The sequence below is a fragment of the Felis catus genome, chromosome D1 (assembly GCF_018350175.1).
Source record: "Felis catus isolate Fca126 chromosome D1, F.catus_Fca126_mat1.0, whole genome shotgun sequence".
Lineage (NCBI taxonomy): Eukaryota > Metazoa > Chordata > Mammalia > Carnivora > Felidae > Felis > Felis catus.
The window spans coordinates 61,835,015-61,906,613 of record NC_058377.1 but is presented as its reverse complement, the minus strand read 5'-3'; the positions used below and the strand labels follow the sequence as shown (position 1 = coordinate 61,906,613).

At 42.3% G+C, this 71,599-nt stretch overlaps 6 protein-coding genes across 6 annotated transcripts; 2 read left to right on the top strand and 4 right to left on the bottom strand.

The window, feature by feature from the left end:
- Positions 1-7,178: 7,178 nt before the first annotated feature.
- Positions 7,179-8,268, bottom strand: LOC101100666 (olfactory receptor 51I2). The gene has a single exon (XM_011286649.2). It carries the CDS (start codon positions 8,115-8,117, stop codon positions 7,179-7,181), a length of 939 nt encoding a protein of 312 aa, XP_011284951.2. The 5' UTR covers positions 8,118-8,268.
- A 13,979-nt stretch (positions 8,269-22,247) lies between these two features.
- Positions 22,248-23,556, bottom strand: LOC101100413 (olfactory receptor 51I2). The gene has a single exon (XM_003992889.3). It carries the CDS (start codon positions 23,469-23,471, stop codon positions 22,533-22,535), a length of 939 nt encoding a protein of 312 aa, XP_003992938.3. The 5' UTR covers positions 23,472-23,556; the 3' UTR covers positions 22,248-22,532.
- Positions 23,557-43,308: 19,752 nt separating this feature from the next.
- On the top strand, positions 43,309-45,604 carry LOC101093295 (olfactory receptor 51I1). The gene has a single exon (XM_003992863.3). The coding sequence runs from the start codon at positions 44,147-44,149 to the stop codon at positions 45,089-45,091; it is 945 nt and encodes a 314-aa protein (XP_003992912.2). The 5' UTR covers positions 43,309-44,146; the 3' UTR covers positions 45,092-45,604.
- Positions 45,605-54,575: 8,971 nt separating this feature from the next.
- Positions 54,576-56,793, top strand: LOC101100152 (olfactory receptor 51I2-like). Its single transcript, XM_003992888.2, has one exon. The coding sequence runs from the start codon at positions 54,872-54,874 to the stop codon at positions 55,817-55,819; it is 948 nt and encodes a 315-aa protein (XP_003992937.2). The 5' UTR covers positions 54,576-54,871; the 3' UTR covers positions 55,820-56,793.
- A 4,167-nt stretch (positions 56,794-60,960) lies between these two features.
- On the bottom strand, positions 60,961-61,917 carry LOC101099902 (olfactory receptor 51Q1-like). Its single transcript, XM_003992887.5, has one exon. The coding sequence runs from the start codon at positions 61,912-61,914 to the stop codon at positions 60,961-60,963; it is 954 nt and encodes a 317-aa protein (XP_003992936.2). The 5' UTR covers positions 61,915-61,917.
- A 6,107-nt stretch (positions 61,918-68,024) lies between these two features.
- Positions 68,025-69,022, bottom strand: LOC101099654 (olfactory receptor 51Q1). Its single transcript, XM_006937035.5, has one exon. The coding sequence runs from the start codon at positions 68,970-68,972 to the stop codon at positions 68,025-68,027; it is 948 nt and encodes a 315-aa protein (XP_006937097.3). The 5' UTR covers positions 68,973-69,022.
- Positions 69,023-71,599: the final 2,577 nt, after the last annotated feature.

Sequence of the window (71,599 nt, the reverse complement as noted above, 5' to 3'; positions counted from 1 at the left end):
GCAATGGGAATCTTTCCTCTTCTTTTAAAACTATTTTTATATCCTAATGCTTTGGTATCTATAACTGAACATCAGAAACCATGTGGCTGACTTCAGTATTTCATAGGTTCTCCAACCACAGAATTGAAAAGTCACAGAATAAGGGGCAGAGTGAGTGCTAGGTGTAACACAAAGTATTTCTGTCATCATTTTGTTCAGTGATGCCTTATTTATTCCTTTAGCAAACATGCATGGAATGACTAACCTGTGCTGAGCACTGGGGAGGGGGCAGTGATAAGCACTGCTTCCTGATAACAAAGAGCATGTGACACTAGGAATGTTTTCTTGTGTGTGTCTCACCAGTTGAATATAAATGTGCTGGGCTAAGCATTGAATAAGTAAGGGATCACTGCACAAAAAAGTGAGAAATCCCTTTCATTGTTCTAGAACTGTTCACCTGCCAATCCTTAGTTGGACAAGGACCACTGGGGTGTACACACACGCACACGCACACGCACACGCACACACACGCACACACACCCACACACACACAGTAAATATGACCTATGCATACTGACTGTGAATTAAAGAAAAATATACTGAGGAGGCAGAAAATTAAAAGTTCTTAATTCACAAGATTTACAGGAGTACTGATGCATAGGGCCACTTGTACCCCAATGTTCATAGCAGCACTCTCAACAATAGCCAAATTATGGAAAGAGCCTAAATGTCCATCAACTGATGAGTGGATAAAGAAATTGTGATTTATATACACAATGGAATATTACGTGGCAATGAGAAAAAAAATGAAATATGGCCTTTTGTAGCAACGTGGATGGAACTGGAGAGTGTGATGCTACGTGAAATAAGCCATACAGAGAAAGACAGATACCATATGGTTTCACTCTTATGTGGATCCTGAGAAACTTAACAGGAACCCATGGGGGAGGGGAAGGAAAAAAAAAAAAGAGGTTAGAGTGGGAGAGAGCCAAAGCATAAGAGACTGTTAAAAACTGAGAACAAACTGAAGGTTGATGGGGGGTGGGAGGGAGGAGAGGGTGGGTGATGGGTATTGAGGAGGGCACCTTTTGGGATGAGCACTGGGTGTGGTATGGAAACCAATTTATCAATAAATTTCATATATAAAAAAAAATTAAAAATAAAAAAAATATATTCACTAAAAGACAAAAAAAAAGTTCTTAATTCATTAATATAGAAAAAATCCTTTACATTTATTCATGTATGTATGTATATGTTTTACTGCTGCCTAAAAAATATTGATCAAGTTACTAATTAACAGTATGTTAAAAGAAAACTTTTCTTTTGGACATAAATTGCATGTGTTCAAACTGGTAAGGTTAGTATTTAATCTGATATCTAAATAAATGATACATTTATAAACCTGTTTATAATATTTCGTGTGGTTTGAAGGCTAACACAGTTAAGAAAGTGTATTGAAAATAAACCAGGATTGATTTAAAACTCATGTACAATTAATTGTCCAATTTATACCTAAGATGTGTCTTTTAACTTTCTTTCTCCCTAATAACTGTAAACTTGTTTTTCTACATTATTTGTAAAAACGTTCTTGCACATATTTGGATGCTAAATGTTGGATGGTAATAGAATGTAATCATTAATCTCCATCCTTGCTGAATAAATGAAATGAGAGCTATTTCCATTCCAGTGTTTGTAACCCAGGCGTATGAAGTTTTGGATATATGTTTCGCAGGAATTTCTTTGAGTTTCAGATTTATTTTACTTGCTTCTACATTTCATGTAAGATTTGTTTATGAAATTGCTGACTCCAGAATTTTGTGTTAAAATCCACCGTAGATTTAGTTTATACAATGTCATGTCAAATGTCCAATACAGAAAAGCCACTTAACACTCTGTCTCTTCTAAGCTGTTTAATATTCACAGAGGATTTTGTCTCAGTCAGGGACAATATGCTTGACCACCAAGACTAGTATTTAAAGTTGACTCGGAGCCACTGTTGCTTACAGACTGTCTTCTGGGGTAAGAATACAGACAGCCATTCAGGAAGCTTCTTACTCCCAGGTTGTAATATGGGATATTTGCCCTAAAAAATAGCCTTGTGGTTCCCAGGCTTCATGCTGCTCTGCACAGTTCTCATAAACGTTAACTACAGTTTCACGTTCTCTGTCACACTGCAGTCATTCCCAATGTGGCCTAGCTATGCAAGGGGGTATTTAAAAGGAATAGTTAGTAAACACATCTTGCGAGACTTTTTCATAACCCTACCATCTCCCTTCAGGCAGTTTTCTCTCACAGACCCTAATGACTAAATTTCATAATCACGGAGCCCTTAAAACGAATATGGTGCCTCCCATGTTGTAAGTCACAATAAATACTTTTGGAGGGATAAAGGAATGAGCTGTGTTTCTTTTAAGCAAACCAGAAGTAAAGATTGTAAGGAAAATAGTGTGTCACCAGAATTATATCCACTCCACTAAAAAAAAAGTGCTTTTTTTAGACTCAGGATTGAATAAAGGATAGTGACTAATATCTGTGCTAGGAAAAATGGAGATTGAGAAAAAAATTTTTTTATTAACACCATTACTGGCCGTAAATGTTGTAAGATCAAGATTGTCCAATAACCAGCTTTGTCTGTTGCATTTCTATTAATTGAGATCTGTTTATAATCTAAATTTTTCATAAAGCTTGCCACACATCCATGCTTTGGATGAGTGATGCATGACTCCAGAAATGTATCATAAGTTTTGGCTGGGGGCTATACTTTCTTTGTGAAGAATGTTGGGGGCTTATGCAAAGTTCAACGAAATAGCCAACGTTTAGGTGGTGTCAGCTGACTCCTGAGGGACACATGTACAAAACAGACTAAATCAAATAATCATTTAACAGATAAAGTATCTCCTCTATTTATTTTCTTACATATATTTGATAAAGAAGTTTTCCACGGGTAATAGCAGAAAAGAAAAAGGAATAAAAACACTTCATATGAGAAATATGAATACAAACCACATACACCTACACCTAATCTGACAAATCCATTGAACAAGCTGTTGGCCTCTGACTTTGGCTTGAAAGATCCTCTAGAGGTTCCCAAGTATTATTTGAAACTGACCCCCATATTCTGAGGACAGGAAGAACCCGGAGAAAGATGCAGGCCGCCCCAGATCTGTAGGTGGCAGATTTAACAAGGAAACTTACATACTAGGTTTGTCCTGGATGACCCAAGGCCAGTACATCTTCACACCTGCTGCCAGAATCTTAAAAGTTTATATAGAGGGGGTCGCCTGGGTGGCTCAGTCAGTTAAGCATCTGACTTCAGCTCAGGTCATGATTTCGCAGTTCGTGGGTTCAAACCCTGTGTTGGGCTCTGTGCTGACAGCTCAGAGCCTGGAGCCTGCTTTGGATTTTGTGGATTCTGTGTCTCCCTCTCTCTCTGCCCCTCCTCCACTTGTGCTCTCTCTGTGTCTGTCTCTCTTTCTCTCAAAACTAAATAAACATTAAGAAAAAAAATTTAAGTTTCTATGGAGGTTTTACCTGGGCTCAGTCATGTATATTTTATAGAAGGTTTCAACAAGACATGACTATCTCAAGGTCATTTCCTTGGGGCTGCGTTAGGGAGAGGGAAGACAAACTCTATGCACATTCCAAGGACAGCATCAGGGGTGAGGAGCCCCCACTGCTGGGGTCCAGCTCTTGGGTCAACCAGCAGTCACGACTTCTCCATGACCTTCCCAACAGACATTCGTGTTCAGGTGCTGCTTGATAAGAGGTCCTCCTCTTCCCCTGCACGGGGTAATTGCTCAGCAGGGACCCAATTACTTGTTTGAAGTTGGGAAGATAGTAATTCACAAAGTGACTGCTGACTTCATGACCTGTTTGTTGTTTCTATGAAACTTGAGCCCTCTTCAGGGCACACACCCCACTGAGCTGTCTGGAGGGCATTCCTGTGCTCAGTGCACAGCCACCAACACATGGATCCCCTCTTTCCTGAACATGAAACAGAGTGGTGCAGGGTCCTGAGTCCACCCTGCATCAGCACGGTGGGAAAATATGTGCAGCTGACAAAAGAGGGTCGGATATTCTCCTGACGAGGCAATGCCCTTGCTGGGGAGAACCGTAACCCAGAAGAAAGATCGTCTGTACCCCTGATTCTGGGGAAGAGCGCTACTCATCCTGCTGAATCACAACAGCAGCAGCAAAGCTGTCCCATCCTAGCAGAACTGATCAAGTGTGGAGATGGCTTCCTGGAGGTTGGGTGAACCTCAGTGGGACTGAGAAAGTGGGGCTGATGGTCAGCCATGCCCAGGGGCCTGGTCATAGCCCTTTGCTACCCTGCTCTCATTTCTGAAGGTTCTCCCACTTCCTGGGCTCACACAGAAATTAATTGCATGGAAGGCCACACAACGTGGAGGTGTGTTTTCTCAATTCTGCATCACATTCTAGTTGTATCGATTTTACTGTGAGTCTTACTATGAGGCACGGGGGTCAGGAATCCTACCCTACTGTAAGTCTTGTTCTAGTTCCATCTCTTTATTGACCCGCCCAATGCAGGCCCTGGAGGATGAACTATGCACCCCTGACAGGCAATGCAAAAGCATGACCTTTATTACTCAGACATTTTCCCCTACAAACCTCAGTATTGTTCCCCTGCAAACTTAGCTGAGCCAAGTTCAGTATGTAGTTTTCTTAGGTAACCTAATTTTCTTTTTTCTTTTTCTTTTTTTTTTTAACTCACACTTGTTTTCTTTTTTCATGTTTATTCATTTTTGAGAAAGATAGAGACAGAGTGTGAATGGGGGAGGAGCAGAAAGAGAGGGAGACACAGAATCGAAGCAGGCTCCAGGCTTCAAGCTGCCAGCACAGAGCCCGAGGCGAGGCTCGAATCCATGGACTGCGAGGTCACGACACCTGAGCCGAAGTCAGACGCTTAACCTACTGAGCCATCCAGGCGCCCCGTGGCCTAATTTTCTAAGGCAGAACTAAGGGGTATATAATAAAAGAAGTGTAAAATATTCTTTTCTCTTTTTAGTTGGCCAAATCCAGGTATTTTCCCATGTCAATAGGGAAAAAGGTTGAGTTTAAAGAAAAGCTTGTTAAATAAAGAAAGACAAGAGAAAGTTTCCATTTTAGCAAAAAGCAGGGCTTAATCTCCACCTTCTGGGGACAGAAGACACAATAGTGGCCCTAAGTTCTTCCGAAGTACTTCATAAGAGGAGGAGAGACATAGGAATGTTTCTTCCTTATCCCCTGTAAACAAGCCACATTGGTAACTGAAAATGAAGAAAGAAGGGAGGAAATAAAGTGGAGAGGAGCCAGCGGCACGTATAGGAGGCTCCTATTCCAGTGCTCCTTGTCCTTTCTTCTTTCTACCCTTGGCTGTCAATGTTAGGCCTGTAGTGAAAAGGTCGTCTGCTTCTTCTCCCTGGGATTGGAATCAGAGAACGTTTTCCTCATTTTCATATATAGAAGGGTCCCCAACCCTTGCCTTTGCACCTATATAATAATTTAATCTGACTCTTAAGGCATAATAAATTACTACTCTTATTATTAACTGATGCAGTGCTTCTTGTATGAATCAAAAAGGTCATTATTGGGGTGCCTGGGTGGCTCAGCTAAGCATCTGACTTTTGTTCTCAGCTCAGGTCTTGATCTCAGGGTCATGAGTTCAAGCCCTCCATGGGGTGTGGAGCCTACTTAAGAAAAATGTATATATATATTACTTAAACTGACTGAAAACCATAGTCTCACTCATTATTTCCCATTTGAACTCATGCTGAGTGATGTTACAAGGGCACTGACATTATGATTCTCTTATTTCACTTATGGAACCAGAATCCCAAATGCTTATATCATTTCCATTCAGAAATAGTTCCTTCCCTCTGGCACCTGATACTTCACTTTCATATTCCCTTAGGGAGGGAGGGGAGGGTGGGTGATGGGTATTGAGAAGGGCGCCTGTTGGGATGAGCACTGGGTGTTGTATGGAAACCAATTTGACAATAAATTTCATATTAAAAAAAAGAAAACTCTAGATAACTTTATGCTCAGCTGTGCTGGGGTATCTGGCCCAGTTTCCCTTGTGTGTAGGTCGATCTCAATAGGGCATCTCCTTTAACTTAGTCTAGATGTAAGCCCAAACCTCATCTGAGAGTACTCTAATTCTGCCAAGGAATTTCTTATTGTGTCCTACCTCCCTGGTATCAAGGAAAGAGAATGCAGGAAAGCCGATCTAATGGAATGTGCAAAATAATTATTTTCTAGTGTCTAAGTCATAAATTCTCTATTGCCTCTCCCAGGGCTTTTTAGCTAGAAATCCTAGAAAGACATGATTTTTGACATCTGTTACCACATCATTATGTAGAAGAAAATTAAAATCCCAAGAAAGGAAGACAAAGAAAAATCATTTTATTAGTACAATGTCAAAAAGAAAAAAGGTCTATGGTTCAGATATTGAACCTCCCTGTGAGAGGATGGTTTAGTGAGCAGATGAAGGAAGCAGAGAAGAATCTGGAGTTTCTTCTAGATGTCAGCCTCTTTCAGTTTTCTGGGGTCATACATCGTATAGCAAGTTCTGACAATACATCAAATTTCACTTTGTGCTTTGAGTGTTTTGAAGCACTCATGAGTGTTCAAGGTGACAGTGATGGTGAAGGGAAGGATAACAGTGGTAATGTTAATAGTGAGGCCAACTCGACAGAGGGTGGTCCTTGTTGGGGTTAGACACTCAGAGTGGAGATATACAAGAACTGAGTCTCATCTGAATCACCTATCATCTATATTATTCTGAAAAACTGACTTAATTCTCTACACCTCATGAGATTGTGATGAAGGTTAAATGCATTAAATCACATCAATTTCTTATAGAACCAGACACTTTTAGTGATGACACTCAATTTATTAGTTATTATAATATTGGTAATAGCTCTGTTATAAAAAATGATTCCTAGCTTACATCAATCTTCCTCAGGAAAATGTTATCTAATCACCAACATTCACCTCTCTATGAATGCCACTGAGGTTTGCTGATTGTACTACCATTTCTTTTGTGTTATCTCCACTTTCTGATCTTTTACTTTTCCCACACCACACACATCTATTTTATTATTTGTGATTGAAGATGATGACGGTGATGATGACAATAACACTACAGATGAAGACTTATGGCTACAGTCAACATCAGATATTAAAGGCAAGCATGAAAGTCATGTTTTCATGCACCGAAACATACGGACAATGGCTCGGCGGATCTCCTTTGTCTTGGCGCTGTAAATGAGAGGGTTGAGCACAGGAGGTACAAAGAGATAAACATTGGACATGAGGACGTGTACATAGCGTGGGGCATGCTTCCCAAAGCGGTGCACTGTGGAGACCCCAATCATCGGTACGTAAAACACAAGTACAGCCAAGATATGTGACATGCATGTGTTGAGAACTTTCAGGCGTTCCTCTCGGGAAGCGATGGCCATGACCGAGTGCAGAATGAGCACATAGGAGAGGAAGATAAGAAACACGTCCATGCCAAAGGTGGATACAAGAACAAAGAGTCCATAGATGCTGTTGATAGTGATATCAGCACAGGCCAGCTTCATCATGTCTGGGTGAAGGCAGTAGGAGTGGGAAAGAACATTGGATCTGCAGATAGGCAGCCTCTTGAAGAGGAAGAGAAGGGGAAAGAGGGTGATGAAGCTCCGAGCAGCCACAGCTATGCCTATTCCGGCAATGACTTCATTGGTGAGCAAGGCGGCATAGTGCAAGGGATCACAAATGGCCACATAGCGATCAAAGCTCATGGCCAGCAGAATGCCCGACTCCATCATGGAGAAGGAATGAATGAGAAACATCTGAATCAGGCAGGCATCGAAGGCAATGTTGCGGGCATTGAGGCAGAAGGTTCTGAGCACGGTGGGCAGTGTGGCCATGGACATGGCCACGTCACTGAAGGACAGCATGGACAGGAAGTAGTACATGGGCTCATGGAGGCTGGGCTCCACTCGCACGGCCTGCAGGATCACAGTGTTGCCTCCGAGGGCCACAGCATACATGACACAGAGGGGCCCTGCTAGCCAGGCGTGAGAGCTCTCCAGACCAGGGATGCCGGTCAGGAGGAAGGAAGCAGGATGAGTGACATTGAACAGTCCCATGGTCGGGGGGAGGCCAGGGCACTTTTCAGGATTGGAACTTGGGGACTTCTGAGAGTTGCCCCTACTAGAGGGCAAGAAGCCAGGGAGTAAGACACACAGGGGGTGAAGTCTACACAGTTGGAAACTGATGCCTTCCTGAAATCACTGGTTAGAAGTAAATGTAGGCAAACTTTCTTTCTTCATTTTATGGTCAGCAGGCCCCAGGAAGGGCTAATTTTCCTCTATTTTATGAAGAAAATTAAGACATTGAGAATGCTTCAAAAATATTACTTAGGTACAAAGAAAATTTTCTATATTTCAATTAGTTTTAAGAGCATCATTGAATGCAAATATGTGAAGTATAATCCATAGGTTGTCATTGTAAAGACAACCAGGAATTAGAGTTACAATAGCTCTTGGAAGTATTAAACATTTTCCTGAAAATGGTTAACCAGAGGTGTCTTCGACTAATCACAGCATTTCTGAGAGCTAGTTTGAATGATGATGTGCTATGTGAGAGAGGGGAAGGGTCCATGGGCTATGGAGAAAATTGACCACCTCTGGACACCAGCCTTTTATTGGCAGAAGTGCTCCAAAAGAACAAAACAAAAAGAACAAGAAAACGTTGTGGAAATGCACAAAGGTGTTCCTCGTTTTGGAAACATTATTACTTCTCTCTTAAATATTCTATAGTTATGCTACCATTCAGCTTGTGGAAGGGCATTGCACCAAACACCAGGCTTTCACCCCCTTACATAGTCATATATACTTTCAAAATATCCTTTATCTCAGAGACATGTACCTTCACAACAGCCTCACCAGGATCCCATTCCTGCTCTTAGAAAGAGCACCTTGCACTTGCACTGCTGTCTCTCACACACTTTCTTTTTTAATTTTTTAAATGAGTACTTATTTTTTAGGGAAAGAGAGAGAGAGAGAGAGAGAGAGAGAGAGAGAGAGAGAGAGAGAACTATCTGGGGATGGGAAGAGAGAGAGAGGGAGACACAGAATCTGAAGGAGTCAGCACAGAGGCCAACGCGGGACTTGAACTCATGAACCAGGAGATCATGACCTGAGCCGAAGTCAGAAACTTAACTGACTGAGCCACCCAGGAGCCCCTCACACACTTACTTTTATTGCACAGATATATTCAACTCTTATTCTTGACATTCACACTCTTGAACATGCATGTGCCCTGTGGTGCTCATACACTCAGTCCACACGGACATATATGCAGATTTTGTATGCACACAACACACAATGTACATGCAGAGTTCGACCATCAACAGCATGTCACTTACATGTGTGTAGACTCCTGTGCCCACATTATTAACCCCTCACAACATAGACGCACCCTCATGTACTATTACTCAGCTATTCTACCATGACATGTGTTCCTGACTCCAATCCCAGAGGCTAACCCACCGCCATTTCTCTGTGAGAGTGATTACATTTTGTAACCTCCAGCATTCTGATGTTCTGGGAATTCTTTCACCTCCAGCCCCTCATGATGGATGAAGACAGAGAGGGCTGGAAGACTTTTCATCTGGCAAAACAGTATCAGGCTAAGGCACCCTCCTATAGGAGAAAACTCCGTAAATATTTTGTTTCCCCTTCCTCTCTCAAACCTAACAAAGCATGGTCACAGCACAATCTCAGAATCCTTGCTGATCAGGATGGAAGAAAAAGGACCTGAGAGCCCCAGGTATACAAAGGCCATAGAAATTCTTGGATGACCCTTAATTCAGCATTATTACAAGGCGAATATTACAGAGTTTATGGGAAAATTTATAATTTGGATCATCTTATGGTTCCCAGGAAGTATGCGGCCATTCTCTGTGTTACTGATTACATCCTTTCTGGTCCTAGAATCAGTCTGTGCATACCTGCCTCTCTCCAGACACGTGATGCTTGGGATCCAGGACTGAACAACCCCATTCATCTCTATTTTCCCCCACCTGACTGCAATTATCATAAAAAACTCATGGAAGGAAAAAAAAAAACAGAAGAGAAGTGAGCAAAGGTGAAAGGAACAGAAAGAGAAGGGAGAAGAAAAAGAAGAAAACAGGCTTCAGACAGCAGGATTCTGTGCAGGACAGGGCAAAAGCCATCGTGCGTGTAGGGATCTGAGTTGAAGCATTTGTGGGAAAAAGGCTGCCGGACACCCCAGGAGCACATCCTTTATCATTCCCAGTAGTGGCTCACCTTGTGTGGGGGGGGTCTGGGTGCATGTGAAGAAAAGAAATCAGTGAGAGAAAACCAATCCTTGCTGAGCACATTACGTGCCAGATACCCTGCCAGGAACTTATATCTATGTCACCAGTGAATCTATGACAGAGGTGGAGGCTACCCCAAGTGAGCCTGCCTCTTAGACCATGGAAACAGGTGATAACACCTCATCTGAGTAAAGATCTGTAAGACTCTATAATGTCCAGTTCAGTCTTTGAGACCCATTGAGGTGTTGGAGAAGATGCTGAGAAGGAAAACAGAGCTCACATTTCTGCATGGAGATTTCAGACACTATCGAACAAAGAGGAAGGCTAAAGGCAGATTCACGTGGCCAACAAGATGCAGAAGTTCTTGTCTCCAATGCGGGACTCCAGTTCCCTTGTCCTGGCTCTGAACTTTCCTTTCTCTGAAGCCACAGAGGGGCCAGAGTGGTTTAGGGGAACAGGCTCTGGAGGGGGTGAGGAGCCCTGGCATTTCCCCTGGATGGGGCTTGTCCTGGCCGTGTGGGCTTGGGAAGTTCAAGTTCTCTGTCTAGATCGAGTCTCCTCCCCTTTATCACTCTTCTCCCACATATTATCCTTTATGGCTCTGAAGTCCTTTTACTTTTTACTTTCTAGTCAAAGAGAGAATGCCTGTGAAGGTTTGCTACAGAGCTTCAAGAAGGCAAAGACAGGCTGAGAAGGAGTTGGGGGTGAACAGAGAGGCTCTGCTGATGACCAGCATTTGGAATCAAGGGCAGGAATAGAAAAAGATTAGACATGCTTGGCTATGCCAAACCGCTGTAAAATTTAGAACTAGCTGATTTGACTACACTTTTAATCTCCCAGGTGACTTTTACAGACTTTGTCTCAGAATTCATATGACAAGTACAAATGTTGAACATCTGCACGCTCAGCAGTGGGTTTGATCCGTGTTGTAATTTGTGATCACCTTGCTTCCTGGATTTCTGAAATTTGCCTGTGCCCTGATCCTATTCTTCACCCTGAACTGCTATAATGTTAATGAATCATAGGAACATGGATCCCAAGTTCACTGAATCTGCAACGTGAGCTCTCTGGAGAAACAGTGCATGACCCAGAGTTAACAAGTTAGTGGCAAAGCCGGAATAGGACCCCCAAGTCCAGGGACTTTGCATCTGATCTGCTCATTCTAAGTTTTTTTTTAATGTTTATTATTTATTCCTGAGAGAGAGAGAGAGAGAGAGAGAGAGAGAGAGCGCTCAAGAGGGGGCAGAGAGACAGGGAGACAGAATCCGAATGAGGCCCCAGGCTCTGAGATGTCAGTGCAGAGCCCGATTTGGGGCTTGGACTCGCAAACTGTGAGATCGTGACTTGAGCTGGAGTCAGGCACTTAACTGACTGAGCCACCCAGGGACCCCTGCTCTGCTCACTCTAATAAAAAGCTCCATTCTGGTAGCTTCCTGCACTCTATTCTTCTTTATCTCCCCACCCCTTACCCAGTTTCACCCTTTCTTAGAAGAAACCTCAGAAGAGTCAGCTAGCTACCCACTACTGGGTTGCAGAACTCACCAGAAGCCAAACAGAGGAACGTCACCAGGGGAACAACACACACACTCCTCTGTATCTGCTAGAGTGAATTCATGCCTGCTCTTTTTTATCTAATTCTAAGCCTCTGGAGAGAGCAAGTGAGGCTGGCTTTGTGTCTGAACATGCATCGGAAAGAATTTAGTCTCTGGAGAGCCTTAAAGACCAGTGAGAATAAAGCATGGGCTCCTGTATCTGAAAAAGAACTCAGCAATTATTCAGCCAGTCCAATTCTCTACCCAGGGCAAGACACTGTCTGTGAAGGATGGGCAGGTGTGGTAGAGGGGAGTTCATTGTCTTCTAAGGGATCCCAGGATTTTGTAATGTTGACCAAGCCCAACAAGTAATGTATGAGCAGAACATAACCAATTTTGCTTCTCAGACCCCTTTAGTTGCATTGAATCAGGCTAGTTCTTTCTTCCACTGTGCATGAAAACTGAGTTTCCTAAGATTTCTGGTCCCCTGCAGATGATAACACAGCCTCTGGTGAGCCCTGTGTGTATTGACAATGCCCAGGCTCACATAATAGTCGAACTTTCCAGGGTTCGGAGTCACCCCATTTCTGTTCTCCCATCCCTCACTCGCTGACCATGGTTTTTGACTTGTTCTTCTGAAAGGAGAGAGAAGGGAAAGTGGATGGTTCATTATTCATGCATGTTTCATTTAGCTGCTGTCATGTTTAGTAGGTGTGTGAAATGTTTAGACCTGACCCTTTCATTGTGTTTCATAGATTATCGTGGAACCTCTTTCCCTAGTTTACTTCTTCTTCACTTGGTTTAAATTAATGTCTCTTTACTCTGTATGACTGCTTGTGTCTTCCTCCAAATACTCATCACCCCTGTAGAGCCCTATGCTCTGGTGGACTGGAGCTAAGACAACGCCCTGACAGCTCTCTCTAGCACACAGCTCATCCAGGAAATGGTCAACCTGCCCCTACTGCAACAAATAGTCTCCTCAGAACATCATTAGTCTGTCATGCAAACTGTAAGGATGTAGAAGAGTAGATGTAGAGGCATGAGTCAGGAACCAGTCGGCCATGTTTTTCTTTCTCCAACTTTTGGGGGAACATATGTCTCCTGAGTAGAATCCTTGAGGTATCTCTGTATTGACCCAAGTTCAAATGGGATGTACTTCCCTATCCCTTTCCCTTGGGTGTGGCGTGGGGCTGAAGACTCATTAATTCCCACCAGATCTCTTCAGCAGTCATTATTCAAATGCTCTAATTCACAACTGTTTTTTAGCACTTTAATTAGGGCAGGATTTTTCATCTCACCCATATTACCATCTTGAGCTGGATGACCGTTTGTTTCAGTGTGATGTCCTCTGCATTGTGGCATATTTAGTGGCATCCCTGATCTTCACACAGCAGCTGCTTCACCCCTGAGGGTATGATACCTCACACTGAAGTAATAAGTTACCTCAGTGTAATAAATTACTGGGGGAATAAGTTACCCCAGTGGAGAACCACTGAATTCTGAGAAGGAGTTTGAAATGTGGCTAACTGGTTCCCTGATAATTAATTCAAAATTTCCCCATGCGCTTTCATTTAGGATATAGAACCCACTGTGCTCATGTATTAGCCATTTTGACATATGGGGAATTCATTTTACATTTCTGCTCCATGTAAGTGTACAGTTTCAAACTCCTGGCAGATTGGAGTTTGTTTCCTCAAAGGGCTATTTTCTGAGCTGTATTTGTGCAATTTGGGAGATGCCTATTTTCTTTATCACAACCCCCCCTCCGCAAGGATTGCAGCTGAGTGTGGCCAATGCCTAGTTGTTCCTCTTTCCCACCATCTCTGCCTAATCCTAGACTTATGACATTCTTGAAAAAGACGTCTTACTGAAGCTGTTGCAGATTCCGAGTTACTAACTACTCTCTTTCATGCTTTGTGCTTCCTCATTGTGTTCACATCATTTCCTCTGCATGGAATTCTATCACCTAAACCTTTCCTGCTGAATCCCACAGCTCCAAGATTCCTTATAAGCTTTAGCTGCTCTGTGATTCTTTTCCTAATATATTGACCTTTTTCATTAGAACCCTAGGTTCTTTTCATTTCTTCATTGGAGTGTTTTTCAGGTACTGCTGAAATGTGTCCAACATTAAATATAATTGGACTACCAGTCATATTCATTGCTTTATCCCCAGTACATAGCCCAGAGTCTGGGTCTTGGTTGTCCTTTAGAATGAATGAATTGAGTAACATTATTGTCAACTTCATAATCACAGAAACCATGTCTTACAGAGTCTGGCACGGCTCTGTGTGATACAGGAAATTGGCAGCTGCTTTTGGGTTGGCGTGTGCCCCTGGAGGAACTCTATTCATGACATAGCTAGAGATGTTTCTGTAAAATGGCAGCTATCACCTATAAGCTATGACCGTATCATTTACATATATTGCCATCCACTGATTTTCAAAGTTTCTTTAAAACTTAGAAGTTGACAAATATTTTATGAGATGAGAAATAATATGAGCAGTACAACCAGCCATTTTCAGAATATTACATGCTATTTAGAAAATGTCACCCAATGAATTTGAACATAATTTTGGCCTCAGTCAATTCTTCCCCAATACTTCCTCCTTTATTTTACCTGGAATGTTGCTGGTATTGTCAATCAGGGATATATTCACAATTTCCTAAGGCTATGGTTACAAAACCTACTTTGGGAACTGTGAAGATGGAAGAGGTCTGGCTTCCCTCACCTACGCCTAATATATCCTGGAGGCCTAATAATATCTGTTGAATAAAAGTGAATGAATAAGTGAATTAATCAAACACCATTGTTATGTGTATAGGCTGTGCCTAGACTTGATTAAAGCTTTCAGACACATCAAAAGATGCTCAATATCACTCATCATCTGGTAAATGCAAATAAAAAGCACAAGGAGGTATCACCTCCCACCAGTCAGAGTGGCTAGAACTACTTAGTAAAGAAATAGCAAGTGTTGAAAGGACTTGGAGAAAAAGGAACCTTTGTGCACTGTTTGTGGGAAAGCATATTGGTACAGCCACTGTGGAAAACAGCATGAAGATTCCTCCAATATTTAAAATAGAAATCCCATATGATCCTGTAATCCCACTACTGAGTATTTACCCACCCCAGAAAACCTGAAAACACTAATTCTTAAAGATATATGCAACCATATGTTTATTGCAGCAGTATTTTCAACAGCCAAGATATGGAAGCAATCCAAATATCCATTATAATCGAGTAGATGAAGAAGATGTGGTATACACATACAATGGAATGTTACTCAGCCGCAAAAAAAAAGGAGACCTTGCCATTTACAACAACATGGATGGACTCAAAGCATATTATGCTAAGTGAAATAAATCAGACAGAGAAAGACAAATCCCATATGATCCTTATATGTGCAATGAAAAAAAAAGAAACAAGAGCAGAAACAGACCCATAAACACAGAGAAAAATCTGAAAGTTGACAGAGGTGAGGCACTAAAGGAAAGGCAAAAATAGGTGAAAGGGAGTGAGAGATACAGGTTTCCACTTATTTATGTCATGCAAATAAAAGGCACAGCATAGGGAATATAGTCAATTATGTTGTAATAGCATTGTATGGTGAAATATGGGAGCTCTATTTATGGTGAGCATAGCATAACATATAGATTTGTTGAATCCCTATGTCGTACACCTGAAGCCAATGCAATATTGTGTGTTAGCTATATTCAAATAAAAAATGAACTCTGTCATATTCATCAAGCTCCAGGGATCTAGGGGTTGCCTGATTGAGTGGTCAGGCTGAAATTCTCTCATGAGAATGCATTTGGCCCTGCTGGGGCTGTGGTCTCTGAGGACTTGATTAGGTTTAGAAGATGCACTATCAAGCTCGCGTGGCTGTTGGCAGGAGGTTTCTTTGAGTTCCTGGCTGGACAGCCCTGTCCATAGGAATGTTCACCACATAGATTTCTCCAGAATGAATGATTTGAACATCAGTCAGTACAATGCCACACTGCTTTCTTTCTTTTATTTTCTACTGTTTTCAATTTAATCTTTGCCTTACACGTGGTCATTTACTCCTCATTCAATTATGTAGAAGCATCACTGACCCCTCGCTCCTGCAATGGGAGGATAGTGCCCAGGGGCATGGACACCTGTAGCAGGGGAACTTTGGGGCTGGTGGAGGAATAAAGGTTGAAGCATGGATTGATTGCTGATTATCAGAGTAATTTCCAGGAATTTAAAGAAAGTATGATCCCTGAAAGCTGAGAGGAAAAGAAAGGAGGAAAGTTCCATGGATTAAGTGGCTATACAGCACTTGGTGATCACACTGCTACTCACCTCCTCTTGAGTTTTCTCTTTTTGCCCCTCAATCTCCTTCTCCTCTTCCTGTTACTCTCCTTCCTCTTGCTTATACTCTTCTTTCTTCCAGACCTTTCCATGCTTCTCCTTGATGTCTCACCTTTTCATCTCCTCCCGACCTGTCTGCTGCTCCCCTTTTCCCTCCATATTGTCTCCTACTTCTCCATCTTGACTTTCTTCCTCAGCAACAGCTGTGACAGAAGCAGTTCCTTCTTCTTGACATGAGCAAACCCTATGCTAAAGCTTCCCCTTACCTCCTTGTAACCACATCAGTTGTTCCCATTGTAAAGGACAACAAAAAATAGTGAAACAAACTGCCAATCTGACAATGCCTGATTTTCCTGAAACTTCCTCTGTTTACTCAATCAATACCTGTGAAGCTTTTATGAAGTGCCCGCCACTGTGTGAAGCATTGTGGCAAGCCTGAGCATATCAATCGTACCTTCCTAGTTTGGACTTTGTTTTCTTCATCCCACTTTCATGCTTTGAAGTTTTCTTATTACTTGTTTGTTGCCTGTCATCTATAGTGAAACACAGGCATGATCAGAATGAACCTTGATTACTTTGTTCACAGTTGTGTCCACCTTATTTGAAATAATGTAGGATTCCTGGTAGATGCTTCATAAGCATTTGTTGAATGGATGAACTCATGATCCTTGCTCTATTTGATGAAAATATTGTGAATGTGTTTCTTGAATAAACATCTGTGAAATTTTAGTTTCTATTTTGTTCAAGTGTTTCTATTTGTGTAATATAACATCTGTTATTCCCACAGTATGCCTTACTTTCTTGATAATAATCTTTCCATGCAGACATCAATAATGGATTCACTTGTATTTCCAAATATACCACAAATCCTCCCAGAGAAGGATCCCAGTGCTCCTGATCATCACTGTGTCTCCACACCCTAGCCTGGGTCTCAGAATGCAGTATTCAGTACTGAATTTGTATGTATTAGTCATACTCTAACCCAGGAGACAAAAGCCAGGGTCCAGAGATAGTACAGTCAGAATATAACTACATCAGTTCCTTAGAATGAGAAAAAAATAATGTAAAACATTGTTGGCCAAGTATTAGAGGACCAAGGAGACCAAAAGGGAATGTGAAGGTGTCAATTCCAGAAGTCACTTCTAACTCTGGGTCTGGGTAACAGAAGGAGGGGATAGCAGTATTAAATCTGACGAGATTGGAGGAGGAGCCCCTCAGAGCTGAAACTCAGATTTTGAAGAGTGGGTGCTGTTTAGGTGGTTCTGGAGTGTCAAAAGTTCAAAGAAGGCCGTGTGCCTGAGGCTCACTCTTTTGAGATGGGGGTGAGGTTGGCCGGGGGTCTCTCAGGCTTGTTCCGAGGTCTTTTATAGGTCTTGGTAAGACTGGTTCTGGCAACGTGGAAAGTTGTAAAATAGAACCAATAATGCCACTGGCATTCCTTCCTACCGCAGCCCCTCTCACCCTCATTTACAGATTTGGGGAACGGGTTGGAGAAGGAGAAATGCCATTTACAGAGGCCCAGCCTCATAATCACAAAGAATAGCTTAAAGGGTGAGATCGAGACAGAGGGAAAGTAACATAATAACCAGTACAAAAAAAACACAAAAAACCCAAAACAAAACACAATGAGCTGAATCCTGAGAATTGTTTATACAGGTTTCAAGAGCTGAGAAACTGACCAGCAGAAGGGAATACAACCTAGAGATTTGCAACAGTAGGAAGCCATCGCCACCTCTGGGTGGGGGAGTCAAAGGTAGTGTTACCAGAGCTGCAGCAAAGTGATCCTGCCCAGCACAAGCTGGAGCCCGGGCGGAGATGCAGACCCAGGCCAGCAACTCTGCTTCAGGCGGGAGAGTACAGTGAGAGTGATGTGACTCCTGCCTGCCAGTGCTCCCTACACCTGAGCTGTTGCTTCTCAAGCTCCTGGGAAGTGTCCCAGGTGTCATCTGAAGCCAACTGCCTTAATTGGAGGGCAAGGAGAGATCAGGAAAGAGGCAGGCCACCCCAGATGGTAGGTAGCAGAACTCCTGAGCAAGGGAACAAAGATAGGAGGTTTGTCTTGGGTGGTGGCAAGCTAGTAGATGTCTGCACCGGGCACCAGAACTCGGTTTATATAGAGGACATAACTGGGCTCCGTTGTATACCCTCCTCCTGGTCTCAGCAAGACATGACTTATCTCAAGGTCATGTCCTTGGGGCTGTTTCAGCAAGAAGGAAGACAGATTATGCACATTCCAAGGACAGGGTCAGGGGTGAGGAGCCCCCACTGCTGGGGTCCAGCTCTTGGGTCAACCAGCAGTCACGACTTCTCCATGACCTTCCCAACAGACATTCGTGTTCAGGTGCTGCTTGATAAGAGGTCCTCCTCTTCCCCTGCATGGGGTAATTGCTCAGCAGGGACCCAATTACTTGTTTGAAGTTGGGAAGATAGTAATTCACAAAGTGACTGCTGACTTCATGACCTGTTTGTTGTTTCTATGAAACTTGAGCCCTCTTCAGGGCACACACCCCACTGAGCTGTCTGGAGGGCATTCCTGTGCTCAGTGCACAGCCACCAACACATGGATCCCCTCTTTCCTGAACATGAAACAGAGTGGTGCAGGGTCCTGAGTCCACCCTGCATCAGCACGGTGGGAAAATATGTGCAGCTGACAAAAGAGGGTCGGATATTCTCCTGACGAGGCAATGCCCTTGCTGGGGAGAACCGTAACCCAGAAGAAAGATCGTCTGTACCCCTGATTCTGGGGAAGAGCGCTTCTCATCCTGCTGAATCACAACGGCAGCAGCAAAGCTGTCCCATCCTAGCAGAACTGATCAAGTGTGGAGATGGCTTCCTGGAGGTTGGGTGAACCTCAGTGGGACTGAGAAAGTGGGGCTGATGGTCAGCCATGCCCAGGGGCCTGGTCATAGCCCTTTGCTACCCTGCTCTCATTTCTGAAGGTTCTCCCACTTCCTGGGCTCACACAGAAATTAATTGCATGGAAGGCCACACAACGTGGAGGTGTGTTTTCTCAATTCTGCATCACATTCTAGTTATATTGAGTTTACTGTGAGTCTTACTATGAGGCATGGGGGTCAGGAATCCTATCCTATCATAAATCTCGTTCTAATTTATTCTGTGTTTTCATTGACCTGATAGGATTTGAAGGTTTGTGCTTGAGAGTTAATGGCCAAGAAAGGATTCTTGAGACATTTTGGGTGCAAAAAGGTGATTTTTATTAAAGCATGGGGACAGGACCTGTGAGCAGAAACAGCTGCACTGGGAATGTGAGGAGTGACTGATTGTCTACTTCTAAGTTGGTGGAAGGAGGGTGGATAGAGATAAAGTAAGTTTCTACAGAATTTTAAAGCAAGACTTTGAGGACCTTGCAGGGCTAGATGCTGTTTAGATATGGTTACCTTTAGGGGCACCTGGGTGTCTCAGTCAGTTGAACATCTGACTTCGGCTCAGGTCATGATCTTGCGGTTCATGAGTTCAAGCTCCGCATCGGGCTCCCTGCTGTCAGCACAAAGCCTGCTTTGGATTCTCTGTCCCCCTCTCTCTCTGCCCCTCCCCTCCTTGTGTTCTTCCCCAAAATAAATAAATATTTACAAAAAGGATAATGTTACCTTCAGTCTTTAATAAAACATAAACATTAAGGCACTCAGGCAGCCATGAGTTCCTTGAGGAAGGTCATGGTCTGCATGTTTCAGGTACATATCAGTGGGCTGCAAGCTGTAAAGAGGTTTAATTTCAGCTACATTTCTCTTGCCTTTGTTCTCCTCATCTGACCTACCCCACACAGGCCCTGGAGGATGAGATATGAGCCGCTGACAGGCAATGCCAATTTATACCACAAGGTGGGAGACACTAGGGTCCTTGTCTCACTGAGTCCAGGAATGAATCTCCCGGACAGCCACGACTGAGCAAAGCGGTAGTTTATTGAGTGAAAGTAACAAAGTTCTCAAGAGTGAGAGGGGTCCTGACTGGGCTGTCACCAGGGATTTTTATCCCTGACTCTTTATTGGACCTTATCAAGAACCGTTTGTGAGAGTCCATCCATGGTGCCTAACATAGGCAGGTCTGGAATGCGTTGATCCTTTTTTGCCCCCAAACCCTGCCACTGCTACAGTCAGCCTCCCTGAGGGTCCCATATCTACCCCTGCTTACTGCTAACCCTTTCCCTGATCGGCATGACCTTTGCTACTCAGAGATTAGCCCGCCATACACACACACACACACACACACACACACACACACACAGTTCAATATTGTCCCCACCCAAACTTAGCTGAACCATGATTAGTGTTTATTTCTAAGGTGACTTAATTTTTGAGGTGGACTTTAAGGGCCTAAACCAAAATAAATATAAAATGCTCTCTGTTCCTTATTACTTGGCCAAAATCCAGGTATTTCCCCATTTCAATAGGGAAAAATGTTGAGTTAAAAAAAAAAGCTTGTTATGAAGAAAGAGGCAAAGAGAGTTTCTATGTAAAGCAGAAAATTGGGCTTGTTTTTGGCCTTCTCAGGATAAAAGACTCAGGAGTGCCTCTATGTTATGGCACCTGCCTCATACGAGGAAGAGAAACCTAAAAGTACCTTTTCTCTATCCCCTCAGACAAGCCGCTTTTCTAATTGATGATGGAGAAAGAAGGGAGGAAATTAAGTGGAGAGGAGCCAGCAGCGCTTAGAGGAGACTCCTATTCCAGTGCTCCCTGTCCTTTCTCCTTTATACCCTGGGCTGTCAATGTCAGGTCTGTGGTCATAGGGACTGTCTTCCCCTCTCTCTCCAGGATGGGAATCAATGGCAATTTCCCCAAGTCTTGTTTTTTATTTGTAAATTCTCTCAACACTGCGCTCAGGGCATTACAAATTGTTACTATTATTATTTTATTTGGCAATATAGAGCTTTTTGCAAGAATCAATAAGGTCACTATTTAAACTGACTGAAGACCACAGTCTGACTCATTATTTTCCATTTGAAAACATGCTGAGCATTGGTGGTCAGTCACGCTTGTAAATTAGCTTATTTAGTGGATAAGAGCACTTACATTAGGAGTCCTGTATTTCACTTATGGGCATATATGGAAACCGGGATCCCAAATACTTAAAATGTTTCCATTCAGAAATGGGTCCCTCCCTCTGGCACCTGATACATCTCCTTCATATTCCTTCAGGAGAGCTTCACAGAGAGAAAACTCTGGATAACTTTATGCTCAGCTGCGCTGAGGTCTCTAACCCAATATTTTTGGTGAGTAGGTCAGTCTCCACAGGGCACCTCCTTTAATTTAGTCTAGATGTAAGCACATACATCATCTGAGAGCAATCAAGTATGGCCAAGGAGATTCCCTGCTATCAAGGAAAGAGTGTGAAGAAAACCATTTTAATAGAAGGTTGAAAATAATTATTTTATAAGATCTAAACCATAAATTCTCTATTCTGCCTTTCCTAAGCCCTGGTAGCTAGAAATCATAGAAAGGCATATTTTTGACATGTCTTAGCTCATAGTGTGGGAAACAATTACAATCTCAGGAAAGAAAATGAAGAGAAATCATGCACTTACTTAGTCCAATGTCCAAAAGTACAAGGATCTATGGCTCAGATATTGAATATTGTTTTCCCTGTGGGAGGACAGATTGGTGAGCAGATGAAGGACACAGAGAAGATATGGAGTTTCTTCTAGACTCAGCTTTGAGCAGTTCCCCTGAGTCCCATTTATTCATATATCTTATGGCAGGTTCTGACCGTTCATCAAATTTCACTTGGTGAATTTGAAACAGTGGAGGTGAAGGGAAGGACAACAGTGGTAATGTTAGCAGTCAGACTAACTCAACAGAGAGACAGTATTGGTAGGGGTTAGAATACTCAGAGTGGAGACAGACAAGGACTGAGTCTCATCTGGGACACCTATCACCTGTGTTACTCTGAAAAACAAACTTAATTCTTTACACCTCATGAGATTGTTGGGAAGGTAACATGAATTAATGAACATTAGTAATTTCTAACAGATACTGGCATTTTTAAAGTCTTAATGTATTAATTATCACTACATCAATGAGACATTTTTTTGTGTGGGAAATGAATAGTTTAGATGGATCTTCCTTTCAAGTTGTGTCATATCATTCAAGTGTCCCTGATTTTCACTTTTCTGTGAATGCCATTGAGTATATTGTGAATATACTTTCATATGTTTTATGTACAAATTGTGTAGCTCCCTGTCCTGATCTTTTACTTTTCCCCCACCACACAATCTGTCTCATTGTTCGTGATATGAAGATGATGATGATGGCAATGGTGATGATGATGATGACAATGACACCACAGATGAAGACTTATGGCTACAGTCAACATCAGATATTAAAGGCAAGCATGAAAGTCATGTTTTCATGTGCCGAAACATACGGACAATGGTTCGGCGGATCTCCTTTGTCTTGGCGCTGTAAATGAGAGGGTTGAGCACAGGAGGTACAAAGAGGTAAACATTGGACATGAGGACATGTACATAGCGCGGGGCATGCTTCCCAAAGCGGTGCACTGTGGAGACCCCAATCATCGGTACGTAAAACACAAGCACAGCCAAGATATGTGACACGCATGTGTTGAGAACTTTCAGGCGTTCCTCTCGGGAAGCGATGGCCATGACCGAGTGCAGAATGAGCACATAGGAGAGGAAGATAAGAAACATGTCCATGCCAAAGGTAGATACAAGAACAAAGAATCCATAGATGCTGTTGATAGTGATATCAGCACAGGCCAGCTTCATCATGTCTGGGTGAAGGCAGTAGGAGTGGGAAAGAACATTGGATCTGCAGATAGGCAGCCTCTTGAAGAGGAAGAGAAGGGGAAGGAGGATGATGAAGCTCCGAGCAGCCACAGCTATGCCTATTCTGGCAATGACTTCATTGGTGAGCACGGCAGCATAACGCAAGGGATCACAAATGGCCACATAGCGATCAAAGCTCATGGCCAGCAGAATGCCCGACTCCATCATGGAGAAGGAATGAATGAGAAACATCTGAATCAGGCAGGCATCGAAGGCAATGTTGCGGGCATTGAGGCAGAAGGTTCTGAGCACGGTGGGCAGTGTGGCCATGGACATGGCCACGTCACTGAAGGACAGCATGGACAGGAAGTAGTACATGGGCTCATGGAGGCTGGGCTCCACTCGCACGGCCTGCAGGATCACAGTGTTGCCTCCGAGGGCCACAGCATACATGACACAGAGGGGCCCTGCTAGCCAGGCGTGAGAGCTCTCCAGACCAGGGATGCCGGTCAGGAGGAAGGAAGCAGGATGAGTGACATTGAACAGTCCCATGGTCGGGGGGAGGCCAGGGCACTTTTCAGGATTGGAACTTGGGGACTTCTGAGAGTTGCCCCTACTAGAGGGCAAGAAGCCAGGGAGTAAGACACACAGGGGTAAAGTCTACACAGGTGGAAACTGATGCCTTCCTGAAATCATTGGTTAGGGGAAAACGCAGGCATTCTTCTTTTCTTCATATTGTAGGATCATCAGGCTATAGGCGTGGCTAGTAACCTTCTGTTTTATAAATGAAGGAAGACATTGGTAAAGCTTCACAAATATCAACTAGGTACAAAGTAAACATTTGAGTCATGTTATATTAAGCAATATTATCTACCATTTTAAGGTGTCCCTGAAGCAACTTTAACTTTGACTAGAAATATGTTAAGTGCAATTCATGGGTAGTTATTATAAAGGACACTGGCAGTTTGAGTTATCAATAACTCACGCTATTAACCCCTCACCACATAGAAAGCCTCATGTACTGCATTGCTCAGCTTTTGTATAATGACACATGACTGACCTCGTTCTACAGGTTAAGCCACAATGATTTCTTTGTGAGAGTGTTTACATATTGAATTCTCCTGTCATTCTGATATTTTGGAAACCCTGTCATGTTCATTCCCTAATGATGGATGAAGACAGTGACAGCCAAAAGGCTTCTTGTCTGACAAAACTGTTTCAGGTTCAGGCACCCATCTTTGGGAGAAGAACTCCAGAAATATTTTCCCTTCCTCTTTCCTCTGCCAAACCTAACAAAGCAAGGTCACAGCATCTTAGATTCCTGGCTGATTAGGGTGGAGGAGCTTGGAGACCCAAGTATCTGAAGGCCACAGAAATGCTCCAATGAGGACTATGCCACATTACCACTCAGAATATTCCTGGAATTTTGGGAGTAGTATATGGCTCAGATTGCCTTGTGATTCTCAAGAAGTCAGTGGCCACTTCTCTGTGTGACTGATTGGATCCCTTCGCGTCCTAGAGACGAGTCTGTGCACACCTATCTTACTCCAGACACGTGACGCTTCAGATCTATGAATGAACCACCCCATTCACTTCTTTTTTCTCCCACCTGACTACAATTACCATTTTTCATACAACCCTCCTTGAAGAAATTTGGGGTAAAAAAAAAAAAGAGGAGTGAGCAAAAGTGAAAGGAACAGAAAGAGAAGGCAGAAGAAAACAGGCTTCAGTGAGCAGGATTCTGTGCAGGACAGGGCGAAAGCCATCGTGCGTGTGGGGATCTGAATTGTAGCATTTGTGGGAAAAAGGCTACCGGACACCCCAGGAGCACACCCTTTATCATTTCCAGTAGTGGCTCACCTTGTGGGGGGGGGTCTGGGTGCATGTGAAGAAAAGAAATCAGTGAGAGAAAACCAATCCTTGCTGAGCACATTACGTGCCAGATACCCTGCCAGGAACTTATATCTATGTCACCAGTGAATCTATGACAGAGGTGGAGGCTCCCCCAAGTGAGCCTGCCTCTTAGACCATGGAAGCAGGTGATAACGCCTCATTTGAGTAAGGATCTGTAAGACTCTCTAATGTCTAGTTCAGTCTTTGAGACCCATTGAGGTGTTGGAGAAGATGCTGAGAAGGAAAACAGAGCTTACATTTCTGCATGGAGATTTCAGACACTATCGAACAAAGAGAAGGGCTAAAAGCAGATTCACGTGGCCAAGAAGATGCAGAAGTTCTTGTCTCCAACGCGGGACTCCAGTTCCCTTGTCCTGGCTCTGAACTTTCCTTTCTCTGAAGCCACAGAGGGGCCAGAGTGGTTTAGGGGAACAGGCCCTGGAGGGGGTGAGGAGCCCTGGCATTTCCCCTGGATGGGGCTTGTCCTGGCCGTGTGGGCTTGGGAAGCTCAAGTTCTCTGTCTAGATCGAGTCTCCTCCCCTTTATCACTGTTCTCCCACATATTATCCTTTATGGCTCTGAAGTCCTTTTACTTTTTACTTTCTAGTCAAAGAGAGAATGCCTGTGAAGGTTTGCTACAGAGCTTCAAGAAGGCAAAGACAGGCTGAGAAGGAGTTGGGAGTGAACAGAGAGGCTCTGCTGATCACCAGCAGGAATAGAAAAAGATTAGACATGCTTGGCTATGCCAAACCACTGTAAAATTTAGAACTAGCTGATTTGTCTACACTTTTAATCTCCCAGGTGACTTTTACAGACTTTGACTCAGAATTCATATGACAAGTACAAACGTTGAACATCTGCACGCTCAGCAGTGGGTTTGATCCGTGTTGTAATTTGTGATCACCTTGCTTCCTGGATTTCTGAAATTTGCCTGTGCCCTGATCCTATTCTCCACCCTGAACTGCTATAATGTTAATGAATCATAGGAACATGGATCCCAAGTTCACTGAATCTGCAACGTGAGCTCTCTGGAGAAACAGTGCATGACCCAGAGTTAACAAGTTAGTGGCAAAGCCAGAACGGGAACCCCAAGTCTACGGACTTTGCATCTGATCTGCTCATTCTAAGTTTTTTTTTAATGTTTATTATTTATTCCTGAGAGAGAGAGAGAGAGAGAGAGAGAGAGAGTGAGAGAGCACAAGTGGGGGCAGAGAGACAGGGAGACAGAATCCGAATGAGGCCCCAGGCTCTGAGATGTCAGTGCAGAGCCTGATTTGGGGCATGAACTCGCAAGCCGTGAGATCATGACTTGAGCTGAAGCCAGGCACTTAACTGAGCCACCCAGGGACCCCTGCTCTGCTCACTCTAATAAAAAGCTCCATTCTGGTAGCTTCCTGCACTCTATTCTTCTTTATCTCCCCACCCCTTACCCAGTTTCACCCTTTCTTAGAAGAAACCTCAGAAGAGTCAGCTAGCTACCCACTATTGGGTTGCAGAACTCACCAGAAGCCAAACAGAGGAACGTCACCAGGGGAACAACACACACACTCCTCTGTATCTGCTAGAGTGAATTCATGCCTGCTCTTTTTTATCTAATTCTAAGCCTCTGGAGAGAGCAAGTGAGGCTGGCTTTGTGTCTGAACATGCATCGGAAAGAATTTAGTCTCTGGAGAGCCTTAAAGACCAGTGAGAATAAAGCATGGGCTCCTGTATCTGAAAAAGAACTCAGCAATTATTGAGCCAGTCCAATTCTCTACCCAGGGCAAGACACTATCTGTGAAGGATGGGCAGGTGTGGTAGAGGGGAGTTCATTGTCTTCTAAGGGATCCCAGGATTTTGTAATGTTGACCAAGCCCAACAAGTAATGTATGAGCAGAACATAACCAATTTTGCTTCTCAGACCCCTTTAGTTGCATTGAATTAGGCTAGTTCTTTCCTCCACCCTGCATGAAAACTGAGTTTCCTAAGATTTCTGGTCCCCTGCAGATGATAACACAGCCTCTGGTGAGCCCTGTGTGTATTGACAATGCCCAGGCTCACATAATAGTCAAACTTTCCAGGGTTCGGAGTCACCCCATTTCTGTTCTCCCATCCCTCACTCGCTGACCATGGTTTTTGACTTGTTCTTCTGAAAGGAGAGAGAAGGGAAAGTGGATGGTTCATTATTCATGCGTGTTTCATTTAGCTGCTGTCATGTTTAGTAGGTGTGTGAAATGTTTAGACCTGACCCTTTCATTGTGTTTCATAGATTATCGTGGAACCTCTTTCCATAGTTTACTTCTTCTTCACTTGGTTTAAATTAATGTCTCTTTACTCTGTATGACTGCTTGTGTCTTCCTCCAAATACTCATCACCCCTGTAGAGCCCTATGCTCTGGTGGACTGGAGCTAAGGCAACGCCCTGACAGCTCTCTCTAGCACACAGCTCATCCAGGAAATGGTCAACCTGCCCGTACTGCAACAAATAGTCTCCTCAGAACATCATTAGTCTGTCATGCAAACTGTAAGGATGTAAAAGAGTAGATGTAGAGGCATGAGTCAGGAACCAGTCGGCCATGTTTTTCTTTCTCCAACTTTTGGGGGAACATATGTCTCCTGAGTAGAATCCTTGAGGTATCTCTGTATTGACCCAAGTTCAAATGGGATGTACTTCCCTATCCCTTTCCCTTGGGTGTGGCGTGGGGCTGAAGACTCATTAATTCCCACCAGATCTCTTCAGCAGTCATTATTCAAAAGCTCTAATTCACAACTGTTTTTTAGCACTTTAATTAGGGCAGGATTTTTCATCTCACCCATATTACCATCTTGAGCTGGATGACTGTTTGTTTCAGTGTGATGTCCTCTGCATTGTGGCATATTTAGTGGCATCCCTGATCTTCACACAGCAGCTGCTTCACCCCTGAGGGTATGATACCTCACACTGAGGTATGATGCCCCTGAGGGAATAAATTACCCCAGTGGAGAACCACTGAATTCTGAGAAGGAGTTTGAAATGTGGCTAACTGGTTCCCTGATAATTAATTCAAAATTTCCCCATGCGCTTTCATTTAGGATATAGAACCCACTGTGCTCATGTATTAGCCATTTTGAGATATGGAGAAATCATTTTAAATTTCTGCTCCTTGTAAGTGTACAATCTCAAACTCCTGGCAGATTGAAGTTTCTTTCCTCAAAGGGCTATTTTCTGAGCTGTATTTATGCAATTTGGGAGATGCCTATTTTCTTTATCACAACCCTCCCCCTGCAAGGATTGCAGCTGAGTGTGGCCAATGCCTAGTTGTTCCTCTTTCCCACCATCTCTGCCTACTCCTAGACTTATGACATTTTTCAGACAAAGTTGTTACTGCACCCTGCTGCAGATTGTGAATCACTAACTACTCTCTTTCGTGCTTTGTGCTTCTGTCATTGTGGCCACATCATTTCCTCTGCACGGAAATCTACCATCTAAACCCTTCCTGCTGAATCCCACAGCGCCAAGATTCCTTATAAGCTTAGCTGCTCTGTGATTCTTTTCCTAATGCATTGACCTTTTTCTTTCTTTCTTTCTTTCTTTCTTTCTTTCTTTCTTTCTTTCTTTCTTTCTTTCTTTCTTTTTGGGACAGAGAGAGACAGAGCATGAACGGGGGAGGGGCAGAGAGAGAGGGAGACACAGAATCGGAAACAGGCTCCAGGCTCTGAGCCATCGGCCCAGAGCCCAACGCGGGGCTCGAACTCACAGACCACGAGATCGTGACCTGGCTGATGTCGGACGCTTAACCGACTGCGCCACCCAGGCGCCCCGACCTTTTTCATAAGAACCCTAGGTTCTTTTCATTTCTTCAGTAGATCATCAGATACTGCTGAAATGTTTACAACCTAAACATATTTGCATTCCTAGCTGTAATCATTGCTTTATCCCCAGTACATAGACCAGTGTTTGGGTCTTGGTTGTCCATTAGAATGAATGAATAACATTATTGTCAACTTCATAATCACAGAAAGCATGTCTTATAGGGTCTGGCATGGCTCTCTGTGTTATAGCAAGTTGGCAGTGCTTTTGGGTTGGAGTGTGCCCACGGAGGAACTCTATTCATGACATAGCTATAGATGTTTCCATAAATTAGCAGTTGTCACATGTAGTCTCAGTTGATATCATATCCATTTATCATCATTTACTCATTTTCAAATTTTCTTTAAAACTCAGAAATTGAGCAGTATTTTCTGAGATGAAATATAATATAGGCAGTGAAACCAGCTGTTTTCAGAATAGTACACAGGATTTGGAATCTTTCACCCAAAGATTTCAAACCTTGCTCTGGCTAAGTGGATTTTTGCCAATTACTTCCTTTTCCTTTATTATACCTGGAATGTTTCTGGTATTGTCAATGAGGGGATTTACTCACAATTTTGTCAGGCTGTCACCACAAAACTCTCTTTAGGGTCTATGAAGAAGGAAGGAGTCTGGTTGTCATTTCCCTCTACTATATCTTGGGGGATCAATAATATTTGTTCAATAAAATGCGAAACAATAAATCAATTAGCCGAAGACCACTGTTATGTGTTTAGTCTATACCTATACTTGAATACATCTTTCATAGTCTGGAATAGGAATTCTGCATCCATATCAGTGTCAATTGATATATAAAAGATTACCAAAATACCCTCAGCATATTAAAATAACAAACAATCCCTATGTCATTAAGTTATGAACTCAATGTGGCAATGAAACACATCACATTTGTCCAACATCACTAATCATTAGGTTATTGCAAATCAAAACCACAGGAAAATATCACTTTACACCTACCAGATGCCTAGAATTAAAACGTCAAGAAATAGAAAGTATTGGTAATGATGTGGAGAGAAAGGAAGCCTTGTGCACTGTAGGTGGAAATACAAATCAGTACAGCCACTGTGGAAAACAGCATGAAATTCTTCCAAAAATCTAAAATAGAAATACCATATGATCCAGTAATTCCACTACTGTTTACGAAAAACAAAACAAAACAAACCCAAACACTCATTTTTAAAGCTACATGCATTCCTACCTTATCTGCATTATTTAAAATAGCCTGTGGGGCACCTGTGTGGCTCAGTCAGTTGAGTGGCTGACTGTGTTTCAGCTTAGGTCATAATCTCACGGGTAATAAGATTGAGCCCCACATCAGGCTCCATGCTGACAGAACGGAGCCTGCTTGGGATTCTCTCTCTCCCTCTGTCTATCCCTCACCTGTGCGCATGCGCATACTCTCTCTCTCTCACTTTGCATGCTCTGAAATTATCTTATTACTCTTTGCTGTCTGTCATCACCACTAAAAGAGAAACACCAGCATTATGATCCTTAACTAGTTTGTTCACAATTGTGCCTACTTTATTAATTAATTAATTAATTTACTTTTTTACATTATTTGAAATATTGTAGCATACCAGTAGGTACACAATAAGCATTTGCTGAATGAATGAACTCATGATCCCTGCTCTATTTGATGAAGATATTGTGAATGTGTTTCTTGTTTAAGCATCTGTGAAGTTTTAGTGTCTGTTCTGTTCAGTTTGTTTCTGATTATTTGTATAATATGTGCTTCAGTACTCCCACCCTATGCCTTACTTTCTTATAAGGGTCCTTTCACATTGATGGCAAGGGATTCACTTGTATTTCCAAATATAACACAAGTCCTCCCAGAGAAGGATCCCAGTGTTCCAGAGCAGCACAGCGTCTCCACATCCTGGCCTGGGCTCAGAATGCAGTATTCAGTACTGAAATGTATGTATTAGTCACAATCTAACCCAGGAGACAAAACCAGCGTCCACGGACAGTACAGCCATAATATAACCACATTGAAAGGGCGGGCCTACACCGGCCAACTCCATCTTGTTCTGTGTCCTTCACCTAGACCACGCCTCCTTCCCTTGAGTAACCTCCCGCTCACCCATTCAAACTTCCTGATCAAAACACGCCCAGCGACCTGCTTAAGAGGACTCTGACCCTTCCCCAGCCAATCAGTTGAGGCCACAGCCATTACCTCACCAACTGCCCCTAGACCCCTATAAAACCTTTGTGCTTTTGAAACTTGCTCTCTCCCTGGTATCTCACCGCTGCGTCGGTGCAGGTAGGGGATTGAGCTCGAGCTAGCTCGAATAAAGGCTCTTTTGCTTTTACATCCGACTCGGCTCCCTAGTGGTCTTTGGGATCACGAATTCTGGGCATAAGACACATCACATAAAAATTTGTTAATCAAACATTAGAGAACCTATACACAAAAAAAGAATGTGAAGGTGTCAATTCCAGAAGTCTTTTCTAACCCTAGTACTGGGGAATAAAAAGAGAGAATGAGAGTATGAATTCTGACCAGACTGGAGGAGGAGAGCCCCCCCCCCCCCCCCCCCCCCCCCCCCCCCCCCCCCCCGGTCCCCCAAGCTGAAACAGATTTTGAACATTGGGTGCTGTTTAGATATTGCTGCGGTCTCAAGAGTTCAGAGAAGAGGCCTGTGTGCCTGGGACTTACTCTTCTGAGATGATGCAGTGGGCCAGGGCAGGGGGTCTCTCTGGCTTGTTCTGAGGTAAGACTGGTTCTAAAAGTGTGGAAAACTACAAAATGGAACAAATAATCCCTTGGAATTAACCTGCAGTGCTTAACAGACAGGGTTAACCTACAATTAACACACGGGGTGTGGCTGGGCTGCCGCCAGCAGGGACAGAATGCAAATCTTCCTACCTCAGCTTCCAGCTTCCAGCTTCCAGCTAGCTTCCCCATGTCCTCATTTGCAGATTTGGGAGCTGGTTGGCAAAGTGACACAGCTCTGGACTGAATGGCCGCCAAGGATTTTTGTCCCTGACTTTTTATTGGGACCTTATCAGAAAGTTTGTGAGGGTCCATTCATGGTACCCAGCCTGGGCGGGTCTGGAATACCTTTCTCCTCCACCCCCGCCCCCCAACCTTGCTGCTTTTTCAGCCTCCCACTTGCAGCTGCAATCTGCCCCTCCAGCCCCCACCTGCCCTAGGCTCCCTTATCTCTCCCTAATAATAACCATTTCCCTTTTCAAAAGGTGAAATGTCATTTGCAGAGGTCCAGACACAGTATTACAAAGAATAATATAAAAGGTGGGCTTGAAACACAAAAACAGTAACATAATAACCAGTACAATATAACAATGAGCCCAACCCTGGGAATTGTTTACACACATTTCAAAAGAGTGAGAAACTGACCAGAAGAAGAATACAACCTAGAGATTTGCAACAGCAGGAGGCCACAGCAATCCCCAGGCTGGGGAGTCAGAGGTGGTGGTTCTGAAGCTGCAGCCAAGGTGACCTTGCCCGGTAGAAGCTGGAGCAGAGATGCAGACCCAGCTGGGCGACTCTGCTTCAAGGCGGAAGAGTGGAGTGAGTGACGTGCCCCCTGTCTGCTGGTGCTCCCTACGCCTGAGCCTATCTCCCTCCGAAGTCTGGGATATTCAGGTTATGACTGGTCCCCTGTGATGGGGGGAAGAGCTGCAGAAGGGTGAGTGGTGGATCTGAGGGTAAACATGCGTATCCTCAGTACCGTATAGAAGCATAATTGATTCATTCACTGCGGTGTGATGGTGATGGTACCACTAGCACCGTAAGATCCGTGATCTCTCATGGACTTCCGGCGTCATAGCCAGCAACACTTTGTCATGCCTGGAAGAGGAAGGTAGTTGAATTTGTAGCATTCTGAGGAGTGGAAATTCTGTACATTAAGATCTTTTCTCTCAAAGCCAGATAGCCAGATTTCTCTGGTAACTACTGCAAGATTGGCACACAATCAAACCAGCCAAACTTCTGAAAACCTTCCCTGTTCAAGTAGAACTCACGACTGTCTCTTTACTGCATTATTTATTTCGACCATGAAAGCAGCGATCCCACTGTGTTACGGCTGGCTCTGCCTGGTTCTGCAGCCTCCATTGCAGAGAACAGTCTGGGGAAGGAACCGGATGCCCCTAGGATGGGGCACAGAGATGGAGGATGGCTGGAGTGTGTCTTTATTAAACATAAGTGGCTGACCTTGGGACAAAACAAGCCGTGGCTGAAAAATTTGATTCCTGTCTTTAGCCGTACGAAAGACAGCAGTTATCCAAATAGATAATTTTATCCCGTAACACATATGAGTACCGAGTTTATACAAAAGATGACCAGGGTTGGTTTCAGTGAGGACTTGAAATAATTTTGCAGTAAGTTGCATTTTCTTTTTTTTTTTTATTATGAAATTTGTTGTCAAATTGGTTTCCATAGTAAGTTGCATCTTCATTGCAGTTTTAAACCTGGTGTGTGCTTTCAGGAGAACGGTCTATGTCTGGCTCCACTTGTTTTTTAATTTTATTATTTATATTATTTATATTATCACCATTAGGCAAACACCCTTTGTCTCAGCTTCCCCCATTACCATCTTCCTCTCCTCTATTCATCCAGGGGGCAGGGACAGAGTCAAAGCTAGTGGGTGGGACTGGGGAGGGAGAGCTGTGTTGAGCCATCAGTCCCTTGAAGAGGCCTCATTTTATCACACCCTCCGCTTTGGGCACCTTTGTTCTCCAGTGCAGGATGCCTGGCTTCCAATTGCTTTCTCGGCCACAGCTGGGTGGGGGGCAATGGTCAGGTGGGCCAGAGGTGGGCTAGGTTGACTCTTGGCTCTGATTGAACTTCCAGTCCCTCCCAGTGATCAGGAATTGGGTGGGTGTGTCAGGCCTGGTGCTGAGGTGTGGGGCTACCCCGGTGCCCCCTGCCGTATGATTTCTAAGGAGGATGGGTGTGCTGGAGATCTCAAGTTGGAGTGGGCTCCTGCCCAAGTACTTAACAAAAATCCCCAACATTTTATCATGTAAAATTTCAAACACGGACAACTTGAAATAATTTTACAGTGAACATCAGTCTACCTGTCACAGATCATTGATATTTTATTCTGCTTGCTTTATCATATATCTACGGGCGTATCCATCCCACTATCATCCATCAGCCCATTTGTCTTATTGATGCATCTCACTTCACCTTAAATATTTCAGAGTTCAGATCATTAATTGAAGTTTAATATTTTATGTAGTTCTTTGATTTTGTTCAAGCACATAACGCACAGATCCTACGTTAGATACATTTTTGACAAATGCATTGATCTTCTTGTGAAATCTGTTTATGACATATTTCTAGGGAGTCCCTGAGGCATATTTGTCTGAGCTATTGAATGGATCACTTTTCCAGTATTTATCTTCGTTGCAAGAATAGGCACTGTTGCTCTGTATAACATCAGTTTTGAGATAATACCTGGAGGAGAATAATGCTCAAAAATGTGGTTTTTAATTTTTATGTTGGTTTTAGTTGAATTGAATGAAATTCATAATTTTTAGGCTCCATACAGTGTTGGAGTAAAGGAATGCTTACACAAGTATGTTTGTAAGTGCTGACATGCATTTGTACAAAAAATATGCAGTGCATTTAAACTCCATATGTGAATCTGTGAATAGATGTGGTGATAGTCTGAAGTCAGTAGATATTTTGCTGATCTCTCTCTCTCTCTCTTTTTCTTTTTCTTTTTCTTTTTTTTTTCTTTTGCTGATCTCTTAATGAGAATGTGGATATGTTTGAAGTGTATACTTTTGGATATGTGATCATGGGAATATATTTGCTTGTTTTGTCAAGCATTTATATGAGCCTTCAGCGATTTCTAAGATTTTGTCTATAATCTACATGAGTCTGTACAGTGTAAGAAAACAGAGGTTGCATGTGTGTTTGATGTGTCAAGATATGTGACTGGTGATTAGAGCATTGGGCAGTTGAGTGTATTTGTGTTTTTCTGTTTGTGTATGGATCAGAAAGAGGCAGTACGAATGTTGGTAAAGAAATGGCTAAATGTGTCTAGGGTTGTGTCTGTGGGAGTCTCAGAATGTCTATGACTATGTACGTTTTGCATACATGTGTTTGCATCCCCTGATCAAGGAAAGGTTAATTAATATAGTAATGGATATGGATGATGACATCAGGGATGATGAGTCCAAGAATGAGATTCTCCTGGGAGCAATTCTCATATGGCCTGGCTCACTACTCATGGATACCACCTTCTCCATTGTTTCCGCTTTCTCCTCCTCCTACCACAAACAAACGAGCTTTGGGATTCTAGGGTAGTCGTAAATTTATGAGTCACAGGAGAGTGAGTTGATGCTGCTTTGCCAGCTGGACTCATAGGCCAGCACATCCAGCTACAGGGAAAAGAATCATCAGCCACCCAGTGAGTGTCCTTCCTTTAGATTGCCTATGTGAGCTCCTTATCTGGAAGTTGTCCCAAGCTTTAACACTCTTACTGCAACCTCAGACAGACTCTGATCCTCATATTTCCCCTGCAGACCTGAGCCAAATTTGTTGGCCTGCAAAGTCAAGGATCACAGCTTCTGATGCCAGGTCCCATCTGAACCAAAACCCTGATACCAAACCATATACCTTTAAGGCTAAGGAGCTCTGGATGCACCAGATCTAGATTTTGCCCATACTTTCATTGGCCTGAAATTAGAATTATTGTCTCGTATACCTACCTTTTCGGTGTGCAGCTGGAGAAAAAAATCACAGAACCAAATGAATTGAAGTCATTCAACCATGTAGTATTCAATCTTAGCTGGGATTTTAGTATTGACTATGTCATGGGAATGTAATTGGTAGAGATATTACTGTGGGTCTGTTATTGCTGATGTATTATTTGTGGCACCGTGTGTGTATGCGCATGTGTGTGCATGCTTGCAAGTCTGTGTTCTGAGAGGGTATAAATATGAGAGAATATTTCACGCATATTGTATAATGTCAGTGAGTAACTCTGCATCTACCTAAAGTCTGTGGTTGTGATTGTGTTATGTATGACTAAAAGATGGCATGATAGTTTCTGTCTGTGTGATGCCTGAGACAGTCCTTATGAATATCTGAGTGCCTTAGTGTGTGAAGGAGTGTAAGCATGTATATTTAATGGTACTTTTGTGTGACCATGTGTGTGTTCATGCTCATCCACATCCGGTGCAAGAGTACCACCTTGTTGTGTCTGTCTCTATCTTCCTGGCTTTTCTTTCTAGATTAGTCACATTTAGGAATCTTTACGTGACACCTTTATGGCCCAAACAATGACCAATGTTCGTTATGTGGTGGCAGAGCATGTTTTCTTTGGGGTACACATTTTAAGAGTTGCTTTCTAGACTGAGGAAAGTCTGGAGCATGGATGAAATATGCCCTTCTGGTTTACCTAAATTTGCATACCTGGATTCAAGGACAGTGGGGTATATCTCTCTTGTGAGAGACACCTTAGTATGTGCCGGTGCTCTGAAGAGTCTTTCCATTTCTTCAGTATGTGGAAGTAATCTTGAAGTGAAGATGCTAAAGAAAAAATCTGGATAGGCTGGATTTATGAAGACTTCTTAGAGACGTGGCCTTTAAACCTGGGTAAGGGAAAGAGAGAGGTTTGCAGGGGGAGTAGGGAAAAGAAATCCTACCAGTAAAAGGGTTCCTTTGGATCCTCATTTGGAGGATAGAAAACAAAGGAGTAGACAAATTCCTTCTCATGGCCCCCATACTTTCAGGATTTTTGCTAATACCTGGGTGTTGTCCAGTTTCTAGGCACCATGTAATTTCACTATATTTACTAAGAGGACTAGAAAAAAAGATGGAAACTCTAGAATTTCAAAAGAAAAAGGAGTTGTTAGAAGGAAATGAGGGAGTCATTAGCTTAAATTCAAAAGTGGAACTTTGTTTTATTTTCAAATTGTTAATATAGATTTTTCCAGGTTTTTAAAACTTTTTTATATTAAATATAATTTATTGTCAGATTGTTTTCCCATACAACACTCAGTGCTCATCCCAACAGGTGCCCTCCTGATTGCCCATCACCCACTTTCCCCTCTCCCACCCCCCATCAACCCTAAGTTTGTTCTCAGTATTTAAGTCTCTTATGGTTTGCCTCCCTCCCTCTCTGTAACTTTTTCCCCCCTACCCTTCCCCCATGGTTCTCTGTTAAGTTTCTCAGGATCCACATATGAATGAAAGCATATGGTATCTGTCTTTCTCTGCCTGACTTATTTCACTTAGCATAATACCCTCCAGTTCCATCCACGTTGCTACAAATGGCCAGATTTCATTCTTTCTCAATGCCAAATAGTATTTCATTGTATATATAAACCACATCTTCTTTATCCATTCATCAGTTGATGGACGTTTAGGCTCTCTCCATAATTTGGCTCTTGTTGAAAGTGCTGCTATAAACATTGGGGTACAAGTACCCCTATGCATCAGCACTCCTGTATCCCTTGGGTAATTCCTAGAAGTGCTATTGCTGGGTCATAGGGTAGTTATATTTTTAATTTTTTGAGGAACCTCCACACTGTTTTCCAGAGCGGCTAGACCAGTGTTCATTCCCACAAACAGTGCAAGAGGGTTCCTGTTTCTCCACATCTTCTCCAGAATCTATAGTCTCCTAATTTGTTCATTTTAGCCACTCTGACTGGCATGAGATGGTATCTCATTGTGGTTGTGATTTGTATTTCCCTGATGAGGAGTGACATTTCATGTGTCTTTTGGTCATCCTTAGAAAAGTGTCTATTCATATCTTCTGCCCATTTCTTCACTGGATTATTTGTTTTTTGGGTGTGGAGTTTGGTGAGTTCTTTATAGATTTTGGATACTAGCCCTTTATCTGATATGTCACTTGCAAATATATTTTCCCATTCCATCGGTTGCCTTTTAGTTTTGTTGATTATTTCATTTGCAGTGCAGAAAATTTCTTATCTTGATGAAGTCCCAATAGTTCATTTTTGCTTTTAATTCCCTTGCCTTTGCAGATGTGTCGATTAAGAAATTGCTACAACTGAGGTCAAAGAGGTTTTTTTCCTGCTTTCTCCTCTAGGGTTTTGATGGTTCCCTATCTCATATTCAGGTCCTTCATCCGTTTTGAGTTTATTTTTGTGAATGGTGTAAGAAAGTGGTCTAGTTTCATTCTTCTGCATGTTGCTGTCCAGTTCTCCCAGCACCGTTTGTTAAAGAGACTGTCTTTTTTCCATTGGATATTCTTTCCTGCTTTGTCAAAGATTAGTTGGCCATACATTTGTGGGTACAGTTCTGGGTTCTCTATTCTATTCCATTGGTCTATATGTCTGTTTTTGTGCCAATACCATGCTGTCTTGATGATTACAGCTTTGTAGCAGAGGCTAAACTCTGGCATTGTGATGCCTCCCGCTTTGGCCTTCTTCTTCAATTTACTTTGGTTATTCGGGGTCTTTAGTGGTTCCATAAAAATCTTAGGATTTCTTGTTCTAGCTTCAAGAAGAATGCTGGTGCAATTTTGATTGGGATTGCATTGAATGTGTAGATTGCTTTGGGTGGTATTGACATTTTAACAATATTTATTCTTCCAATCCATGAGCATGGAATGTTTTTCCATTTCTTTGTATCTTCTTAAATTTCCTTCATAAGCTTTGTATAGTTTTCAACATACAGATCTTTTACATCTTTGGTTACGTTGATTCCTAGGTATTTTATGATTCTTGGTGCAATTGTGAGTGGGATCAGTTTCTTTACGTGTGTTTCTGTTGCTTCATTATTAGTGTATAAGAATGCAACTGATTTCTGTACATTAATTTTGTATCCTGTGACTTTGCTGAATTCATGTATCAGTTCTAGGAGACTTTTGGTGGAGTCTGTTGGGTTTTCCATGTATAGTATCATGTCATCTGCAAAAAGTGAAAGCTTGACTTCATCTTTGCCAATTTTGATGCTTTTCATTTCCTTTTGTTGTCTGATTGCTGATGCTAGAACTTCCAACACTATGTTAAACAACAGTAGTGAGAGTGGACATCCCTGTTGTGTTCCTGATCTCAGGGGGAAGGCTCTCAGTTTTTCCCCATTGAGGATGATATTAGCTGTGGGCTTTTCATAAATGGCTTCTGTGATGTTTAAGTATGTTCCTTATTTCCCGACTTTCTCGAGGGTTTTTACTAAGAAAGAAGGTTGAATTTTTTTTTTTAATTTTTTTTTCAACGTTTATTTATTTTTGGGACAGAGAGAGACAGAGCTTGAACGGGGGAGGGGCAGAGAGAGAGGGAGACACAGAATCAGAAACAGGCTCCAGGCTCCGAGCCATCAGCCCAGAGCCTGACGCGGGGCTCGAACTCCCGGACCGCGAGATCGTGACCTGGCTGAAGTCGGACGCCCAACCGACTGCGCCACCCAGGCGCCCCGAAAGAAGGTTGAATTTTGTCAAATGCTTTTTCTGCATCAATTGACAGGATCATATGGTTCTTATCTTTTATTAATGTGATGTATCACATTGATTGATTTGCGAATGTTGAATCAGCCCTGCAGTCCAGGAATGAATCCCACTTGATCATGGTGAGTATTTCTTTCTATACACTGTTGAATTCAATTTGCTAATACCTTGTTGAGAATTTTTGCATCCATATTCATCAGGGATATTGGCCTGTAGTTCTCTTTTTTTGCTGGGTCTCTGTCTTGTTTGGGAATCAAAGTAATGCTGGCTTCATAGAATGAGTCTGGAAGTTTCCCTTCCCTTTCTATTTTTTGGAACAGCTTGAGAAGGATAGGTATTATCTCTGCTTTAAATGTCTGGTAGAATTCCCCAGGGAAGCCATCTGGTCCAGGACTCTTATTTGTTGGGAGAGTTTTGATAACTGATTCAATGTTTTCACTGGTTATGGGTCTGTTCAAGTTTTCTGTTTCTTCCTGTTTGAGTTTTGGAAGTGTGTGGGTGCTTAGGAATTTGTCCCATTTCTTCCAGGTTGTCCAGTTTGTTGGCATATAATGTTTCATGGTATTCCCTGATAATTGCTTGTATTTCTGAGGGATTGGTTGTAATAATTCAATTTTCATTCATGATTTTATCTATTTGGGTACTCTCTTTTCTTTTTGAGAAACCTGGCTAGAGGTTTATCAATTTTGTGTACTTTTCAAAAAACCAACTCTTGGTTTCATTGATCTATCTGCTCTACAGTTTTTTTTTTTGATTCTATATTGTTTATTTCTGCTCTGATTTTATTATTTCTCTTCTTCTGCTGGGTTTGGGGTGTCTTTGCTATTCTGCTTCTAGTTTCTTTACGTGTGCTGTTAGATTTTGTATTTGGGATTTTTCTTGTTTCTTGATATAGGCTTGGATTGCAATGTATTTTCCTCTCAGGACTGCCTTTGCTGCATTGCAAAGCATTTGGATTGTTGTATTTTCATTTTCATTTGTTTCCATATATTTTTAAATTTCTTCTCTAATTGCCTGGTTGACCCATTCATTCTTTAGTAGGGTGTTCTTTAACCTCCATGCTTTTGGAGGTTTTCCAGACTTTTTCCTGTTGCTGATTTCAAGTTTCATAGCATTGTGATCTAAAAGTGTGCATGGTATAATCTCAACTCTTTTATATTTATTAAGGGCTGTTTTGTGACCCAGTATGTGATCTATCTGGAAAATGTTCCATGTGCACTAGAGAAGAAAGTATATTCCTCTGCTTTAGGATGTAGAGTTCTAAATCTATATGTCAAGTCCATTTGGTTCAATGTATCATTCAAGGCCCTTGTTTCTTTATTGATCCTGTGTCTAGATGATCTATGCATTGTTAGTGGGGTATTAATGTCCCCTGAAATTACCACATTCTTATCAATAAGGTTGCTTATGTTTGTGGTTAATTGTTTTATATATTTGCAGGCTTCTGATATTGGTGTATAGACATTTATAACTGTTAGCTCTTCCTGATGGATAGACCCTGTAATTATTATATAATGCCCTTCTTCATCTCTTGTTACAGCCTTTAACTTAAAGTCTAGTTTGTCTGATCTGAGTATGGCTACTCCAGCTTTCTTTTGACTTCCAGTAGCTTGATAGATAGTTCTCCATCCCCTCATTTTCAATCTGAAGGTGTCCTCAGGTCTAAAATGAGTCTCTTGTAGATAGAAAATAGATGGGTCTTGTTTTTTTATCCATTCTGATATCCTGTGTCTTTTGATTGGAGCATTTAGTCCATTTACATTCAATGTTATTATTGAAAGATACAGGTTTAGAGTCATTGTGTTATCTGTAGGTTTCATGTTTGTAGTGCTGTTTCTGGTACTTTGTGGTCCTTGCAACATTTCACTCACAGAATCCCCCTTAGGGGCTGGCTTAGTGGTGATGAATTCCTTCAGTTTTTGTTTGTTTGGGAAAACCTTTATCTCTCCTTTTCTGCATGACAGACTTGCTGGATAAAGGATTCTTGGTTGCATATTTTTCCTGCTCATCACATTGAAGATTTCCTGCCATTCCTTTCTCGCCTGCCAAGTTTCAGTAGATAGGTCTGCTACTACCCTTTTGTGTCTACCTTTGTATGTTAAGGCCCATTTATCCCTAGGGGCTTTCAGAATTTTCTATTTATCCTTATATTTTGCCAGTTTCACTGATATGTCATGCAGAAGATCAATTCAAGTTTTGTCTGAAGGGAGTTCTCTGTGCCTCTTGGATTTCAGTGCCTGTTTCCTTCCCCAGATCGGGAAGTTCTCAGTTATGATTTGTTCAAGTACACCTTCAGCCCCATTCTCTCTCTTCTTCTTTTGGAATTCCTATGATACAGATATTGTTCTGTTTGATTGCATCACTTAGTTCCTTAATTCTCCCCTCGTACTCCTGGATTTTTTTATCTCTTTTTGTCTAAGCTTCCTTTTTTCCATAAATTTATCTTCTAATTCACCTAATCTCCCCTCTGCCTCTCCAATCTTCCTTGTGGCTACCTCCATTTTATTTTGCACCTCATTTATAGCATTTTTTAGCTCCTCGTGACTATTTCTTAGTCCCTTGATATCTGTAGCAATAGATTCTCTGCTGTCCTCTATGCTTTTTTTCAAGCCCAGCCATTAATTTTATAACAATTATTCTAAATTCTTGTTCAGTTATATTGCTTAAGTCGGTTTTGATCAATTTGTTAGCTGTCGCTACTTCCTGGAATATCTTTTGAGGAGAATTCTTCTGTTTTATCGTTGTGGCTAGTTTTCCGTCCCTTATGTGTTTTAAAATTTGTTGTGTTCTCTGCACCTGTGAACACTGCTATATTGAAGGTGGGGGGGGGCGGTCATACACTGTCCAGGGCCTGGCCCCTCAGGAGGTGTTTTTTTGGAGATTGTTACTTGTTCTCTGTTGCTGTGACTTTGGTTGTTTTATTACCCTAGTCATAGTGATATTTTGGACCCTCTACCAGGTGTGCTTTGATTTGTTCCTTGGAGTACCCCTATCTTTTCTCCAGTTTTCCCATTTTCTTCCAGGTAGATTCAGTCTCTTTTCCTCCCAGACTCTCGGGTTCAAAGTCCTTTGGCTTCAGCCTAGAATTTTCCAGTTTTATTGTGATTTATTGACATATAACATGTGTCAGTTTAGGACCTATGAGGCGATGATTTGCTACACATCTATATTGCAAAATGATCACCACAATAAGATTTGTTCACACCTCCGTTCCCTTGTGTAATTTCTATTTTGTTTGTGTGTGAGATGGTAACATTTAAGACACACTCTTTTGACAAGTTTCAAGTATATATTATAGCAGTATGAGTTAGAGTCACCAAGCTGCAATTAGATCCACAGAATTTATTCATCTTAGAGCTGGAAGCTTATACCTATTGACTAACATCATCCCATTTCCCTCACCACCCCATCCCTCAGCCCCTGGCAACCACTATCCTATTCTCTACAGAATGGAGCTTTAATTTTAAGATATCAAGTACCATGGAAATACAGTTACAGAGATATTTTACATAAAGGCTGAGAAGAAGCCCTTTATGGTTTGGTTTCTCAATCTGCACCATTCTGACTATTGTTTACTCTTCCTAGAGTTGTAATGGCTTGAAGAGAAAGACAAAGAAAGAGGAGTCAGTAAAGATGCTACAGAAAAAGATGCCAAGGTAGGAGGAAAACTGAGTTGCCAACAATGTTAACTTTGGTAGAGAGCTCAAATAGATGAAGCAACAAAGAGTTTGCTGGTGAGCAGAGAGAAATTCACTTTATTTGGGAGAGGGAAGTGTGGATGCCACATACAGTGAATTGAACGGTGATAGAAGGTATGGTTAATAAGGTTGAAACCCTGATTGTCAGGATCTCAGAACGGAACTGGAAAAGCAGACACGAACAAGCCCCCTTTCTGTGGCATCCAGAAAGACAGTGTTCCAGGAAGTTTGACTAAGAATTAATGAGAGTAATAGAATGACAGCTAGAGAGTAAAGGTTATGGCTTCATGATGGGCTGGTCTTGCACATGCTTATTGCCTGAAAGGAAAGAGACAGAAATGGAGAGGCTGAAGATACAGTTCAATACACTATTGGAAGTGGTCTCTGAAAGAGATAGCAAGGCATGGAATCCTGAAAGTGGAGGGCCTGGCCTCAGAGAAGGTGAGACATCTCTTTCTTGGAAAACCAAGGGGGTAAGAATAAATAAAGATGTTGAGCTTAAAATTTAGATGGTGGTAAAATCTGTCTGTCTGTCTGTCTCTTCTCCAATCAAACACTTGCTTCTTTGGTTTTATCCAGCTCTACACCCGGAAGTTTGGTTATAGAATTTATCAAAGGTTAGGGTTTCCTGTGTGAACGTGAAAGACAAGCATAGAGAAGATGAAGATACCACTCCTAGTGTGAGTAGGTCAGAGAAAAAGTGAGGAGAGGCTCGTAGACGAATAGACCAGAATCATATGGAAGACTTATTGAGACTCTGAGAGCAAGTACATGGGCATGAGAAGGTAGGCGAGGTGGAAGCTGGAAGTCTATGGTAATAATGAAAAAAATGGAATTTAAGATTTCAGAGGTGGAACCGTTTCTTGTGATGACACATTCAGGGTGTGCCATGGGATTGTGAGCACGAGGAGAAGTCCGAGTACAGCTTATTGAAGCTATACGTGTACAACAGTAGAGGCTTCATCTGCACCATTGACCACAGGGCTCCCAAAGACATGGTGGTGTTTCTTTTCCCCCGTTTATCTTAATTTCTGTTTGTTCCACATTTCCAGAATATGGCTTCTGGGGTGAGACCAGAGATGGGAAGGCATGATGCACTTTAAGGGGAAGATTAGGGAGCATCATTCCAGTTGTCTCCTACCCTGTTGCTTTGCCACATCATGGGCCCTCACCTGATCATCACACCTTCATGGAGTTCCTACTATGGCTCAGACAGGGTGCTGGGCCCTGATGATACAGAAATTATTAGAACCCAGTTAATGTCTTCAAAGAGCTCTGATGGGAGAAGCAGGAACATAGATAAACTCTTTCAATCTCTAACCTTTTGTGTTGGAGACAGGATGTCTGAAAGAAAGTGAAGAACCCCCCCAATATATCTTCAGGGGCTTATCCCCCATCTGCACTCTCCCACCTGCCTGCCATGTTGGGTGTCAATGGTACCCCCTTCCAGCCAGCCACACTCCAGCTCACAGGCATTCCTGGGATGCAGACAGGCCATGCCTGGGTTGCCCTGGTTTTCTGCATCCTCTACCTGATTTCCATCATAGGCAACCTCAGCATCCTCGCTCTGGTGGTTCAGGAGCCTGCTCTGCACCAGCCCATGTACTGCTTCCTCTCTATGCTCTCTCTCAACGATCTGGGAGTGTCCTTGTCTACACTTCCCACTGTGCTTGCTACCTTCTGCTTCAACCACCGCCATGTTGGCTTCGATGCCTGCTTGGTCCAGATGTTCGTCATCCACACTTTCTCTTTCATGGAATCAGGCATACTGCTGGCCATGAGCTTTGATCGTTTTGTGGCTATTTGTGACCCACTGCGCTATGCCACTGTGCTCACCAACAGCCGCATCCTGGCTATGGGTCTGGGCATCCTCACCAAAAGTTTCACCACTCTTTTCCCTTTCCCCTTTTTGGTAAAACGGCTGCCCTTCTGCAAGGGCAAAGTTCTGCATCACTCATACTGCCTCCATCCAGATCTCATGAGAGTGGCGTGTGGAGACACCCATGTTAACAACATCTATGGACTTTTTGTGGTCATTTTCACCTATGGTGTAGACTCAGCGTTCATCCTGCTTTCTTATGCATTGATCCTCAGAGCCGTGCTGGCCATCGCATCTCAGGAGCAGCGGCTCAAGGCATTCAACACCTGCATGTCACACATCTGTGCAGTGCTGGCTTTTTATGTGCCCATAATTACTGTCTCCATGATCCACCGCTTCTGGAAGAGTGCCCCACCTGTTGTTCATGTCATGATGTCCAATGTCTACCTGTTTGTACCCCCCATGCTCAACCCCATCATCTACAGTGTGAAGACAAAGGAGATACGCAGAGGGATCCTCAAAGTCCTCTATAAATCCCAGAGCTGAGGAAGGCTACTGAGGGAAAGGACTTGGACTTGTTTGCCAGCTTGAGGAATGCTGAGACACAGGAGGGGAACCAGGACCTTGATAGTTGTGAATACAGAACGAATAAAAGAACAGCTGACTCAATAAAATGACCTAAATATGTGTTGATCATTCACCATGTGAAAAAGCTAGTGCCAGTCACTAAGAATGTTATGATGGTGAACGAGGTGAATTGTTAAGTAAGAGATAGACATATCAAGGAAAAAGCATATAAAAGAGTAACAGATGCCCTGAAAAATGTTTGACATATGGAAACAATGGAAGTTTTACAGAGGAAATAGGCTGAACACAAATAATTCTACTACCACCTAGAGTGGGGGAAATAATAAACATTGGAGACAAAATTCTGTAAAGGCTTGGTGCTTCATGTGAGAAAGAGGACCCGTTTGGTTTGTGGAGGTCAAGTTAAGTGTGTGTGTGTGTGTGTGTGTGTGTGTGTGTGTGTGAAGTAGTTTGTGAAAGATGAGAGGTAAGGTTAAGGTACTTGGTACAGGGTGGCAGGAAAAAAGAAGATAATGGTCTTAGCAAAAATAGCATGAATAACTGCTTGAGAAGAAATATTTAGGCAAAAGAAGGCTAGAACCTTACTGTTCCAAGTGTGGCCCAATGGACAACAACCACACTGGTGTACCTGGTAGCTTGTTAGGAGAAACAGACTCTTCTCCTCACACAAGACCTACTGGATTCAAATTGTATTTAATAAGACTAAATACAGTCTGTTCAGTGACTAAAGCTTGAGAAGCACAGCACTACTCTTTCAGACATCTTTCAGGTAATGCCTATCTGATATGTAACAAAAATGGCGAGACCCACAAAGTATAAGAGTCTGGACAAGTGTTTCTCAAAGTGTGATTCCCAGACCAGCATCATCAGCCCTGATTGGGAACTTGTTAAGTGTACAAATTCTCAGGACTTTCCTCAGATCTCCTGAACCAGAAACTCTGGGGGCTGAGGTCTAGCAATCTGTGTTGTTGTTTTTTTTTTTAATTTTTTATTCTTAACGTTTATTTATTATTGAGAGACAGAGAGAGACAAAGCATGAACATGGGAGGGGTAGAGACAGGAGGAGACACAGAATTTGAAGGAGGCTGCAGGCTCTGAGCTGTCAGCACAGAGCCCGATGCGGGGCTTGAACCCACAAACCATGAGATCATGACCTGAGCCAAAATTGTATGCTCAACTGACTGAGCCGCCCAGGCCCCCCTAGCAATCTGTGTTTTTAATAAGCCCTCTGGGTAATTCTGATATATGTCAAAGGTTGAGAGAAGCTTTAACCTAGAATATTGGTCTAGAATATTTAGGAGAATTCCAAACAGCTTTGTTTAGACGAAGGGGAAGTTTCACACTGAGAAGCTTGGGAAACATGATCTTGAGAGACTGCCTAGTCAGATCATGGGTGGTTTTTAAAGCTGGGGCAGGGTGCCTGGATGTCTCAGTCGGGTGAGTTTCTGACTTTTAATTTTGGCTCGGGCCACAGTTCGTGGGATCAAGCCTTGCATTGGGCTGTGCACTGACAGCACGGAGTCAGTTTGGGATTCTCTGTCTCCTGCTCTTTCTGCCCCTACCCCGCTCATGCTCTATTTCTCTCTGTCAAAATAAATAAATAAACATTTACAAAAATAAATAAAGCTTGGGAAGACTGAGTGCAGGACAACTAGGCATATGATGCAGGTGGTGATGGGAAATGCCGACTTAGAGACTTTTTTTTTTTTAATTTTTTTTTTCAACGTTTATTTATTTTTGGGACAGAGAGAGACAGAGCATGAACGGGGGAGGGGCAGAGAGAGAGGGAGAAACAGAATCGGAAACAGGCTCCAGGCTCCGAGCCATCAGCCCAGAGCCCGACGCGGGGCTCGAACTCACGGACCGCGAGATCGTGACCTGGCTGAAGTCGGACGCTCAACCGACTGCGCCACCCAGGCGCCCCCCGACTTAGAGACTTTTATCTCCACGAAGTGGGAACACTGAAATAGCTTCACAGAAGGATTTGATGAACAATCACAAGCCATTCCACAGTCGCTCTGAGGCCCCTGTTCCATCGTGCGAGTCCTTTCTTTATCCCCCATGCCATCACAACCTACCTGGAATCCAAAATTCAGGCAAGCTCCAATTTTAAGGTTGCCCGTTAGGCAGTTAGAACCTGGGAGGCAAAAACCAGCTGGTTGTCACAGTGGGATGTGGGACCTTGCAACAGTTCTGTGTCATTGGGATTTCAGTGCATACAAGTCCCCTGACCAGCACATCTTCTGAGGTTTCTCTCTCTTTTCTACAAAGTCTATGAACTTTTTTTCTGAAGCAAGTATTTCCTTTTTTAGAAGACATCTGCTTAATGTGGTTATATTCTTCTACACCAAACACCTACCTGCATTGTGCCTTTCTTTGCTTCAATCTGCTCTGGAAAATCTCACTTCTATTTTACAGGGCAAATTGATTCCTCTCTTTTAGCTTTGTGGGGGAAAATGTTTCATAATTTCCCCAGAGATGACTTTTAACACTTCTAATTTATAAGTCCCTTTTGTTGGGATTTGTACAGGTGTTATGTTTAGTATTATCACTCTGAAAAAGTACATAGGGTTTCTCTTTACTTTTCTTGTCATTAAATGGAGGCAGAAACTGATTTTTAAAAAGACTTCTCAAAAGTCAAAAAAGGGAGATAATGGCAGTCAAACCTAAAATCCTACACCTAGCACAGTGTTTGGTACACCCAATACATGGTAAATAAATGAACAACCAAGTGACTAATTAAATAAATGAATGAATTGGATCTGATCTGATGCCTGTTCCCCATCATGTTGTCCCTAATGACATAGCTAAAGTTACTTTGCTCTATGACTTTTGAAATCCTGGCCCCTTCTCACCAGGGACTAATGCCTATTCTGAGGCATTTTTAGGTCTCTTTTCCCCCATGATTCTGTGACCTTATTCACAAAATTGTCATCTGTGTTCTTCTGAATTCCATCTCCAGGTTCCCAAGTCATTAACCTAATGTAAACAATTCTACAGTAATGGGAAAGCAGAAATTGCTCTTAAACTGCCTCTATGAGGTAGTTCAAAGTTCCATATGGGGAAGGGGAAATTTACTCTATATCCATATTCTCTTTGCTTTCCCCATGCATCCCACCCTTTGATTAAGAAAGGGGAGAGAGCTCTTCTGCTATTTCTCCCTGAAATACACTTACACCCTACTTGAAACTGAAATAAGGAAGAGGTCAACTGAAATACTTAATGGGAAGTCTAGGTATCTGGGGGAAAGAATTTATTAGAGAGATCTGAAATTGAGGACTCCACTAGAATTTATAATAAGGATAATTATCATGTGTGGTGCGATCGCATTAAAAAATGTCACTTTCTTCTTTTCATTTGAATGTCTACCCCTATAAATGGTTACTATCCTCCTTATGAATTAGGTTCTAAGTTGAAGAAATTCTAGTCTCTTGAAATATAAAGTCTGGTAGATGGTAGACCTTTGACTCAAACCTACATCTCTGTGACTTTGTACCCCACGGTCTTTCAGTATCTTGGGACATCTCTCCTGGAAGAGACCTTCATCTTTTGGAGCTTGGTGAGAGGTTGAGTAGTAGGGATAGGAGTTAAAATTGAATAGGGAACAGTCATCATAAGTGGATGAAGGAAGCTTGGTTATATCCCCTATTGGTGAAACTCTGGGCTCCAAGCTCTCTTCTCTTGATCTCTGAGTCCTAGAGTTTGCCCACTGGGGTCTAAACTTTAGGTTATGCCTCAGATATAGGTTTTAAGCCCAGAATATGAGGAGGTAGATGCTGGATTAAGGGTGCAGAGTTCCAGTTTTGAAATTGGAGACTTGAGGGCAGAGGGGATGTTGTCATGGAGCTTGTAGAAATTTATCTTCATCCTCTTCAACATAGGGAAGGAGTTGGGATTTTATTTTTTGTGTGGAGACAGGGCAGTATCTCTAGAGGATGTGTTTTTTCTTTTCCTTCTGTCCCCAAGGCAAGATCTCATCTCCCTCCTTTCCCCATAACCAGTTCAGCATCACCCTTGGGCACAACGCGGACCCCAAGGCCCTGGGCTCTGGGGACTCTCAGGGACATAGAGTCCACCTACTCTCTTGGCCAGTGCCTGCCTGAGGCTCATTCCGGTGCCATTGTGAGCTCTGGCCTACCCTCAATCAATCCAAAAGCTACTTCACAAAGCTCTCTCAGGTGAATCTGAGTCTATTTGCATCTCCTAGGTATGTGCGCAAGAGTGTTCTGTCTGCAATTCCATTTGTGCCCCTGAGGTTCTCTTGGTCTCTCTCATGTCTCTGTATCTTTGAGTGAGTCTCTGTTAAGGCACATGTGTGCTGTGTATTCACTACAGTTTGTTTGGCCAGTGAAGGAGAGGTTTACTAGGAAAAAAAGTCCCCAGATCTTATTTTCAGGTAGGTTTCCTACACATAGAGTAATATTTATTCAAATGCCCCCGTGTCCTCCCACACACTTTCAGATAAGGCTGCTGGAGACTGGTTTAGAGAAAGACACGCAATCACCTGGCAGGGGGTGCCATGATCTCTGATCTCTGTTGGGTCCCACACGGATCTGCAGCCATGATATTCTCAGTGTCATGGAAAAAGAGAGACCTTGGCAGTCTGGACATAAGTGTGAGGGCGGAAAGGCAGGTGAAAGAGCCTTTAATCCTAACTCAGCAGATGCTGGAATTGTCCCTCTAATATTCCCATCAAGGATTATTCAGTCTTTGTGTGAACGTCTCCACTGACCAGAAGTTTATTATCCCTATTGTGCAGCTTTGACTCTTAGAAAAATCCTCCTTACCTGGGTCCCAGACTGACTGCCTATGGTCTCTGTTTATTGCTCATCACCTCTTACACCCACCCCCACACATCTCTACCTTCTCTCTATCTCCTCTTCTCAAAGCACCACTGACTCCTTCCATGCTCTTTAAATGACTTGATCCCCTTGCCTTTGAGTGTGTCCCAGTTGGTTTACCTCCCATCTGCAGTGTGGAGCCCAGAGCTGAATGTACTTCATTTATGGTCCCAAGCAGTATGGTCATGCTTTTATTTATTAATTCATGATTTCTTAAGCATGTCTTTGTGTTAGAATTGTGTGAGGTGTTAGGAAGACAAGATTGAACTAAGCACAGGTCTGACTGTAAAAGAGCTCAGAACAGGGAGGACAGAGGCATGAATGTAATTCTAGCAAAATGGGAAAAGTCTGTACAGTTATTTTAAAGTCACATGTGAGAAAATTATTATTTCTGCTTAAAAAGTGTTAGGAAAAGCTTCAGATAAAATGGAAGTTTTCAGTCTGACTACTAGTGGGACTTAAGAACATTATCAAAGAAGATAAGGACGATGTAAGCAGTGGGGATAAAGTATAGAATTGTATGTGTGCATGTTAGGACGTATTATCTTCTGAATAAAATACTTCTTTTAGCAAAGACTAAAACCCATGAAGTTTTTATAAGCTACATATTGCACCATTGATTCATATTAGACTGATGATCTGTGAGTCACCCGGACAGGGGGATATATGGTGAGGAAATGAAAAATCAGCTACTTTGAACAGCAAAAATAATTTAAGATAGATAATCTGAACAAGGGAAGGTTACAGAATATTATGTTTGGCATATTCAGATACAGTGTATCTATTCAATTATTTATTTATCTATCTGGTTACAGTATTTATTAATCATCTGTTATGTGCTTGACCCTGTGCTAGTATTGGGGGTCTAATTACACAAAATAAAAAAAGTCAATACTCCTCTTTATTTTGGTGGAGTTTACAGTCTAAGAGGGGCTACAGGCATTAAACAAATAATTGCACAAGTAAATCTATGTTTGCAAGTTGAGATGTAGTTTTCAAGAAATTAGCAGATACCATGAAGAACAATATTCAGGTGAAATCTGAAAAAGACTGTTGTGTCTCTGTGTCTGCAGCAATTATATATGATGTGGAGGAAGAACCTTTAAGCCCAAAGTAAGACTTTGTAAGTCAGCGCATCTAACCAGGATAGTGGCTTTAGGTACAGTGAGCTTGCCATCACTGGGAATGTTCAAGCTGAGTGCGGGTGATAGTTGGATAAAGATGCCATGGAGGGGACTCTCTGAGTGGGTGCAAGGTTGGACTCGGTTTCAGGTTTTAGAGAGACTGTAAGTTGGCAATGGAATCAGTGGACTTCTGAGAGGCAATGGAATCAGTTGGCAATGGAATCAGTGGACCTTTAGAAGGTCACTTAACTCCTGTTCACTTTCTCTTGGCCCCCAGTCTGTGTAGGAGTCAGGAAAGAGTGTGTGTCTGCCATCCTGTCCTTTGCACTGCCCGTGGAAATAAAGAAGACCAAGTTCTCCAGCGTCTCCCCATTCTTCTCACTTACGTGGCTTCAGTTTCAGAAGCTGCTGCTGGACTTCATAGGAAAGACCGCAGGACTTACAGTTGGAAGAACCAGATTAACTTCTTACTGGTTTAGTTAACGTGATTGTTACGGGACTAACATGGGGCAGCTTGGAATGGGAAAGTGGCCTCTCTGCTTATCATCTCTTTATTCCCACCCTGGTTATCATTTCTATGATCCAATTTATCGTATGAGTCAATTTCCTGGTACTGCCCTTCCCATTCTCCAGCTTGCGTGTTCCCGCTCCACACCATGGATCGTGGCTCGTGCTTCCATGGTTTCACTGTTACTTCCTGCCAAAGATGAGGCTTTATCAGGGGCAGGGGAGACCCACAGGTGAGATGATTAGACACAGCCGTCAAATGCTCTCTCTTTAGGTGCACTTTCATGGGAGTGATATGCAACACTAGCCCCCAACCCGGGTTACGTCTGTGGGCATCACCTTGGAGATACCCACAGAGCATTATGAGTACACCCAAGTTTATTTAGAGGAGCTCCAGGATGTTGAAAAATCTAGCAGACAATGAGGCACAAGGAAATGTTTAAGTTACAGGTCAGGAGTGGGGTAGGAAGGCGGTCTTAAATAAAAAAGCTAACTTGGGGAGTCCTTGAAAGTTACAATTTTGTCTAATAAACTGTCACTGTAGGAGTATCAGAAGACGGGTCTGGAGTGGTTCTCCATGTTGGGTTCGTTTTGGAAGCTTTAAAATATATTGATAACTGGATACTGCATCCAAAGATTCTAATTTAATTGGTTTGGGGTGTTATGTGAGCACTGGGATTTTTTAAGTTTCCTAGGTGATTCTAATGTGTAGCCAAGATTGAGAACCACTGATCTACAAGGTAGGGCCAAGGGATGCAGATGGATAAAAACACAAGTCAGTGTATCACCTGTCACAAAAGTTGTTACTCTTGAGGGAAGCTTGGGAAATAGAGTGCATGGGATTTCAGCAGGGCTGGCACATAAAGAGAGGGCTCCAGAGTGAAGAGAGTACGAGGAGGCAGCTCTGGGGCCCTTCTCACTGTCACCTTGTGTCTCTCCATGGTCATAGCTTCTTGCATTCTCTTAGCTGCATATTGTCCTGACTGTCTGTCCATTCCAGTGGAGCATTCCCATTAAACTCATTAGATAATTATGGACCATGTCACATCCAGGAGGTAACCACAGGGTAAAGAATTGGTCAAGAATCTGTGAATCACACATCCGTGTTGCTTGCGTGAAGAAGTGAACTGATCACTGGGGAGAATTCAGCTTGTATACCAGTTGTGATTGCACCTTCCTACTTCATCTTTTAAAATTTGTTTTACAGGGGCGCCTGGGTGTCTCAGTGGGTTAAGTGTTTGACTTCAGCTCAGGTCATGATCTCAAGGTTCAGGAGTTCGATTCCCACCTCGGGCTCTGTGTTAACAGCTCGGAGGCTGGATTCTGTGTTCAGAATTCTTCTGTTCAGATTCTGTGTCTCCCTCTCTCTCTGCTGCCTCCCTGCTTGAACTGTCTCTCTCTCTCTCCCTCTCTCAAAAATAAGTAAACATTTAAAGAAAATTAAAAAAAATTTGTTTTACAAATTTAAGTTATGTTACCTCAGTTGTTATTTTAATTGTGGTGCACCTGGTACCTTATATCATATCACATATTATTTTTACCTTTTTTTGTAAAACTTTTTTTATTGGGAGTGTGAGAGGGGGAAGAGCAGAGAGGGAGAGAGAGAGAGAGAGAGAGAGAGAGAGAGAGAGAGAAAATGAATAATTTTTTTGATTGTTTTAAATGTTTATTTTATTGTGGAGAGAGAGACAGAGTGTGAGCAGTGGAGGGGCAGAAAGAGAGAGAGACAGAGACAGAATCAGAAGCTAGCTCCAGGCTCTGTGCTGACACAGAGCCTGATGCAGGGCTTGAACTCACAAACTGAGATCATGACCTGAGCTGAAGTCTGACGCTTAACTGACTGAGCCACCTAGGTGCCCCGGGAAGGAATCTTAAGCAGGATCCACACCTAGCATGGAGCCTGACTCAGGGCTCTATTGTACGACCAGTCATGAGATTGTGACCTGAGTTGACATCAAGAGTTGGACACTTAACTGACTGAGCCACCCAGGCACCTTATTTTCACCTTCTGATTGGGGTTTAACTAATTCTTCCTGATCTCTTGCAACTAATGGAGTCCTTTATCTCTGTATCTTTGATCTCTCCATGGATTCCAGATCAGATCTGCTATTTTGAAGCCAATACATCTTCTCACTCTGAACTCTTGTTTTTAAATTTAGAAGTCATTTGTGTATTCGTAGAATTCTCCGTTGGGATGTCCATATCATTTTCCACTTTTATTCGTATTTCTCCCTTTATCAGTTTTGTAAAACCCCTGTCTCATTTTCATTCAAAACGTTTTTTTCCCTGAGCAGAGTGGTTAGCACTGTCCTCCGTTATCCTTGGTGTCCTTGTTTTCTCAGATCTACACTGGCAGAGCTGAAATGCAATTCTTTCTAATGACTCCATCCTAGATCCTGAGGTTTACTCTCTCTCATCTCCATAGGGAAATGGAAACATCACCACCAGGAGACCCTGCACATCTAAGCCATAACTTACGTTCTGTGGATACTGATTCAGGCTTTTGGTATACGACTTAATCTTCCTCTCTGGGTCTTATTGTCTCCCTAAGAGTAAAAGAGTTTATATTTATTCAGCGTTTTATATGCCATACAATATTGTGTTCACCAACAACCACATGAGGCAAATATATTTTTATCCCTAATTTACAAATGGACACACTGAAACTTGGGAAGGTTAAGTTACCTGTTCAAGGTCACACTTGAGAGTAAGCTGAGCTTTAACTGGGCTTCCAACTGAGGTGTGATAGAATCCACATATAGAGCTCTAAAACACTGAACATATGATCTTAATTTTCCCATTTATTTCTTATACACAAATAAAAGTATTATTAATATCTCCACTTGACAAGTAAAAAACAAAAACCAAACAAGTAAAAAAAAAACCATTTAGATCAGAATATAAATAAGCTGTCCATATCACACATCTAGTAACTGGCTGAGTATGGATTTTGACAGGCTTGATTTATTCTAGTATTTTGCTCTTAATTTTTAAGCTATGCTGTCTCTCATAAGATCAGCCAGCCTCAAATATCTCTTTTACATGTAAAATTTAAGGATTCTAGAGGTCAGGGGAATAGGAGGTGAGAGGAATGTCTGTTATGTTTTTACCCGGAATGATGTAGATGTTTCCAATTTCCCCCACTTCCTTCCATATCCTTCCTTCAGCCTTTGCAGTGGACTGTGAAGGCAGAAGACCTTCAGGAGGAAGTTAATTTCATTTTTTTTTTCAAATGTAGGTGAAGGCTTATCTCTGCTGTTGGTGACATGGGAGCTGAAAGCAATGGAAGTCTTGACCTATCCGTCTTCCTGACTGGCATCCCAGGATTGGAGGCCCAACATGGCTGGCTTTCCATTCCTTTCTTCACTGTGTATATTGTGGCCATTGTGGGTAACAACCTAATCATGGCAGCAGTGCAGGCAGACCCTGCCCTTCACGAGCCCATGTACTTGTTTCTCTCCATGTTGGCTGTGACAGAGGTGGGTGTTTCTGTGTCTACACTGCCCACTGTCATGGGTATTCTTTGGTTTGATGCCCGCCAGATTGACCTGGATGGCTGCCTGGCTCAGATGTTCTTCATCCACACTTTCTCCTGCATGGAATCAGGGGTCCTGTTGGCCATGAGTTATGACCGCTTTGTAGCCATCTACAGTCCACTGCGATATACAGCCATCCTAACCCTGCCACGTATCATTTGCATGGGTCTGGGCATCACACTGAAGAGTGTGATGCTCATGGCCCCACTTCCAGTCCTTTTGAAACAACTGCCCTATTGCCACACCAATGTACTCTCCCATTCCTACTGCCTCCACTCAGACCTGATCCAGCTGCCTTGTGGTGATACGAAGCTCAGTAGCATCCTGGGTTTGGCCATCGTCCTGGCCACTTTTGGGCTGGACTCACTGCTTATCATTGTCTCTTATGTGCTGATTCTTTACACAGTGCTGGGCATTGCTTCTGGGGAGGGACGGCGGCAGGCCCTCAACACGTGTGTGTCACATATCTGCGCAGTGCTCATGTACTATGTGCCCATGATTGGTGTGTCTGTGATGCATCGTGCTGCCAAGCATGCCTCACCCCTGGTCCACACACTCATGTCTAGCGTCTACCTCTTTGTGCCTCTTGTGCTCAACCCCATCATCTACAGTGTCAAGACCAAGCCAATCCGACAGGGGATTTTCACCTTGTTCTCCTGCAAGAGGAAATTGCTCTGAATCCCTCCAATAGGGCAGAGACTTTGGGTCCATCTATAAACTGATGGTGTTTCTGCTGTGGGCCGGGCTGTACAGCAGAAATTTAGTGGAGGAATAGGAATGAGGGATTCTAAGCATTGTCACAGGCTTGACCTTGGATCACAGGTGTTCTCCCTAGTCCTTTTTATTTCACAACTTGTCAACATGTGTGGGTCTCTGCATGTGTGTACATGCACGTCAGATGTAATCAGTGTGAAGGCAGAGATAGTGAATTTCATTTTTCCATTTCCCCTCAAAAGTCCCAGCAAAAAGCCTGATAACTAGCAAGATAACAGTAAAGACTTGAGACCTAATCATGTTTGAATTGAGGTGAAACAAATTGCTGCTTTTGATAAGTTAGGCAAGGATTAAGAATATACCCCAAGCAAGAGAGATCATCCTAGGAACATGCTTTTGAGTAAGGTGAGCATATTTTCTGGTTTGCCCCAGATAATCATGGTTTACACTTACTTTCCTGAGCATCATTATCAGTAGCACTCCCTTTCCCTCCCCCAAAATGTCCTTGTTTAAACAATACATTGTATGGGAGCTTATAAAGTAGTTTCCTTCCTGTCATGGAAGGAATCAGACTCTCTGTACCACCATCTAAGGGCCTCCACCCTAAAAATTTATGTACTAGGAGACTCTGAGATTGAGGAACAGTTGATTAAATTCCCTCATTTTAGGCATAAAGTAAAATAGGGACAATCTCATAATGCCCAGGTTTTAGATCCTAAGACTCTTAGCAAAAGACCCAAATTCTCTCTAGTAGAATCTCAGACCCTATCTTTAGGGCTTAGTAGGTCTGGGGTACTGTACCTGGTTATTCCTGTTTTTCTTTCCTCCCTTCCCCTTAGCCTTCAGTAACCTCAGCATGCCATGTGATGGGAATATATATAAATGTTTGTTTATTTTGTTTCCCATGTGATGGGAATATATATAAATGTTTGTTTATTTTGAGAGAGAGAGAATGTGTGTCCATGTGAGTGGGGGAGGGGCAGAGAGAGAGGGCAAGATAGGGAGAATCCCAAGTGGGCTCTATGCATCAGTGCAGAGCCTGATGTCGGGCTCACTCTCACGAACCCCGAGATCATGACCTGTGCCGAAGTCAAGAGTCTGACCGACTGAGCCCAGACACCCCATGATGGGTCTATTCCTTGACCTTCCACCTCTTTCAGCCCTGTCAGCATGGGGCTCATTGGTCCCACTTTATCTGCCTATGGCTCTCTAGGGTTTCCCAGAAACCTTTAGTCAAACGAGAAGGACCATTTTCACACTTCCTAAGGGACACAGGTCTTTGTGTAGAGTGGATTGACAGGGCTGGGTTGGTTGATCAGTAAGTGGTCTCATGTTTTCAGTTTCTCTTACTTCCAGGCCTCCAATTACAATGCAAACGTTTTCCTCACCATAAACTATTCTTCTGGACTTCATCCGGCTCATCCCATTGTGGTCACCTTTTTGCCATGAATTACTAGATTACATGTCCACCAATGACAGCTTCTGTAAAGTCAAGGTGACTGGTTATTTCTTACAACTGCATACACACCTACAATTATCTTGAAATAAAAAGTTTTATTTTTAAAAGCATATGCAAAATACAAGCCCAAATTTTGTATTAGGTTTAACAGGCATACAGTTCATCCGAACTTTGGAAACTCTGCTCTTCAAAACACGTTATTAAGAAAATGAAAAAGCAAACCAATGACAGGGGGATGATATTTACAGTACGTATATCTCATAAAGGACTTGTATACAGGGTATAGGAAGACATTTTACAATATGATAAAATACAATGCAGTTAAAACCACAGTGAGATAGTACTTAACAACCTTGCATGACTAACATTTAAGTGACTGACAGTGTTAAGTGTTAGCAAAGATGTGACGTATTGCTGGCGGAAATATAAAATAGCGTGAGTGCTTTGGCAAACGACATGGCAGGCACAGCTAGATATTTACACAGGAGAAGTAAAAGCATGTATTCACATAAAAAGTACACAGCATTGCTTTTTCGGAATAGCCCTAACATGAAACAAGCCAAATGCCCACCAGCAGGTGAATGGATATGCAAAATTGTGGATATCCATATGATGAAATATCACTCAGCAATAAAAGGGAACAAACTATCCTACACAGAGAGACATGAATGAACCTCAAAAACATGGGGAGCAAAAGCAGCCAGGTACAAAAGACTACTCTGGATAATTTCATTTATATGAAATTTATATACGAAAAGGGTCAAGAATACCATCTTCTGAATTTTATGAAATACACACTTCTGTATCCCAATGGGACTCGTATAGTCATTTAGATCCTAGGCAGTGAGTAACTTATGCAGAAACATGTAACATTAGCCAAAAAAACTTTTCAGAAAGCAAATCTATTTTGAATTCTTAAACATATCATGTGATTTCTTAAGTCATGAAGACCATACACATACATATATGCACACATACACAAATAACAGTTTTGTCTGGGGACAGGAAACAGAAAGCCTGAACAAAGAATAGGAGCAGAATTCTTCATTTAATCTTTTTTTGGTTCCAGTTCAATATTGGCTGTTGTCTGAGGTTCTGGACATTGGTGGCCATAAAATTCAGTTGATAGAGAGCTCTCATTAAGAGATTACTTAAAAGGCAGAGATAATTCTCAACAGCCACTGCAAAGACATCATGCAGAGACACAAGCAACATAAGCCTGGCTGGGAGTCAAAGCATGCCTTGTCTTCCATTACTTAGTCTACATTTTATAACCCAGACAGTCAGCCAGACCATTCACTGGTCATGGAAACACTTATTTTGCCCAAGAATTTCTCTTTGTGTTTCCAAACGCATGTCTCTTTATAACCGAAATACCTCTACTGTCTTCTACAGTTGACCTTAATTTTATAGTTCTAGAAATACAGACCACAGGTTGGAATAGTCGATTAGGGCAACTGTAACAAAGTGCCACAGACTTGGTGGCTGAAACAACAGAAACTTACTTTCTCACGACTCTGGAGGCCTTGCACAATTTCTCACCATACTGGTTTCCTTTGAGGCCTGTCTCCCCTGGCTTGTAGATGGCAATCTTCTCCCTCTGTCATCCCATCGCCTTCCCACCATGCTTGTGCTGATGTGTGTCTTACTTGCCTCTTCTTTGCAGGACACCAGCCATATTGCACTAAAACCCATCTTAATCTCATTTTAATTTAATTTCCTCTTTGAAGACCCTATCTTTACAGTCACATGCTAAGATACGGGGACTTAGGATTTCTAAATATGAATTTTCAGGGGACACAATTCAGCAATTCAGCCTATGACACTGATAGATCTCACTGTCCTGAATTGAATTTTGTTCTGTCACCTCCACCTCAAAAACCCACCCTCCCACCCGGGAAAGTCTTGAGAGGGAAATGGTAGCATCTGTGCATGTGGACAATTACCATTTAACCCCCCTGATTCTTATTCTCATGGAGTTGAGAACACAGATGCTTCCATAGATGTTCCCATTCACAATCCAGAATGTAACTTTTTGGAAGGGAGATGGAGAAAACAATTCCTATAAACCTAGCACCTTGGTGATACAAGCCCATGTCTTCTACATACCACGTTTCATTGGAAATTCTCAGCCTTGTGAGCTGGATATTATTAGCCCAGTTTTAGAAATCCAAAAAATGAATTCAGAGAGTTTCATAAGATGGGCAAAATGTCACACAATTATTAATGAAAAAAAGAGATATTATTAAAGGTGTCATGTGATCCTCTTCAAAACCAGACATAATCCCAAGACTCTTTCTCCCCTCATGATGTTTTGGGAAATTCTCAAGCCTGTAACTGTCCACTGAAAGAAAAGTCTTCTTTGATCCATATTCCTACCAATTTCTTTGACTTTTTTTTTAACATTTGGATTTCCTGGTCCTAATTTCCCCTGTTCTGAGATTGCACATGGCACCCATTTTACAATTTATTTCCCTATGCCAGCTGATCTTTGTTCCTCTGGAGAAACATGCTAACTTCTAGGTTCTGGTAAAGAAAGTGGGAAAATAAGTGGGGGGGAAGGATATCGGTGGAGAAAGACATCCTTTCCGCACTTGCTCTCTGCCTTTTGCTTCCTAATCCTACCCCACCCCCCGCCCCACTACACTCCTATTGAAGCCCTGCCTATGGTGATTCAAATCTAAGACAGTCCTCATACTGGCCACCTGCACTATGGGTTCAGTAATCAGAAGCTGTGACCACAGTTATAGCTGCCTTTCTGTGACCACAGTGATAGCTGATATTTCTGAGAGAGCCAACCTGGTTTCCACAAAATAATGATCAAGTAGGCCATATTCTTTCTCTTCAAACCTTTTCCAGTACAGGATTCGCCAAAGGGAACTTTCCCCTGACAGTTTGAGCCACGTTAAGGGCATTAAATTTTAAAAAACACAGTCTTCTCTGGTCAGAAAAATGAGTTCCTACTCCCCCAAATACTATCTGTAGACTTACTTGAAGTTTTAATTCTAAATATTAAAGGACCTGTCACAAGGTGAGAGTGTTATTCTAACTGTGGGAGACCTAACTATTCCACCCCAAGCTTCTGCATGTGTTCATTTGACCTGCTGAAATCATGTTGATTAAATAAATCTGAATAGCTGAGCATCTTGATTTGCATCCATCCTCCCAGGAAGATTTACCACTTTTTTATTTTTTACTTTTTCGGGAGAAAGTTGGGGCGTGTCTATGAAGTAGGGTGAGCCAGGGCAGGGGAGCTAGAATTTACCTGGATGCCTGAGTGGAGCTGCTTTAGCAATGGGTGGCGGAGGCAACAGAGAAGGGATTCCTTCAAATGTAAGTAACCAAGCCCATGGGAGAGAAGTATATCCAGAAAGGAGGATGAAATTTACATCTTAACTCAATTAATGAAGCTCACTCCACTGGCAAGTAAATGTGCTAGAATCTTATCAATTCAGATCTACATCTTTTAGGTAGGATATGTGCTGCTAGGTTCTCCAAAACAAAAATTTGCAAAAAGACAAGACAATGTCATATGGCCTTAACACAGGATGGCATATTGCTGTAAAGTCATCATTTCTCATTCTGACCATACCCTCCCCATAAGCCTGTGACTCTAATTCCTGAGTAATTTAACAAATTCGTTATTTCATCTTAAGCACATATCTCTTTGGGAAAGGAGGCAGATAATTCCCTGACGGATCTGCTTAGTCTTGACACTGTAAATGATGGGGTTCATCACAGGCGGTGCCAACAGGTAGATATTGGCCATGATAACGTGGACCAGCGGAGAGGCATGCTTGGCAAATCGATGAGTCATGGATACTCCAACCATGGGAACATAAAGGACCAGAACAGCCAGCACATGGGATAGACAGTTATTGAGGGCCCGGAACCGCTCAGTCCAGGAGGCTGTGCCCAAGATATTCTTCAGGATGAGTGTGTAGGAGAGCACAATGAGCAAAGGGTCCATCACAATAATGAGCAAAACAAGAGCAAATCCATACCAGCTATTGACCCGGATATCAGCACAGACGAGGCGGATCATATCCTGGTGGAGGCAATAGGAGTGAGAGAGAAGGTGGGAGCGGCAGAAGGGCAGGCGCTTGAGTAGGAAGAGGGAAGGAAGAACAGCCAGGACGCAGCGGCAAATGATGGCTAAGCCGATCTTGCCAATGACTTCACCGGTGAGGATGGAGGTATAATGCAGGGGGCGGCAGATGGCCACATAGCGATCAAAGGACATGGCCAACAACACAGAAGATTCCATAAAGGAGAATGTATGAATGAAAAATAACTGTGCAAAACACGCTTCAAAGCTGATCTCATGAATGTTGAACCAGAGGAGCTGCATGACTGTGGGCAGGGTGGTGAGGGTGAGGCCCAGGTCGGTCAGGGCCAGCATGGAGAGAAATAGGTACATGGGCTGGTGGAGGGATGGTTCCTTGCGGATGACCGTGAGAATGGTGGTGTTACCCATGATGGAGATGGTGTAGAGGCAGCAGAAGGGAATGGAGATCCAGATGTGGGAGGCCTCAAATCCAGGGATGCCGGTGAGGATGAAGTAGAAGGGTGCTTGGGTGCTGTTAGTCACCTTGGACATGACTGATGAAGGTAGCTTCGTGTTGCTTTGCTCAAAGAGAATCAGAAATATGAGAAATAATCTTTGTCTTTACCTCATTTGATCTAAACTCTATTCAAACAAAGGTTCACAGTTGTTGAGTGTTAGGTAAGGACAGATTCAAGAGCTCCACTGTTACTGTTCCTCAACCTGTCTCTGGATAGTTTGCTTCCACACCACTCAGATTCCCTCAATAACGCAACACAAATGAAATCATGCACTACCTCCTCATTTATTTTCTACCGATTCTGTTTTCCCCAGTCCCTTTGAGTTCTCAGTGCCCTAGAATCTGCCTGTCATCCAGTCATATCATCAGTACTGTTCTCACAGCGACTGAAAATGAACTCGTACACACAAATGTCATGGCTAAAATTAGGTCCTTCTCTTTATTATCCGGTGTTTCCTTTCGATTTTGCCTTTGACTATTCTAACAGTATCCTCACCTGTTTCACCTGTTCTAAAGGTATCACCAAGTCTTTCTCTGTCATTTACTTTATCATATACTAAGATCGTTATTCTTCTTGATCAGCCTTCATTTCTCACCTGCCTTCTTTTTCTCATTACTTGATGTCTGTAACTAGGCTTTTCTTGATGCAGTATCCAAATATACCTGGAAGCCAAGAGCAGCGTGCACAGGAGAGGAGAGAGGGGAGAGCCCAGATGAGGACAGCCACAGTCTATGGCAGGCACTCCTCTAAGGCAATTACCTACAATAGTTCTTTTCCACCCCTAGCAATAGCCATCACCCCTCCTTTTTTCCCTGAGCACCGAGAGAGTGTTACTTGTGATTTCTCCTGTGTGGTGGTGCCCACATCACTATCTGCAGCTTCTGCTTTCTCTGTCTCACAGAGTAGCTCTGTTATAAGGTCCTGCAAATCTCTAGGCTGGAATGTAAGCATGTGTGGCAGGTCCCCTCAGGAGTACACGAAGAGGCATCTTGAGACCAGGGGTTCCACTGGGATGCCAAGAAGTCAGCTTTGTCCAAGAGGGTCTCTGTGCCCATGGTCCCCTCATAGAGCCCCAGGTGAAGACACCACACTGAAGTATTGTTCTTATGGCTTGTTGAATTAGATTGGAAACTACATGCATGAGAAGCTTCTTCCTATCAGCATTAGAGGCTGGGGCAGAGATTTTGGCAGGGGCCAGAGAGTTGCCGGTCAAAGGAATTTTGTCCACCACTTTCAAGGAGCATTCACCTGGCAGTGAATGTCTGGAAATACAGATAAGTTTTTCTATTATGTTTATAAAATAAGTGAATGGTGAAAGCCATTTCAAACTGAAATAGGAAACAAGATAGTCACTTCTTGGTCATTTGGTGACTCACTTCACTATCACATGAAACTAAATTTCAAATAGATTAAGTTATCAAAGTCAATCAGTAACAAGAAAAATAGAGAAAACCATGTAAGCATTTACATAGCTCATTGCAGAGGACTCTATCCTCTGGTGTAGTAGTCAAAAATGACAAAGGAAAAGATGAGTGGATGTGAGCACAAAAAATTAAGTCTTTAAAACAGAAAATAATGAAATTTAAAAACTTCTAAAAACATGTTTAAAAACCCTACCATAGAAGGAATTGATATTATACAGAAAAATGAAAAGATTTAATATTTATCAATACTAATACCACAATAGGTTACCAGGAAGGACTATGTATGACAAAGTTCACAACAAAAGGAGAAACATGGCTACCAACAAGCATATTACAATAAGCTTTACAAGACAGGACATATCACGTCGTCTCCCCAGGAGTCCAGTAACGGAGAGTGAGATCATAGAATCAGTGTTTAAATCTTTCAAAATAGTCAGAGCTCTTTTTATAACAACATGTTGTGCAGATAAGGGCATAACCATGCAGAAATTTTCGTGTTTTCCTGATGGAAATGAAACATGTACAGGTTCTGGAACACAATATGACTACAATCGCCACCTCAGGGGTGACTGGGGCAACTGTTCAGGGGCAACTGGGGCAACTGGGTGGCTCAGTCGGTTGAGCCTCTGAGTTTTGATCTTGGCTCATGTCACAGGATCTTGTGTTTGGTGGTTCCACAGATCCATCCTGGCATGGGGCTCTGCACTGACAGTATGGAGCCTGCTTGGATTCTCTCTCTCTCTCCCTATTTCTCTGCCCCCATATGGATCATGCATGCTGTGCACGCATGCTGTAAAATAAATAAATAAATAAATAAATAAATAAATAAATAAATAAATATCATGCTTTAAGTCATATAATTCACTTCTGGACAGAACGGTAAGGAAATCTGGACAGAATAATAAGGAAATCATTTTAAATGAGAATAACAATTTGGGATGCCTGGGTAGCTCAATCCGTTAGGCTTCCAACTCTAGATTTCTACTCAGGTCATGATCTCATGGTTCCCAGAAATGAACCCGACATCAGGGTTCTGCACAGACAGCATGGAGCCTGCAAGGGATTTTGTCTCCCCTTCTCTCTTTGTCCCTCCCCTCTTTGTGCTCTCTCCGTCTGTCTCTGTCTGTCTCTCTCTCTCAAAATAAAAAATAAATGTAAAAAAATGAAACTACAATTTTATGCTAAAAATATGTTATTAAGCCTTAGAGGTAATGGTAAAAAAACAAAAGGGACCAAATGTGTGTGTGTGTGTGTGTGTGTGTGTGTATAATAGGCATATAAGTCCTGTATGTATCATGATCAATAAAATAATAAATATTATGTGACCACATTTGTTTTCCAAAGATGATACTTTAAAATTTGAGTTATAATGTGATTTAAATAGCAATTTGCTTACTTGTGTAGTTCTGTGCTAAGAGCTTGCGGGAAGTTGGCACAGAGTTATGGAATGCTGCCTGAATGCAAATGTGTGCAGTGTGTGTGTGTGTGTGTGTGTGTGTGTGTGTGTCCAGGGTGGTGGTGGTGTGCTCTCACTAGTACAGAGAGTGGTAGGTAATTAGTATAGTTTTAGACATACTGAGTTTGAGGTGATGCTAAGCCATCCTGATAGAGATGACAATTCGGTCATCTCTAAAGATCCTGGGGAACAAGAGAATTTTAACTGGTGGATATAGATTTGAAGTTTTATGTACATTAGAGGTAATTGATGCCCTAAAATGGCTGGAGAAAAATAAGAGAAAAGGGAGGAAACAAGGGGTTCAGAGAGATTCCTGAAAATTGTGCCCCTTGACAATTGTGTGACGACGGGCATTTCACTTACTACTTTGAGCCTAAAAAACCTAACTTTTACATTTATATAATGTTTCTTTCTCCTGGGGCTGGTGTCATGATTTAATTCCATGACTTGAATGATCCAGTTATCCATGGTTGCTTTCCCACTCCATTAATAACCATAACAATGATAATAGCACCAAGAGCAGTGCTGAAGTAATGAGGAGCAACAAAGACAGATTTTGTGTTGAGCGTTTTTTTTGTTGTTGTTGTTTGTCTAAGCCTGTTATGATTATCTCCTTTTGGATAAAGGAAAGTTAGAGCCATAGGAAACGTGTCATGTATGTTTTGAATGCTCTTCTGCAGGTACCAAAGCAGGTTGTCCTCAGCAGCAGATGATTGTTATTATTCTACTGTAGTTGTTCTTTGATTCCCAAATAAAAGTAAATGACATTTTAAGGCAAAGACATCTTTTCTAATAAGCTAGTCTTAAAGGTAAGTCAGGGGGAGTTACTGATTGTGATCCCACAACTTGAGAAAAGATGAGAGTGTAGCCTTTTCAACGTTTTTATTTTTTATTTTTTTAATTTTTTTTTGGGGGGGACAGAGAGAGACAGAGCATGAATGGGGGAGGGGCAGAGAGAGAGGGAGACCCAGAATCGGAAACAGGCTCCAGGCTCTGAGCCATCAGCCCAGAGCCTGACGCGGGGCTCGAACTCACGGACCGTGAGATCGTGACCTGGCTGAAGTCGGACGCTTAACTGACTGCGCCACCCAGGCGCCCCGAGAGTGTAGCCTTTTGACAACTGATGTGGGCCACATCAGAAGTGAGTTGTACTCTAAAACCAGATTCAACTCACTGGTATCCTGCTTAAATATGGTGCAAAAACTAGGCCCCATGCTACTGATGACAATCCACCGAACGTAAGAACAGTAGTTGAGGCATACCTAATAGTTAGTAGGATACATGTTTAAGAACTTATTACAGAGTCTTAAGAGGTTAAGGTTTTCCTAAAAGATTATAAATCTATATGCAGTTTTGAGACTGAATTCTCTCTATTCTTCAATTGTTTCTGGTACTGAGGACAATGTGTCACAATTATGCTGAGTGTCTGAGAGGTGAGAGGAGGGATTTAAAGCACAGGACATACCTCAGATCTACCAGGAGAGGTAGTGACATGGCCACACCCCTTCTGTGTATACACACATGTGGTTAATAGTTGAAAATAGCATAGAATAATGTACGTTAAGAAGAATCAGCACACAAAATGTAGTGTTTCTTTATTTTCATTGAGATCTCCTTATCACAGCCCTGGTTCCTTACCCTTTACTGATACTGTTTACAGTTTTACTGAGAAAACTCCTTCATGTTCCTTTATCGAAGGTATTCTTGCAAACTTCAGGCAGTTTACAAGTGTTTTCTATTTAATATTCCTTAAAATGAGTTTATGGAGGTATAATTATGCACACTTTACAAATGAAGAACCTGCGATTCCAAAGAGTTAAACTTTCTCAGCTCATTTATTAGCAAGTCATGATGATAAATCAAAGGTACCCAACCCAGTAGGAGCAAGGTTTGAGCCAGCTAAGATGAAAACATCTAGTTATGAACAAATCTCTGTTGTTTCTATGCATTCACACTCTTAACATTCAAACTATTGTTATGCTTATCTGCAGAGATGTTTGTTGTTTGTCCTACCTGCATCTATTATCTTCTCGGAGCAGTAGTTTCTGTCTCTCTGAATCGTGATTCCACCATTGAGTTTCAGTGCACTCTGCATCAAAAGTCAGTTCAACAGTTTCTTAAACCCCTGAACTGACTTTCAGGGCAGAGTGCACTGAAACTCAACAGAAGACCATGGGGGAGGGGAAGGAAAAAAAAAAGTTAGAGAGGGAGGGAGCCAAGCCATAAAAGACTCTTAAAAACTGAGAACAATCAGAGGGTTGATGGGGGGTGGGAGGGAAGGGAGGGTGGGTGATGGGTATTGAGGAGGCCACCTGTTGGGATGAGCACTGGGTGTTGTATCGAAACCAATTTGACATTAAATTTCATATTGAAAATATCTAAATACAAAAAAAAATTTCTAAGTGATTAGAAAAAAAATATTTAAGTTGGAAAAACAAAACAAAACAAAACAAAACAAAAAACCAAGGTTCCTTCTCCAGTTTGGCTTTTGATATTTCCCACTGATCTTCGCAATGGCTTTTCTTTTTAAATTTAATCTGAGAAACTTAACAGAAACCCATGGGGGAGGGGAAGGAAAAAAAAAAGAGGTTAGAGTGGGAGAGAGCCAAAGCATAAGAGACTCTTAAAAACTGAGAACAAACTGAGGGTTGATGGGGGGTGGGAGGGAGGGGAGGGTGGGTGATGGGTATTGAGGAGGGCAACTTTTAGGATGAGCACTGGGTGTTGTATGGAAACCAATTTGACAATAAATTTCATGTATTGAAAATCAATCAATCAATCAATTTAATTTTATTTTGTATTTTTTTGAGAGAGAGAGAGAGAGAGAGGGAAAGAAAGGGAACCAGCAGGGGAGAGGGCAGATCAAGAGGAGATACAGAATCTGAAGCAGGCTCTAGGCTCTGAGCTGTCAGCCCAGACATAGTGCTTGAACTTGTGAACCACGAGATCATGACCTGAGCTGATGTCTGACAGTTGTTTGACTGAGCCACCTACGCACTCCTTAAATTATATTTTTAAATATTCTTTTTCTCAAAGTCATATGGTTAGTGAAGTATAATGTAGAGTAAAAGACTTTAGGAAAAAAACCGTAGGTTTTTTAACTTCCAGTCAAGGAAGTATGATTTCTATTTATTTACAGCAGAAGCTTATACAATACTTATTCTTTCACCCATCTGTAGTACTTACACTTTTGATGGCAGTGGTACCTGCTCTTGACTCCTTATTATTAAATAAAATTCCTCCAGTAAACCTAAATTCCACTCATTAGTACACTTTCCTCTGGAAGAGTACATTGAAGATTCCCTGGCGGATCTGCTTAGTCTTGACACTGTAAATAATGGGGTTCATCACAGGCGGTGCCAACAGGTAGATATTGGCCATGATAACATGGACCAGCGGAGAGGCATGCTTGGCAAATCGATGAGTCATGGATACTCCAACCATGGGAACATAAAGGACCAGAACAGCCAGCACATGGGATAGACAGTTATTGAGGGCCCGGAACCGCTCAGTCCAGGAGGCTGTGCCCAAGATACTCTTCAGGATGAGTGTGTAGGAGAGCACAATGAGCAAAGGGTCCATCACAATAATGAGCAAAACAAGAGCAAATCCATACCAGCTATTGACCCGGATATCAGCACAGACGAGGCGGATCATATCCTGGTGGAGGCAATAGGAGTGAGAGAGAAGGTGGGAGCGGCAGAAGGGCAGGCGCTTGAGTAGGAAGAGGGAAGGAAGAACAGCCAGGACGCAGCGGCAAATGATGGCTAAGCCGATCTTGCCAATGACTTCACCGGTGAGGATGGAGGCATAATGCAGGGGGCGGCAGATGGCCACATAGCGATCAAAGGACATGGCCAACAACACAGAAGATTCCATGAAGGAGAATCCATGGAGGAAGAAGAACTGTGCAAAACACGCTTCAAAGCTGATCTCATGAACGTTGAACCAGAGGAGCTGCATGACTGTGGGCAGGGTGGTGAGGGTGAGGCCCAGGTCGGTCATGGCCAGCATGGAGAGAAATAGGTACATGGGCTGGTGGAGGGATGGTTCCTTGCGGATGACCGTGAGAATGGTGGTGTTACCCATGATGGAGATGGTGTAGAGGCAGCAGAAGGGAATGGAGATCCAGATGTGGGAGGCCTCAAATCCAGGGATGCCGGTGAGGATGAAATAGAACGAGCCTTGTGTGGTATTAGCCACTTCATGCATGCTTCTTGAATGCAAAACCCAAATCTGTGTATTCCACAATAAGAATTTAATCAGTGTGCTACTACCATAGAATGAATTTTTTTTAATCTTACATCTAAAGATGTGTCTGGAATTCCTGTTTTTAAAATTTATTTATTTAAATTCAAGTTAGCTGACATACAGTGTAGTATGTTTCAGGAGTAGAACCCATTGATTCATCTCTTATGTATAACACCCAGTGCTCATCCCAACAAGTGCCCTCCTTAATGCTTATCACCCATTTAGCCCATCCTCCCGTATTCCTCCCCTCCAGCAACCCTCAGTTTGTTCTCAATATTGTGGAATCTTTTATGGTTTACCCCCACTCTGTTTTTATCTCCTTTTCCTTCCATTCCCTTATGTTCATCTGTTTTACTTTTAAATTCTACATATGATATTTGTCTTTCTCTGATTGACTTATACACTCCAGTTTCATCCACCTTGTTGCAGATGGCAAGATTTCATTCTTTTTGATCACTGAATAGTATTCCATTGTGCATATATATATATATATATATATATATATATAGGGCATTTTCTTCTTCTACACAACACTTCACAGTTCACATTTCACTAGCCAGAGGACTAGCAAACAGAACTATGGATTCTTCCATAAATTTCTACTTAAAATAACCTTATATTCCCTACATTTAGCCAACACTATGCACTAAAATTTAGCTTTATGCTTTTTGTTGTTCTTGTAATACACTTACCAGCAACACCTGTATATATGTACAGGTACATAGAAACTTACACATACTCATTTACCACTGAATCTTCTGTCAGCAATATTTCCAAAAACCTTCTGGTAATCAAATCAAAAGATTTATTTTAGTTCATCTAATACATGACACACAGAAAATAAGATTCTGGAGATGACCTCCTTCTCTTCAGTTGAATGGGAACACTGTGAAGGGATGGAAGTTTGGCCATATCCAGAGGTCTTGTTTGAGAAACTATATGGATAACAGGGACAATTTTATTTGGGGTAGTAGAGTAGGAGGCACCTCTAAGGTAATGATTACAGGTTTGGTTTGTGCATGTTGAGTTTGAGGTTTATGGGAGCTACCCAAGAGACATGACAATTGGACAGATAGATATGAGGCCCAGGAGGACAGAGGAGAAATCCACCAGGAGTCCTGGGAGTCTCTGGCATATTGATGGTAGGTGAGAACCTAAAAGTTGATGTGACAATCTAGGCAAGAATTTAGGGTGAGAGAGGAAAAGGCAGAGGACAAATCAATAGAAGGAAATGTAAAATTTAGCAAATTGTGTACATATGAAAGAAAAAGCAAAGAAAACAGGAAGTACTGCTCAGGAAGGTATTGGAACACAAAGGAAGTGGGAGTCACAGAGGCCAAGAAGGTAAAGGGTATGGTCACCACAGTTTAGTGCTGTTCAGATACTCAGAAAGCACCTATTCAATTTAGGGATGTCAATGTCCATAGTCACGTTTTGGAAAGACATTTTGATAAGGGATGGGAGAAGTAGCCAAATTAAAGTGGCCTGAAGGGTGAATTACTATGAAGGATGGGACAGTTTCTGAAGACCTGTGTTCTAAAGGGAAGCTGTACTGCCCTCTAGGGGGTGAATGCAGAATTGTATTCTTTGAATAAAAGAATTTGTATAACATGAGTAAATGAATAGTTATTAGTTTTGGGAATGTTCTGAGAAGGAAAGCTGTGAACTTTCTTTTGAGGAAACACACATAGCACTTAATGGGTACCTAGTATTCATGGAGTATAACTATATTCCCCGTAAAGTGTCTATAAATCTAAGAATCCCTGGAAAATCATTAAACCCAAGACTTTAGAAAATAATGCAAAATAAAATTAGGGAAAATGAGAAAAAGATGGTGAATATAAAAGTGGAATTTTTTTATTTAGAAATATTGAAAAGGTCAAAAAAATTCAAAAATTATTTCTTTGAAAGGATCGCCATAATTTGAAACCCTTTGGCAAATGTGACCAAGAAAAACCAATATATATATATATATATATATATATATATATATATATATATATAGGCAAATATTAAGAAATGAAATGTAATGATAGAGCCAACTGTAGGGAAATTGCAGAGGCCAGTGAGAAGTCATCTTCTTACCGACCACCCCCTGAACAGTCCAAACTCCTCTTTGTGCTTTCTTGTTTCTTCAGTGCTCTCTGGGGCTTCTGTTCTGTGCCCTGTGGCTGAGTGTCCTTATAAGCTCACGAAGATCCCAGGCTGAAATGCAGGAGGTGGGTGAGGAAGCCTCTAGAGGGATCTTATAGGAATATGAACATTGTACCCAGAGACCTGAGGCCCTCAGGGACAGAACCAGAAAAAATAACAGTAATAATTATAATAGCACCTAACATTTACCAGGTGCTCAACCTGTACCAACAATTGAGCTAGCTGACTCACAGAAAGTTTTTGTTAGTGACATGGGAAAGACACAGTCCATATCCTGGCAGATTTTTTCTCAGTGATTATTCTGCATACTACCACAGCCTACCTCGTTTTGAGAGGGAGGTTATGTTGGAAGAGTTGCTATTTGATGTTGTCACCTTGAATATGACAAAACTCAGATTTGATATAGCTGGAAGATGTGGGGGGGGGTATCCCAT

What these genes read in the sequence shown, in the direction of transcription:
- LOC101100666 (XM_011286649.2), bottom strand. Translation starts at nt 8,117, where the DNA reads ATGGGACTGTTCAATGTCACTCATCCTGCTTCCTTCCTCCTGACCGGC.
- LOC101100413 (XM_003992889.3), bottom strand. Translation starts at nt 23,471, where the DNA reads ATGGGACTGTTCAATGTCACTCATCCTGCTTCCTTCCTCCTGACCGGC.
- LOC101093295 (XM_003992863.3), top strand. Translation starts at nt 44,147, where the DNA reads ATGTTGGGTGTCAATGGTACCCCCTTCCAGCCAGCCACACTCCAGCTC.
- LOC101100152 (XM_003992888.2), top strand. Translation starts at nt 54,872, where the DNA reads ATGGGAGCTGAAAGCAATGGAAGTCTTGACCTATCCGTCTTCCTGACT.
- LOC101099902 (XM_003992887.5), bottom strand. Translation starts at nt 61,914, where the DNA reads ATGTCCAAGGTGACTAACAGCACCCAAGCACCCTTCTACTTCATCCTC.
- LOC101099654 (XM_006937035.5), bottom strand. Translation starts at nt 68,972, where the DNA reads ATGCATGAAGTGGCTAATACCACACAAGGCTCGTTCTATTTCATCCTC.